The 72,089-nt window shown below is 36.1% G+C and overlaps 1 protein-coding gene and 1 long non-coding RNA gene across 2 annotated transcripts; both read left to right on the forward strand.

The window, feature by feature from the left end:
* Positions 1-19,824: 19,824 nt before the first annotated feature.
* LOC118149955 (uncharacterized) lies at positions 19,825-24,069 on the forward strand. The gene is made up of 4 exons (XR_004737734.3): positions 19,825-19,894; positions 20,225-20,328; positions 21,948-22,132; positions 23,547-24,069. It is a non-coding gene; the product is annotated as an uncharacterized LOC118149955 (long non-coding RNA).
* Positions 24,070-35,230: 11,161 nt separating this feature from the next.
* Positions 35,231-45,715, forward strand: LOC144580671 (uncharacterized). Its single transcript, XM_078358643.1, has 5 exons — positions 35,231-35,319; positions 39,645-39,804; positions 42,258-42,392; positions 42,685-42,943; positions 45,433-45,715. Exons 1-4 carry the CDS (start codon positions 35,260-35,262, stop codon positions 42,687-42,689), a joined length of 360 nt encoding a protein of 119 aa, XP_078214769.1. The 5' UTR covers positions 35,231-35,259; the 3' UTR covers positions 42,690-42,943; positions 45,433-45,715.
* The last annotated feature ends 26,374 nt before the right edge of the window (positions 45,716-72,089 follow it).

The following is a 72,089-nucleotide window of genomic DNA, read 5'->3' on the forward strand; positions in this document are numbered from 1 at the left end:
CTTTTCCTCTCTCACATAATTTCTGTTCTTAGGACTTCTGCAATGACTATGGCCTGACAATTGATTCAGGCTCTGATAGGTGCAGTATTGCAACATTGCATGATACATAACTTACTTCTTTTACTTAACTGCAAAAGAAATCTGTTCTTGTACAGATGTAAGGGTTATGTTTTGAGTTGTTTTAGTACAGTATATTGGCCAAGAACACACACACACACACACAGGAATATATAGACATACTCTTTATACATAGCACTGAATTTCTATTTAATGGATATGTGCATTAATGTAATTCAACTTTTTTTATAGTGAAGATGGAGAAATGGATGCCCAGAGCATTTACAATGTACATAGCATCTCGGATAGCACCTTTGAAATGTCTATTGGATCTTAGTGAAGGGCTTTTTCAGAAGACCAAAAGCTTCTAAAACCATAATACTTAAAATATTGTCCATGTTTACATTTCCCTGATTGAAATATGCGACATTTCTTAAGAGCCATTTAACAATGTTTTAAAATATTTAAATATGGGTGTATCATGACTAACATAACTAATTGTTTGGCAAATGTTTGACCAAACCTCACTGAAAGAGGTATGAAAAATAAGTGCTAACCTAGGTAACAAATCAGTCTCTGTTCTCAAGTATTTTACAAAAAATGCAAAGGAGTTTAAAGGTTAACTAATCCTGTAACACTACTAGTGCAAGAAGAATTCTGAAAGGGAGCTAGGAGTAACCTCAGAAATTTTGGAAGGAATCTACAGGGGAAGCTAGAACGTAAGGCTAGAAAAGATAGTGACTAATTCAATCAATTAGTAGCATATCTAGGATTGTGCAGAATTTCTTGTATGTTCCATACTTTCAATTATGCTAATAGCAAATGTACATAATATACACAGAGTGTGCTATGAAGATGTAAAGAGTGAATGGTATCTGCAGCTAACATTCACTGAGCTCTTACTCTGAGTCAGGCACAATGCTAAGTACGTTAAAAGCATTAACCCGTTATTTCTCATACACACAAACACATATACACACTCAAAAAAACAACAAAAACAAAACCTAAAGGGAATATGTTTCAAAAAGATTAAAAAATTGAAGATAGATTATTCTCATCCGTTCAAAACAGTTTGATATCTTTACAGGAAACTAAAGCCTACTGCTCTGGACTAAATGCAAACATATCTAATTACTCCTGGTTTCTATGGACTTGAGCTAAGTAGGGTTGGAATAATTCTCATTCTCTTTCCTCATTTTATTAATGAGAAAATGATTTCACCAAATTCAAAGCAGAATAAATTGAAGAACTGAGATTTTGATCCAAGTGCATCTCACTACAGAGCTCGTTTTTTACCACTATGAAATAAGTAATTTCCTATTAATCATGATTAGTCTCCTATTAATCATAAATGAGTAGTTACACGTTTTAGCTCTATGATACTTTAATCTTAAAAATCATTACACAAAATACTTTAAAAAGAAAAAAAAGGGCCAGGCACAGTGGCTCACGCCTGTAATCCCAGTACTTTGAGAGGCCGAGGTAGGCAGATCCAGAGGTCAAGTGATAGACACCACCCTGGCCAACATGGTGAAACCCAGTCTCTACTAAAAATACAAAAAAATGATCTGGGCGTGGTGGTGGATGCCTGTATTCCCAGCTACTCAGGAGGCTGAGGCAGGAGAATCACTTGAACCTAGTAGATGGAGGTTGTAGTAAGCCAGGACACTCCAGCCTGGTGATAGAGTGAGACTCCGTCTCAAAAAAAAAAAAAAAAGAAGAAAAAAAGAGTACTTACCTAGGCTCCTAGAATAATTTTACTCACTAAAGCTAATGCTTTATGTATGATTGTACTTGCAATCTAAAATTTCATTGAAAGATGTTGTTTCATTTTTATTATTACTATTTATTTATTGAGAAGGAGTTTTGCTCTTGTCACCCAGGATGGAGTGCAATGGCACAGTCTTAGCTCACTGCAACCTCTGTCTCTCTGGGTCCAAGCGATTCTCCAGCCTCAGCCTCCAGAGTAGCTGAGATTATAATCAACTGACACCATGCCCAGCTAATTTTTGTGATTTTAGTAGAGATGGATTTTCAACATGTTGGCCAGTCTGGTTTGGAACTCCTGATCTCACATGTCCTGCCCACCTTGACCTCCCAAATTGCTGGGATTGTAGGTGTGAGCCACCACACCTGGCCTTATGTTGATTTATTTTAAATCATGTAATTGATAACTCTATTGCTTATAAAATACTGAAAGGACTTATTCATAATTGTAACCAAATCCATATATTCTATCACTAAGAAGAATAATATAGGCATTTTAAAGTCACATATTTTTTTTTTCTTCTTCCTGTAATTTAAGCCTGAATGTTTGCCACTTTACTGGTTTGTGTCCAGAGTTGATTGACAGGTATGGTAATGAAGCACAAATGGTATGCAAATTAATGCATTGAATTAATAGCTATGTAAATATAATGTTTTCACTCAACTCAGTTGCAAGTCAGCATAGTCTTTTTTATTTATGAGAAATAAGCTGCACACATTCCCCCAAATAGAGAAATGTATCTTTTAGCATTATTACTCACACCAATGTTCAGATAAAAGACACTGCCTGCCTTCCTTTCTATTTCTTTAAGTCCTTTTTTTAACTTATGGGTCATATTTAGTCTCACCTAATTCAGAAAGCTTTTTAAGAACCCCTCTAGTCCATTTAATTGGCATTTTTCCATGAATCATCTTATCTCTTAAGTGTTCATGATGATGATGAGACAGTGATGATGATTTTAACTATAAATTAACTTTTGTGAAGTAATTACTGATTACTTATGAGAGTAATGCCTCAAATTTCTTTAAGAGACTTGAGAGCATCTGTCATTACTACCTGCTTTTTCCAACATTGCTATCCATACCAATTTTCCCTAATCCCCATCTTTTCACTAATACTACAAGTGGGTAAACTCAGTAGAGACAATTAAAATAAATTTAGAAATAACTGGCTATTCTTCTCAACCCTCCTAATTTCATCACTGTGATAGTTGCTATTTTCTAACTAAACTTAGGGAGGAGAATTCTAATAATTTTCATCATTTTAATTACACATAGTTTTCATGTTAAGATGGGTAATTTTAGTAGTAATACTCATTTATTTTGCAATATAGTTTTTATATATTATTTATATTTTTGATGAATTGAAAATTCTCCCTCATCCAAAACTTTTAGTCACTCATTTTGTGGTTTGTTTTTAATTTTTGGTAATGTAAAAGGTAATCCAATTTTTTTCTTAGGCTTAAAAGCATATAGTGTATGTTAGAAGGAATTCTGAAATGTAGATAATATTTTTAAATGGTGTTTAAACTGATAACATTCTGAAATTGAAAAAATACTAAGGTATAATTACTGAGTTCCTGATGACATCAGGTCAGTGAGATATTACCATACATATTAGGATATGTGTTTATTATTCTACACAAAGGTATGACTTCAAGGCAACATAATTTCCTATACCTTTAAAATCCTTTCTAGTTTCATTCCTTAAAAAGTACATTTTTTATAATTACAGAATGATATTTAGCACAAAGTAAATTAGATTTATTTTATCCATATGCCACAAAAGGTCAAATGCCATCTGTTCATGTTCTCTACCTTCTAAAATGAATAGTGTTTAGTTTCTGAAAGATATACAGATGTTGACAGCCTCTGGGAAATATAACCTTTTATTTCTCAATAATTCTTAGATGGCTATTCAGTGGATACCAGCATAGAGGTGGGAGAGCATGAGTTCAATTTATGGTCCATATTGGCACCTTAGTTGTGGATGTAATAAATGGAATACAAATGTTTTATTCATTATGATGTGCTCCTTGTTTTAATGAACAGAAATAAGTATGCAAGTAAAAACCATGTTGCACAACAAAATGCTACTTCCAATAATGTAGTTTATTGTGAACTCAGTAGCCATACTAGGTTACAAATTTGCATGAGGAATTCACAATTCATATATATCTATTTTTTATTGGGAGCAATATCATTTTAACAAAGACCATAGGTACAATGGGGGAAAAATTAAGTGACCTATGAAGCTTTTATCTAGGTAAATAGACAACAATTATTTACTTTTTCAGAGTTATAGCCCTGAATCCTATTTCACCTTGCTAGTGAAACCTGGCACATATTGGTACTCTGAGAAAATTATCAGAAGTTAATGTTACGTTCTGTGTCACTTAATAATAAATTTCCTTCATCCGGAAAATATGTACATAAAAGTAGATGTGGAATACCATTATAAATTCAATACAGTAATAAGCATAAACCTATGATTAATTATCTTTTCATTTATATATTGCCATACTTATCACCTCATTACCTGCCCCAATCAAGTTTATACAGTAATATCTAGTGATCTTATATGCTTTGTTGATATGCACAGGAGGCAGGGAAATAATGGGTAGAAGAGGGGAGTCCAATGAGGGCCACACCCTTAAGCCTAGACCCATGGCCCAAAGTAAGAACATGCATTGCTGTTTTCCCACCTGAATGTTGCCTTTTTCAACACCACCCTGGCCCAACCCATCCTCTATCCATAAAGCCCCAGGCCCCAGTGGCAAAGTGGCAAGAGAAGGAGAGAAGAGAAGCAGCCAGACTTCAGAGAGAAGAAGCTTGACTTCAGAGAAAGGGCTTGACCTCAGAGAAGAGTTCAGCCGGGGATGGCCTAACTCCATGGGAGACCATCTTCCCACTCTATCCCCTTTCCAACTCCCCATACTGCTTACAGCCACTTCCACTGCTCAGTAAAGTCCTCACATTCACCATCCTTCAATTCGTTAAGGTGACCTGATTCTTCCCAGATGCCAGGTGACAGTGCAAGAGGCTATAATATTGATTCTCCACCAAGCTGTTTAACAATTATGCCATCTACAGATGGCAAAGCTAAAAGGGCACACTTAACAGAGGCCCTCTGGGGTTCCAGGGGTCATGGCAAACCCTAGACACTGCTGAAGGACCACAAAATGTTCTGCTCCTGCCAGTTTCCCTGAAGCATGCATTCTGGCCTCTGCACCTGCTCACCTATGTGCCCCTCTTCCCATAAGGGGTTGAGAGCTGTGAGCTGAGTAAATGAGCCAACCCCTTTACAAGTCCATGACGGGGAGCAAGGGAACTATATCCTATTTCATTATGAGGCAAGTTATCCAATAACTGTACCGTACTTGCAAAGAAATCTCTCATACAGATTTCATCCGATTATCAATCTTTCAAAATATATTGAGATTTAAGGGATAGTCCTATCAAAAGAATGACAACAGAAGTCATTGTCTCCCCTCAGAACATTTCTTTACTAGAGGAGAAACAGAAAAATGCAATTAAATGCATGTTAACATCTTTATGTAAAAATCACACACAATCAAATGACATTTATTCACATCACAGCTAAAGCTGGGGCGATTCAGATAATGGGATCCAAACGAAGTTAGTGATCAAGTTTTATTAGCGGTGATTCTTCAATAAGTTTGGTTGTAGAAGTTAAACACATGATGTTTACTGCCTCAGAATCCCCAGGCAGCAAATATGACTGCATTTATTAAGCATTATCTATGAAACAGAACTTTTTTATGCACTAGGCTTAAAAAAGTAAGAATTTTTTTTGTATTTTTAAAGGAAACAAAATATTTTTTCTGTGATCTGTAAGGGAAAGAAACTTATTTACATGTTAAGGAAGTAAATTTAAAGTGATGGTATCTGGACATATTTTTATTTGTATAATTATTTACATACAACAATTATCTTTCTTAGAGTTATCCTTCAATCAGTTTTGGGGGTTAAATTATTATTATCTCCATTTTATTGGTAATAAAAGTGAGACTCAGAATAGTCAAAGGTTACTGGAAAGTTAAGAGTCTGAATTCAAGTTTTCTTAATCCTGATTTTGCTCTATTTCTGCATATATGCCCTGGCTGTGAGAAGAGCCTGGAAATACATCTAATTTGATCCAGCAATTAAATGAACTCTTAAAAACCAGAGGGCCCAATGGAAATCTATTAGTGCATATAATTAGTCAAGCAGCCAAATAGCTTTCTTCTCCCTTGGGGGTCCCTCATGCTGTCTGATTGTTTCAAATTCTGCTGATATGTCATTGTATGCCATTTTGTATGGTCCTTTTGTTTCTTAATTTTCTGTTAGATGATTGAAACTCACTGACAAAGTTAGGCATAACCAGTGGGTCATACTGTGAGTTTTTACCTTAAAAAGTGTCCCTTTCCTGTTAATGGAAAAAAACAAAGCCCTGGTTTTCAAAATATTTTCTTGCTGAAATGGAAATGTAAAGTTGATTTTGTATGCCCATGAGTTTCCATGTGACATCCTGATAATTCGATAAGAAATATATATATATATATAACTATTCATCACTACTGCAGTAGGGTGGAGTTCTTTTCCTTCCACCATCCATTGTCAAATGAGTTCACTGACCTAAGCTCACCATGTCTAAGCACATTTTATTTTAGCATCAGTCAAAACACTGGCATACTGTCCTTGGAAAAAACCTTGCATTGTATCTGGGAGGAATCAGGAAATAGTAATAAGTTGCTGGTTATCTTTTTAATTTGGTCCCATGTTAAAAGAGAACTTTAGTTGCTATTTATGATCATCATGCACTAGATTATAAGACTTTGGCAGAAGTGGAATTATAACATGAGAGTCTACCAAACCTATTCTGGTTTATTTTCATGGGTTTATTTGTAATTCATACCTCATTACGAAATAAATATTTCAGGACAAGTGCTGCAGAAGTGAACATAACAGGTGTTCACGGGATTGTGCCAGGCAAACCAGAATATATGTTTCCTTCTGACCATCTACCACACTATCACAGTACCCTTGGTTAAGTGGCAATACCTCAGAAAAATATGGTTGCATAGTATGCATAAGGAGACTGGGTACTAAGATTCCTATCTTTCATTTAATCTTGGGAAGCATACTGGGCCTATTATTTATTTAATAATAGGTTAGCGAGCCTAACTCATATAATAATGAGTCAGGGAGCCTATTTACTTATTTAGTTTATTTATTTGTAGCAGCTTAAAGAAAAATGTGTTTTATTAATTAGTAAAAAATTTATAATTTAAATGATGAGGGCAGGCAGTGGCTCATACTTACAATCCAAGTACTTTGGGAGGCCAAGGAAGGGAGGATCTCTTGAAGCCAGGAGCTTAAGAATAGCCTGGACAACATGATGAGACTCCATCTCTACACAAAATTTGTAAAACTTAGCCAGTGAAGTGGCACAGTGGCACACACATGTGCTCCCAGCAACTCAGGAGGCTGAGGTGGAAGGATCCCTTGAGCCCAGGATTCCAGGCCAAGATGAGCTATGATTATCCCACTGCACTCCAGGCTGGGTGACAAAGCCATATCTTAAAAAAATAAAATAAAATAAACACAAATCAATTTTTTCCAACATAACATAAAATGTCCTGGATGAGTTAAGAAAAATGAATGGACTTCTTTTTTCTGAAACTCTCTATAAACTTTGGTTGGTGTGAGTTTTAGGAAAAAAAATCAGATTCTGTAGCCAATTTGAAGAGTCACATCTTGGTCTAGTTTTCTCTAATAGAAATCTATCATACCTCATGCATTGCTTAAATTAAAAAAGATGACTTTTCAACATGTACAGGCATTTTATTTATTTACTCACTCATACTGTGCCTTGTTCCATAAGATATGTCAGACTACCACATGCATATATGTAATTTTCATAAAATTTGGAACATCATCAGGTTTGTGAAGCAGATTGGATAACACTAAAAACCTACCTATTACTTTAATTTCTTCTTTTTTTCTTTTTTTGGTTAATGGAAAGGCGATCTCTCTATGTTGACCAGGTTGGTCTTGAACTCCTGGGATCAAGCAATCTTCCTATCTCAGCCTCCCAAATTTCTAGGATTACAGCCATGAGCCACCAAGCCATGCTCTATTACTTTAATTTCTTATGCAAGTACACTAAGAGAGATGACAGTTGCTTGTTCAGAATTGGGATTTGAGAACAGAAAATAAAGTGTAGAATCTAGCCCATATTATCAATATCTTTATTCCATTATTGACTAAATAGCATATTTTAATCTTAACACAAACTATAAAATATGTTAAGTTTTATCCCTTCCTTAACAACATATTCAAATAATTTTAATGAAATAATGAAAAAAAAACCGAATTAGTGAGCTAGTATGAACACATAGTAATTTAGACTAATTCTTGTTCTACTAAAAAATGAGATAGAAATGCCCACACCAGTTTTAAGTGGATCATTTCCTTTAGCCTTGTAAGAAAACTAGTACTTTTATATAATGGGATATTTATGGGGTTGATTTGTCTCTCTCTAAAAAGGATATGTTAGTAAATTCCAATATCTCAGAATTGACCTTAATTGGAAATAGGATCATTGCAGATGTAATTCAGTTAAGATGAGGTCACACTGTAGTAGGGTTAACTCTTAATCCAATATGATAAGTATCCCTATAAAAGGAAACAGAGAGAGAGTGACTATGTGAAGACAGGAAGAGACTGGAGTTAAGCTGCCATAAGCCAAGGAAAATCTAGGCTACCAGAAGACGGAAGAGGCAGGTAGAATTCTTCCATAAAAGTTTCAAAGTGAGCATCGCTCTGCCTATGCCTTGATTTCTGACTTTCAGCCCCCATGATTGTGGAAGAATGCATTTCTGTTGTTTTAAGCAACTCAGTTTGTAGTAATTTGTTACATCAGCCCTCAAAAATTAATAGGATGAAGAATTTTTAAAATAAAAAAAAAGTATCTTTTATGTAACAAGAATATATATTACATTTTAATTTAAATGACTATTTTTATTTCTCTTTATGTTTATTTTTATTGGAAGTTTATAATTTGAACGCTTTTCGTTCCAGATATTTCAAGATGGTGATAGCAGAATTATGTCTTCAGAGAGTAAAGTTGATTAGTACATTCAACTGAATTTATCTCATGCTTTTATGGATTGTTTTTCCTTCATGAATTCACTCAATTTTCAACATTTCTCCCATCCATATCAAGGATAATTCCCTTATGGTCACTTGTGTTGATTAACTTCTATTTTTAAAATATTCTTTGCTTTCTTACTAATGATTATATAAGACAATTTCAGAAGTTTTGCCCTTGAGAAACTTTTTTCTAACATTGCATATGCTTTAATTTGTGAAGATTTATTTTTATTTATGCATGACTACTAAACAGGGGTATGTATTTATATGCAAATGATCAGACATACCCATTTGACTTTAAATTTGATGAAAGTTTATTATTAAAAAATAAAATAAAATTGTGTCACATATAAATCTCTTCATATTTGTCTTTGAAGTAAACTTTGGATTAAAATTTACACAGTATGTGGCCAAGATCGAAGGGAACTCCATTCTGAGATTATTTCTTTGATTTAATTAAGTGGGCATGAAGCCTTTAGAAAAACGAAATACATGTGCATCCAGAATCCTGGCTCTAATTAGAGAAACTAACAGCAGAGCTGTTGAAATGCACCTGAGCCACATGTGTGGCCTTGGACAGCAAACCTTTAAAAAAAAAAAAAAAAAAAAAAAAAACAATTACAGAATTAATTCCTAACCAAACAATAGATATCTAGCCACCATAAACGAAAGTTTCAAGGAATTATAGTGATGAAGAGGTTATCCAGTACTGGATCTTGTGTGTGGCTGGTGTCTCATCTTGATATTATATGGGAAAGTGGTAGCTGATAAATGCAGGAAAAAAAAAAAAAAAACACTGATCACTGACTACTGACACTCATATTTTGATTTATTGTTCTAAAAGTTATTCCAAATTTAGTTAATTTTTTGTCTATCTTTTCAGAGCTGTGCTAGAAAATCAAGCTCCACAGCGTTTCTTTTTTCCTTTTTTTTTTTTTTTTTTTTTTTTTTTGAGACGGAGTTTCGCTCTTGTTACCCAGGCTGGAGTGCAATGGCGGGATCTCGGCTCACCGCAACCTCCGCCTCCTGGGTTCAGGCAATTCTCCTGCCTCAGCCTCCCGAGTAGCTGGGATTACAGGCACGCGCCACCATGCCCAGCTAATTTTTTTTTTTTTTTTTTTTTTTGTATTTTTAGTAGAGACGGGGTTTCACCATGTTGATCAGGATGGTCTACGATCTCTTGACCTCGTGATCCACCCCCCTCGGCCTCCCAAAGTGCTGGGATTACAGGCGTGAGCCACCGCACCCGGCGGCTCCACAGCCTTTCTCGGGGACATTATATACTCTTTGCTGAGAACATATTACTTGTGCGGTAGACAGAATGATAGCCCCCTCAAAGACATTCACAGCCTAATCACAGGAACCCGTGACTATGTTATCTTATAGGGCAAAAAAGATTTCACATATGTGATTAATAAGAATCATGGCATGAGATTGTCCTAGGTTACTCAGGTGTGTCCTTAAAATGGGTCTTTAAAATTTAGATTATCTTTTTAACGTGTGGTCAGAAAGAGGGAGATGTAACTATTAAGGAATGGTCAGAGAGATGCACCCTTGCTAGCTTTGAGGCTGGAGGAAGGGAAACATGAGCCAAGAAACGCAAGAAGTTTCTAGAAGCTGGAAACGGCAAGATCATTATTTTTCTCCTAGAGTCTCTGGGAAGTAACACAGCCCTGTTGACACCTTGATTTTAGCCCGTGTCAAATCTTCCAACCTATACAATTATAAAAGAATATATCTATATTTTAAGCCACTAAATTTGTGGTAATTTGTTACAACAGTTACAGAAAACCAATGTACCCTCGTTGATACTTTATTTTTAAATATCTGATTATTCTTCAGAAATTCTGCATAAACTTTAATCACTATCTATTTTGCTGAAGTTAGGGTCATAGTGACTAGTGTGTACTTGATGAAAATATTGTTTTGAGCTCATCCCCCAAAACCTAGCAGGATATAAGAATATTTGGCTATATAATAGAACAATTGTAAATGATGCACGTAACAATTAATTATGGTTGCAAACACTGCTGGCTCTCAGTCACTTAAAAGCTGAGTTTTAGCTCTTTGAAAACTCCATTTTGGTGAAGCTGCAAAATATATATATATATTTAAACTGGGATAATTTTTAAGAAATAAGATACAGTGGCACTGACTGCATTCCACTTCACTTCCTACCTGAATTGCTCGTTGGTAACCTGGGACTTTATTACACTAAGTGTCCAGCAGGGGCAGCAGTGTGGAATACTTTTCCCACCATCCAAACCAGATGAAGTTGGCTGAACCTAAACCTGCTCATATGTCAGTATATTTCATTTTATCATTGGCAAGCACTTAACATACTGTAATTAAAAGAGAAACAAAAATTATGTTGTGTGTGAGAGGGGTCAGAAAAATAGAATTGGGTATTGCAGGGTCATCTTTTTTATTTCCTCATGTGTTAAGAGAAATTCCTGATCACAGCATACATTTTACATACTAGTAGACGAAATCATGGCAGAAGCTGGAAGTAGACAGTGGAGTTCCACCAAATCCGTCCCGACTCATATTAATGCAACCATTAATTGTATTATTTGTATTCCATTCATTATTACAAAAGTGTCTATTTCAGGTTCCAATGCTAAACAGAACGGGACTCTAGCACAAGACTGTCCTAGTCAAACCTGGATATGTGGTTTGCTCTGACCATGAGCCACTCTATTGCAGAGCCATTTTCAAGGGGAGAGAGTCAGAAAGAAATAGCTGCATGCTGTTCCCAGAAAGGCTGTGTGCTTCCTACAGTAGAATGCTGGTGACTGTTTAGCAATCAGCTCTAAGGGTAGAGGAGTGAGGTTGGGAAATATGATTTGCAGCACTTGTTAATTACTGTGTGTAAATATTTCTACCACGAACAATTTCAAGCTACTAAATTGAAGTCACTGAATGTGGAAGTGAAAAGAGAAGCACACAATCAGTCCTAACTAGCTGGTAGGCGCTGACTCCAGTATACCACTAGCTGTCTTAGCTGTGTCTTGGGATTCACACACACAAGGCTTGGAGGCAGAGCCATGTGTAGCCAGATTCTAAGGACACCGGAAGTGACTATCATAGATGAAATGAGAAGTTCTTCCATTTTCTCTTGGCATCATCTATAAGTCACAGATTCTAACATGAAGGAAGGGGGAACCCTTGGGGAACTTTTTGAAGTTTATTCAGTTAAAGATTAAAATACTGCATTGTTTTAATGTTATTATAAATTCCTTTAAACAGTGCAAAATTAAAGATTCACTTATTGGTTTTGTGGTTATTTGAATTCAAATTTAGGGTGAGCATAATTTATTGGGGGCAAAAAATCTTCTGGCTGAACAAACGAACTTATGATGTGGAAATGAACTTAGAAGGGGTTGAAGGTTCCATCTCTCTACTGTCTAGCATCGATCAAATTTTAGAATGTTTGAACACTTGAACAACTATTTTGTAATGCATTCTAGTTTTCTTGCAGTGGCATTAAATTGTTTGATAAAATGAGTGTTTTAGTTCATTCCCACACTGCTATAAAAAATTAACTGAAAGTGGTTAACTTATAAAGATTTGAGGTTTAATTAGCTCACAATTCCACAGAATGTACAGTTAGCATAGCTGGAGGGACCTCAAGAAAGACAATTATGGAGAAGGCAAAGGGGAAGCAGGCATATCTTACATGGCATGAGCAGGAGAAAAAGAGGTGGGGGGAGGTACCACACACTTTTAAACAACCAGATTTCATGAGAACTCACTCACTACCATGAACAGTAAGGGGAAAATCTGCCCTCGTGATCCAGTCACCTCCCAACAGGCCCCTCCTCCAACATTGGGGATTACAATTAGAACTAAGATTTGGACAGGTACATAAATCTAAACCATGTCAGTGAGACTTCTAAATTTTCATTGCATTTTCTTCAGGGCCAATTGTCGAAACTTACTCTAATTATTCAATAAGTGGCTCCCCAATAATCTCTAATTTTGAAGCTTTTAGCAAACTATAATGATCGAACAAAAGCTGACAAGGAGAAAGCCATTAAAACGAATTTCATAAAAGCAAAGGAGGATCTGAACACATTAAGAGAACACAAACGGTGAATACAATTTAATGTTTAAAATTTTGTTTTGTGATTTGCGATATGTCACTTCATGAAAATGAGTTTTTGATGGAGTTGCTATTTTTTAATTTAAAAATTTACATGCTGAACAAAGTGGAATAAAACTGAGACTGCCTAAGGTATTATAGATGTAAATTTGACAAAACATTTAGATGAATTATAAATAGTGAAAACTTAATTTGACACATCCTATCTTTAAAAATATATTTTGAAAAAAAGGCTTTTGAATGGAGGCAGAAAGACAGCCTGTGAAAATATTTGTTCTGAAAAAAATTATAAATTTCAAAATGGAAAGAATTAGAATTGGCAATAGCCTCCATTTAGCAGAATGCTGTCTAAACTCACATGTACTTCCATACCTTTAGAAAGAGTACTTCCTCAACTGAATGTATTACCGTTTATAGAAAGGTCACTTGAATCTGTGACTACAGGAGATTTTATAAGTAATTATCAATAAGTCAATTAAAATGTATTTTTGGAAAAATGCCAATCACTCAGGATTAGAGACAGAAATGGATTAAAGTGTATGAGTATGTAACAGGATCAACATTCTGCGTACTTTAAAATGAAAATTAAAGTATGCAGAACGTTCTTGTTATATACTTAAAATATTTTAAGTTGGTTTTAACATACATGATATATGTTATCTTTAAATTTTTGAAAGATTTTTAGATAGGAAAAAGTACTGAATAATACTATTTTAGGGGCCAAATAATATTATAAACCCAGTTGGTTAATCTATTAATAAATGTTTTGAAACATGAATTAATTTTAATTTAGGCTTTGCATCAAGTTGAACTCATAAAATTGTCCCAGTTTGAAAGACCTGTCATGGTTTTTTGCTCCTCTAAGACACACAGACCTCTATTACCCTACAATCTAGGATAAGCTCCCTTCCCTCCTTCTCAAAGGCATTCCCTCCTCAGTTTGCCAGAAGCTCCCTCTTTTTTACAGAGATACAGATCTAACAGCTATCACCCCTTCAGATCACTAGGATGAGCTCTCCAGTGAGGTCAGAATTTAGAAAAGGGTAGAAAAAACTGTTGGCTTCAGGCGGCTTCTGCTTTTTAGTTATCAGTGAGCCCAACATTGTGCATTGATTTAAAAAGAGGAAGGAGAAAATGCAGGGTGTTTTGTAAACTGACAACTTACATGACACATTACTGATCTCTAACCATAAAATAATCCTTCATTTTCTTTAGTCTTTCTTACTCCATAATTCTCTCCCTTTACTTCAGAAACCTTTCCCTTCCACAACTTTGAGCTGCTAGCAAGGTATCCAGCCTGGAATCATAATCCTAGTCTAAGAAATTATATTTTCAATGAGTGGTCTTTCCCCTGCTTTCCAAAGAATTGTTTATATGAAATTTCAGTTAAAATAGAAGCTGGGGAAGGTCTGCTATAAAACGAAGGGGCTTAAGATGTCCCTGCAGAGCTGCATAAATAACTGCAGAACTGATATGCAGAGAACTGCAGAGATGATATGAATAACTCCAATTGTTGGTTTAAAGGGGGTGTGTGGCTGACTTAGGACAGAGTGATCAGATCACCTTCATTAAAATGCAGGCATACTCAAACTGATTGACAGTAAATCCTTATAGAATAAAAACATCCTGTCCACATAAGATTATTACAAAATCCATCAGCAACATTCTCCTTATCCTCTATTATAGCAGATCTTATGCATTGTAATATTTGTGTATATGCCTGTTTTTCCCACTAGACCGAGCTGTTCAAGAATTGGGATCTTATCTTATTAATCTCTATATCCCCAGGGCCTAGTATAGTCTGGGCACAAAATAGGCACTCAATAAATAATTGCTGAATGAAGGAATCATGAATTCAATCATGTCTACAAATTCTTAAATCACAAATACTGCAGATGCTTGAAGAATGTAAGGAATTATTTGCATCAATGTTACATGATCTGTTGTAAGTCATCTGCCACGGGGAAGCTTCTCTTTGTCTCATTAGCGTCATCTCAGCATTACCAAACAGTGTTCATAAGACTTGTACCTATTTTTAGAACCGCTAGGACCTTATCCTATAAGATGTAAACATTTCTTCATTAGTTTTCCTTCACTTTCAGTAATTCTGTAACCCAAATTGCAATGCGATTTAAAATATAAAACTTGATGAAAAGGAAAATACTGAACTTTCACAGTTGCAAGGTATTTTTCAAGATCAATCTCCTGGTATAATCCCCTCAAATAACAAATGAATCACCTCTTACCCAGAAAACACTTAATTCATCCAAGTTCAGTGGATTGGTTAGTGGTAAGGCCAAGAAAAACCCACGCATCCTAAATTTTATTTTTCACATGATATTAACTGACGTTGGTAAAAGGAAAATAAAGAGAAACAGAAATTAAAAGTAATGAAGGAGCAATTAAAGTAAAAAAAATGCATAAGGAGAAAAATTATGCAACAGATTTACTTTTTTAACATTTTGGTGCAAAACTTCTTCTAAATTATTCACATTGAATGAATTCTGGTGATTTGAAGGAATCCCGTCTAGGTCAGCTTTGCCAGACATTAGACGTGGAGCATGTGAGATTCGAATGCAGGAAACATATTGGGGAGTGCTCCCAGAATAGCATCGGCCGGTGTTTGAGGGGAGTCAGATTGGCAAAGGAAGCAGGGCAGCTGCAGCAAAGACTCAGCCGATGTAATGGGGTGCTATGGCTTCGATGCCCCTTCAGGGTTGTCCCAGTTAAGCAAGGTTACTAGACTTTTTACTGCCACATCAACCGATCAGTGGACTCAAATTGAGGGCAAGTTTTGGGGAAAGATTTATCTGTGGGTCGTCAGCTGCCAAGCTTCCTGGCAGCTGGGGTTATAAAAGTTTCAGTCCTACAGAAGATTTGAGCAATGCAACATAGGATTCACTACTGTCCACTCTTTGTGCCACTTGATCCACTTACTCTAGGTAAAAAATTCACTTCATCTGAAAACAGCTCCTCTGGGATTCAAGCTTCTTTTTCTAACAAAACTTAGTAAGGTTAGTCGAAGGAACTACAGCTTCTGCTGCTAGAGCTAGTCAGGAGGCCATAGCTGATACATTTTTTCTTCTTTACTACCCATTCCAGATTCATTTCTGCTGACAAGAGCGGCTTACTTCACACCTGTAATCCCAGCACTTTGGGAGGCCAACACAGGCAGATCACCGGAGGTCAGGAGTTCAAGACCAGCCTGGCCAACATGGTGAAACCTCGTCTTTACTAAAAATACAAAAAAAAAAAAAAAAAAAATTAGCCAGGCATAGTGATGCGAGCCTGTAATCCCAGCTACCCAGGAGACTGAGGCAAGAGAATCACTTGAATCCAGGAGTCAAAGGATGCAGTGAGCCGAGATCATGCCACTGCACTCCAGACTGGGTGACAGAAAAAAAAAGAAAAAAAAAAAGAAGAGTGGCTTACTTGGTGACCTAGCACCTCATCCCTGAGGTGAAAGAGTCTCTAGTCCCGTGCTTGCTCAGATAGCAGCTGAGGCAGTTGCCCATTTGTTCTCACAATTGTATAAGAGATTATCACGAGATTATCTATTGTATCTCCTGGATCTGAAATACATCCACCCCTACTGCACCCATTGTATAGCTACCAACTTTATCTCTCCTTGGTCAAGTACATCCATTTCCCTACTGGGGGAGTAACTCTTTTCACGCTTGCTAGTCTCTTTGTAAAAGAACTCCAAAACCACCAGGCAGCAGCTACAAATTAAAGCACAATGGGATGCTTGCTGCATATAGCCTAGTGGAAGGATCCCCCATTGAGAATCTGGACCTCTAGACTCACAAAGGTAAAAGCTGTGAGGATGAGAAACACAAATTCCTCAAGTGGGTTATTGGGATGAGATTATGTGATACCATTCCTTGATTCTGAGACGCATGAATCATTTTTAAATAAGCAGTCAGGCTGCAAAAGTTTGGGTGGTGCAGTTTATGATAAGACCAATGGCCACTGGATACATGTCAACACTCTGTGTGCTATGAAGTGTGTCCCTTGATTCAAAACAATGTTAAGAAAAGTCTATGTTGGTGAAACAAATAATCTATAAGCCCTTGGATAGTGGGGCTGGATACGGTCCTGTAGCCAAGGCAAATTCACAGATATGGAGTAGGTGTCAATATATGTTGAGATAAATTGCTCCCCTTTCTGGTAAATTAAGGGTTTGATTGAATCACTTTCCCACAAAATGGCTTGCTGGCCTCCTTGAGGGAACATCTGCATTGTGTACCATTGCTGTCAGGTTGTACATTTGGCATCAGCAGTCACTAGATCAGTTACTAAATAGGACCCCATGCTATTGAGCCCATTCATGAACAACCTATCTGCCACCCATAGTTATTGCATTTATGGTCCAGTTTTACCAAAACTGGGTGACTGATGACAGAACCTTGATGATGCCAACCAGCCTGTATGGTTGATTGCTTACTGCTTCTTACGTGATGGCTGATCTATGGGGAGAATTATGCATTATACACTTTGTTTTGTTTTTTTGTTGTTTTGCATTTCATGCCCACTCCTATATATCCATCTATGTACCTTGTCCTCAAAAATGTTTTTTTTCCAATCCTAAAATCATTATCCTTCCAAACTCCTGACTGTCTGGTTTACTCATTACTATTTGTGAGTCCATATGTATTCTAACCTCAGGCCACTATTCCCACACATGTGCAGACCTCAAAGTTATACCCATTGGGAAGATTTCCCCTCACCTCTGTCTTCAGGCCCACCCCTGTGTTGGTCTGTAGCACAGTACATTCATAACTGTCGAGTATACTAAGCCAATCCATCTATAACTTAAGCTTAGCCTTTTTCTTCCTCCATCAGCTATTCATAACAAATTCCCCATACGCAGCAGGTACCTGGTAAGTGCTAAGTGAGATGTGCCAAGGCGACAGTGGTAGATGACATGAAGTCTGAGCCACCTGCTTGTGTTGCTTACTTGTGCCCTCTGGCCCTGTTCATGCCTGACGCCGGCATGATTAATTGCTACTGGGCCTCAGCAACCTATGACTAGATTAGTTTGGCAGAATCCAGCTCTGCATGGTGACTGGATCTCCATTTAGGTGGCCTGTCTCTATCAAGACCCCTAGCATGCCATGGCTGTTTGTCTAATAGAACATAATTTTTCATTGCAGATGGCACAGTCTTGCTCCACAGCACTAAAGAGTCCACATTACTCTTCTCCATTTGGGTCATGCCATCACTCCCCATGGTGACTTCTGCCTACTACAGACTCCTCTAATATTATATTGTCTGCTTCGTTGTCTTCAAACAAGAAGTCTATGTGGCATGGCTCCTTGTGTCTAAACCAGAACCTTCTGAAGAGTCCCTTCCTATTCTGTGTCTGACTCAGAGATGGTGGTTTTCCATGTTACTTACCAGGAATCATGTTTCCTCCTTAGTGGTGGGAGATGAAAGACACACAAACCATCCTTTACTGTGGAGATGATCTGTCTTATACCAAGCCACACAGTTTATTGATGTAGCACGTCCCTGAAGCTTCGTAGAGTTTATAGACAAAACCATAGTTTCACATCCTCTGGACTACACGTATCTTAACAAGGTCACCAACATACCTACTTCTACCTCATCTAGTCCACTCGTGCAATGCCATTAAAGTAGTAGACCAATGTAATAGTGTATGTTCAAGTACTTTAGTTTTCTCTAGGCTACATGTATGGCACAGGGTAGAAGAACTAACATATCCCTAGGATAGCACTGCAAATGTGCATTTTGTCTATCACATGCGAATGTTCACTTTTTCTGGCTAGCCATATCTTTAGGGATGATAAATGATGCATTCAACAGAACAGTGATTGTGTACCAAGTCCCCGAGACCACAATATACAGAGCCAGGACTAATATGAGGTGAGTAAGACACTTGCAGAAGATATAAAAACTTGAGGGACCATCAAAAACTCAGTAATTAAGACAAATGTTGCAAGGCAAATATTTTTAAAAGTTAAATTAATACAAAAAATCCATGATGAACAAAATATCAAAATTGTTAAGAAGGACAATATTGGGATTGCGTGTTTCTTTTGCCCCATGCTTCAGTTGGGCTTGGTGTGGTGCTATTTCTGATTCTTTCTTTAAAATTTTGTTACATCTGGCATAGCTCCTACAATTGGGGCTTCTACTTGGTTGAGTTTATAGTAGGCCACTGGCATCCTCCAGAATTCATCTGTATGTTTCGTTGATGAAGCAGTTCCATGAAATTCAATGGGGGTACAATGGGAACCATCATTCCTACATCTTTTAAGGCTTTTAGGAAACGTTATGCAAAATTTTCTTGGTTTACTGTCTTGGCCAGATTCAGAAACAGTTCAGAGGCTTCTACTTAACATTTTCCATTCCAATAGCTCTTATTCCATAGACCAGTGGAATTAAATGCAGGCTTTGAGTGATAAGTATGCGTTTGGCGATGAAAGAAGTGTATAGTGGGTTCATGTACTCAGAGTACCCAGGACTCCATTTATTACCTGCCTCTATACGCTCCTGCTTTACTGGGGGACCACAGTGAAACTGCAGGTACCTGTGTAACAATATCATCTTAACCTCCAATCCCCTACTGTTTTGTAAATATCTGACTATTCCCCTTTCCTCAGTTTATGGTTATTCACAATAAATGATGTAAGGCCCTTTGAATAAGAACTGGGAATCGTTACATCACAATGCTTGCTATGGCTTTGCAAAGTCCTTCCTCCTAGGGAACTAGTCTTTTTCATCCATGGGTTCTGGAAGTGAAACCTGCCTTAGATCATGAAACTGGTGGGGGTTGGGGAGGTAAGACAGTAATATTTCATGGGAGATAGCAAACTTCGAACTTCTAATAATCCCTCCTTGACTTCCTTTAGTTTTTACAAATGTGCAATATTCTTGTCAGCTGTCTAGCTATGTTTTCCCTAGGCCTGGCATGTTCTGTTAAATATCAACATATCTCTGAGAGTCAGCTCCCCCTGGCTGCTCCTGTGACCTTGTTGCACTGCCCTCTATTTCGGGTTTCTATATTTCCCATTTTACAAGAGATGCTTCAGGTCCTGGATGTCGATGTCTAATCTGCCCTCTATTCTGTATTATAAAACAACATCTTCTACCATCGGTCCTGGTCCTCAGAGTAGAGTCACAACTGACCTTCACAACAATATGCATCCCTCTCACCTTATTGCTGTGGACAACAAAATGTTTTCCATCCAGACCCTTAAAGAATGTACTCACAGGTAAGTTTTCAAGCTCTAGGTAGTCTATCAACTCTTGTAGGACAAATTCTTTGAGTATTTTGATCGTTTCTTCCACCCTCTACCATCTTAGTTTTGGCATTTGTATCTCACTTAGTGAAAGCCATCACTTACTTACAGCTTTCAGGAGCCCACCTGGCAGTACGTCAGTCCTACCCTCTGTGATCCTTGTAGGGCATATGACTTGTATCATGAGAGAATGCTTGCCATGAACTGTACGTACACGGTTCCTGCCAGTACTTGTTACCTAAGTCCTGTAGTTTCTTCTGCATACTGTCTTTTTTCTCCCTTAGCAGGCCCAGCACATATCTAGCTAGATTAGTTGGTGACTTATCCCTTTTAGTCTTCGACCAGGACTGGAGGCAGAGTGAATCCTAAGTGACTGAGTTGTGTACTGTCTTACAAGACAGAGGCTTTCATTGTCTTCAAGGAAAGAGGAAGGATTGGCCTTCAATATGAAGGTGTGGACCACTTTTGAAGACAAAGTAATATAGAGGAATATATAGATTAAAAATCTTCAAGGGCATTGACCCAGTTTTCCTCATCTCAAGCCTTCAGGCTATACCCTTTCTCACTCAGGACCCTGACTCTGGCACAGCAGATTGGCTAAGGTCGATAATTCTATCTTCTCTGGAGTCTTCTCTGTCTTTTAAATTAAGTCCTGGGTCTGACTGACCCTCAGCTTTTTATATTTGACTATAAGAAATGAGAGTCTCTTCTAATTCAGCCAAGGAGAATATTCTGGCTTTCACATTGTGCTTTAACCTGGTGATTAATTCACACCAGCCTTTCTTTGTCTTTCTCTAGTAAATTGATAGCATTCAGCAGCAGCCATCCAATTTCATTGTCCTGTATTTACTGTTTTTTTTTTTTTCTGAGCCTCTCTAATATCTGAGTTATTGCACTTTTCAGGGCATTCCCTTTTCCTGATGTGATATCCTGGTTACCACTAGTTAACATTTTAACAGCTTCCCTGGAACAACACACCAGGGAACGTCTGCACTTCCTCTACCACTCATAATGGGACAGACATGACCAAGTTCCCACATCTCTTTTAGAATCTGTTTCCTTGGGCCAAACAATTCCTTGTACCAACTATCTTAGGTCAGATTTCATTTCCTGTGAGCAGAATCTTAAACACAGATTTGAAAGAAAGAATTCTCATTTGCTTGAGATTAACACCTGTACAGGGGTAAGGTCATCAGGAAGGAAGAGTGAAAGAAACAGAACTGCAAAGCTGTTGTAACAAGAGGCTTAGCCAATTCTACGGAGACTAGAAAGACCGCAGTGGTTCATAGCTGTCTCCAGAAAACACAAGGGAACCGAGCATTTGATTACAACATGAGTCAGTAAATACACATGAGCTACCCCAGGGAAGAGAGCATAAATATGGCGGAGGCAAATCCCCTTGTCTGAGAGCATTCCTTGGGGATCGAGTTAGTTATAAGCAGTCCCTGACAACTCTTCTGACACTTGGGGAAATGGTATCTGAAGAAGGTTCTGGGTGATATACCACAGCAGATACTAAAAATAACTTGGTGGAAATTTTTTTATTAAACTGATAATCTTCTAATTTAATATATTTGTACATCTGTCTCCAGGTGCTGGGTTTGTAAAGGATGATAACAGCATGTAAAATCTACTCAAAAGAGATCCATTTTAATTTACAATATAACCCCTCTAGCTATAGAAAAAAAGCCTTCTGCCCTACAATAATGTTCTTTAAAATGTCTTTCTGTCTTCTGGGAGCAAAGCAGCAAGAAACAGAGCTCTACTGGAGAAGTCGGTAAGAATTCTGCAGGAAAAGGGTTGTGAATCTTAGATTCATTTATCTTAATCATTGTGTTTTCACCCATATTCCCAGACATATAAGCACTTCTAAGTGGAAAACTTTACTCTTTTTAGATTTTAAAATATATTTGTACTGAGTATAATTAAGTTTTAAATAGCATAATTGATTTTTTTATATAAACACCATTTTCTGTTTAAAAAAAAAAAAAAAACATTTTGTAGGATTAACCACTGTAGTCACTAGGCCTTTTAAGCAGACCCTGAGGGCTGAGAAAAGCTGAGTAGGAAGGTGAGAAAAAGGAAAGTACAGTTTTCTCATTCAGAAACTTAAGTTTTCTGAATTGTAAGTTAAAAATATGAGTATATATGGGTTCAGGATTCATGTCTCCTGACATATGTTACATCCTCTACACCATGCTGAAGCCATTTTCACATGACCTCCTTAATATCATGCAGTCAGATAAATGATCTTTAATAGGTCCTTATGATTTGCTGCCTTCTCAACAATCTAGAGTCTCTCTAAGGCTGTAAGAAAGAGTTTGTCTTTGTCAGCAATTGTCTTTGTAAGATTTAGTCTAAGGCTCTCATGAAATAAAGATCCATCCATTTCCCATTCTCATATGTTAACTAGAGAAGTTCATACCCATTACAAAGGGTCAGACAAGATTAGACAAAATATCATTCTTTCCATTTTTTAATCCGTTCTATCTACTTTCTCTATGCCATCCAAATTTCTTCCTTCTGTTCTAGTTTTAAAACGAAAGCTCCCATATATACAAATAAATGCAAAATGATAATGAAGGAGGGGAATGTTCAAGAAACAATGAGCAAACCTGGGGAAGGCAGAGCTCACTCTCTGTTATGTTCTCTCCAATAACGTTCCTTGTTATTCTCAGACTTCACAGATGTGTACAGGTTTATAAAATCTGAGAACATGATATGTCTATCCTTCTGGTGGAAAAGCAGAGAGATGAAGATTCTCTCTCTTTAATAGGGGTAACGAGACTAATTTAAACTCAGTACCACTGGAGATATTATCAGTGCCCTCCAAATATGTGAGCTCCCTGTCTCAGACCCCCATGCTGGGCAAGAAGGAAGACACAGGTTACCCAATTCCCTGAAAGCAGAAGTATCATGTAAACATCACTTAAATCAGGAGTCCCCGACCCCCAGGCCATGGAGGTGAGCAGTAGGTGAGCAAATGAAGCTTCAGCTGTATTTATAGCTGCTCCCATCACTGGCTTTACCACCTGAGCTCCACCTCCTGTCAGAAGCAGCAGCATTAGATTCTCACAAACGCTTGAACCCTGTTGTGAACTGGGCATGTGAGGGATCTAGGCTGTGTGCTCCTTATGAGAATCTAATGTTGGCCTGATGCTCTGTCACTGTGTTCTGTCACTTCTGGATAGGACCGTCTAGTTGCAGGAAAATGACCTCAAGTCTCCCACTGATTCTACATTATGGTGAGTTATGTAATTATTTTATTATATATTACAATGAATTAATAATAGAAATAAAGTGTAAAATAAACATAGTGCAATTGAATCATACCAACACCATCCCCCAACCCAGTCCACGGAAATGTTGTCTTCCGGGAAGCCAGTCCCTGGTGCCAAAAAGGTTGGGGACCGCTCAATTAAATGGACCATTTCACTCAAGCCCAGTCAGCAGAGTGACCCAGGCTCTCTACCACAGTATGACTAGGGTTGAGGAGGAGGTCAGAGTGGTATTAAAGGTTAGGTCTCCCACCTCTTCCCATAACTAAGAACAAGGTTCTCTCTGACAGTTCCTTCTGAACCCAAAGGCTGAGGTGGTGGGAGGACCCTGCCCATGGTGAAGACCAGGGGACCTAACTATTCCAGACGCCCAGTTCCAATTACCCTATGTGCTCTATCTCACTATCAGTAAGTTTTAGTGAAATGGTGGCTAAACACTGATGGGCGAGATATTGGGAAAGCTGGGAATTGAAGTCTGTGTTGTAGGTTTAGAGAGATAATTCTCAGGTAAGTAACATTCAGCAGACCGCATTGGGAAAGAGCTAAATATTAGAAAGAACATTCAATGACGTTATGAACTGTCTGCAATTGCAAATATAAGAGAATAACACTTCATCTCTCGTTTCAAGCTGTAAGAAGAGAAAAACGTTTGGATGAGGATGAAGGCAAGGTTGGTCAAATAAAGAACATAAATCATTAATTTATAACAAGAGTCCTGATAAGGACCGCTGTCAGAAAACTTGCTCCTTAGGTAATGCTGTTCAAACTAACATTTCCTTGGTGAACGAAGCTGCAGTAACAAAGCATATCAGACCTGCCAGACTTGGTTTAATAGCAGTTGGGTAGCAACTTACAACTTCCTGAGGTCACACGTAAGCCAGTGGGAGCTTCTTGGACACTCAGTATTTCGGGGCAACCTTGTACCCAAGAGGATAATTACACTGAAAAAGGGCAAGATCTTCTAGGTAAGCTAGTGCTTAGACTAGTCTGTAACACAAATAGCATGAAATAAAAATAAGAATACCCATAACTATTATGATCAGTGGAATATTGATAAACCAGTTTCCTGGGTGAAGCAGTAGGCAGGATAACTAATTTATAGTACTTGCCAACATTCATTGTGTGAATACTTACACTAGGACTAACTTCAAGCTACCAATGTTTTAACAACTGACATATAAAATTCCTGAACATTGAACGTTTGCCCCTTGGGAGCTATACAAGCCAGTTCTGACATGCCACAACTTCAGTGACAATAAAAGAACAGAAAACGGAAAACATACACACTTATCTTGGCCACAGCAAGCTTAGAATATTCACCTCTTCTTTAACACAGAGCATCAAAAATAAAATAGAAAAACTATACTATAGAGATTGTGCAGGTTGCATTTTATAAATTAGTGCTTATCAGGTAAACTCTGTGTAGCATATCTTCTGTAGTCTCAGTACATGGTGTACATTCATTTCAATTTATCACCTTGCTATCTTTATAAAGTTATGAATTAAAGAACTTCTGTACTTACAGAAATAGGCCCACAGATATATATGGACTCAGTAGACCTTTACTGGACACTGCCAACCAACTTCTTATACTAAAATGAAGAAGGAAAAAAAAATAGACACCTTTCAAGATTGATTGAAAACTCCTGGTCTGGATATAACATACAGTAAATTTTCAAACAGTATTTTTATTTTTGTAATATCATTCTAAAAACATATCTTGTTAATGAATGTATAGAGGTGTATTAATGTGTCTAAACTTATTTATGAACAATGCAAATGGCTTACAGTTTAAGTACCTTTGGTTTCCTTAGAATGTATACTTGTCAGTCCCTATAATCCTAAAGAGAGAAACCAAAAATATGTATATGCTTTAAAACAAAAAGACCAGAAATAGTAACAAAGTTTCCCATCAAAACTAACAGGCCTATAGTATCTAAAATAGACCCCCAAATTCCTAACTTCACGGGAGCTACAAAAAAGCAGGGCCGCAAGTATCAGTCATATTTGAAGCTTCAAAGCTGTTATTGGTGCTGTTATTGAGGTTAGGGGTGTGTTAATTCGCTCAATTTAATAATTTCACATTGTATTAATAAATCTTAACATCAACTTATACCCTATAAATATAAACAATTATAAATTTTTAGTTTATAATAAAATTTTAAAAATTAAGAAGACACTGCTATTAGTTGTATTTTAGAATTGATTTAAAAACAATTTGTGTAAAGCATTTTTCCAGGTGCTTTGGAGGACACAAAGGTGGTCCTTGTTCTTTAGACATTTCACATTTTAGAGAGACAGAGAGATAGGCACAAAACAACATGGTATAAATTCATTTTGTTTTACCTTCTTACCATCTTTATAAAGTCCTGAATTAAAGACCTTCTATAGTTATAGGAACAGGTCCACAAAGTGTGATAACTGTTATCACAGATGCAGAAAGTCCTCTAGTCGCCTCAAAGATAGATGATGGAGGGACTCATTCTAACTGTAACGTCTAGTCACACCTGTGGGGATTATGAACATGTAGTACATCTAAGATTTCAACTGTGGAAGACAGGTGGAATAAGCTCCTAAATTTTGAAGCAGCAGTAAAAATTTTAAAAAAGAGTTTCAGAGGAGAGCTTTTACAGGGTGCATTGTAGATAAAATGAGAAATTATGATGGAATAAAACATTGTTGAGGTGAGGTAGAGGATTATAAAGGATGCACTTACAATTTACAACAAGCTCCAATAATGGACAGTCTTAAATCCGATGATCAAAAATTTGGGATTTTTAAAATAGGTGTTGAGAAGTTTATTAACATTGTCTGAGCTCATGGCTGTCAAAATAGATTTGTATGGGGGACCACAGCCCAGGAAGATATTTCTTTTTTTTTTTTAAAGTCATTGGAACAAACTGTTCTGTTATAAAGACACATGTACTCGTATATTCATTGTGGCATTGCTTACAATACTAAAGACTTGGAGCCAACCCAAATGCCCATCAATGATAGACTGTATAAAGAAAATGTGGCACATATACACCATGGAATACTATGCAGCCATAAAAAGGATGAGTTCATGTCCTTTACAGAGACATGGATGACATAGCTGGAAACCATCATTCTCAGCAAAGTGACACAAGAACAGAAAACCAAATACCGCATGTTTTCACTCATAAGTGGATGTTGAAAAATGAGAACACATAGACACAGGGAGTGGAACATCACACATAGGGGCCTTTTGGAGGGTATGGGGACTAGGAGAGGGGTAGCAGGGAGTAGGAGGATTCTGGAGGAATAACATTAGGAGAAATACCTAATGTAGATGATGGGGGAATGGATGCAGCAAACCACCACGGTATGTGTATATCTATGTAACAATCCTGCATGATCTGCACATGTACCCCAGAACTTAAAACATAATTTTTAAAAAGTCTGAATTATAATTATTGTGTGAAATTTAAGACTATTATTTGTAAGAGATCAAAACAAATTAAACTGGTTTATTTAAAAAATAGAATTTATTGTATCATATTACTGAAAATCAAAAAGCTGCTAGGCTCAAAAGATGTCACTTCAATCCAATTTATCTTCCTGTTTCTATGCTACTCAATGTCCGCTTTATTCTTAACTTCCATGTAATTACAAGGCATCAGCAATAGGTCCAGGCATACATTATACCAGATTTATGACCCCTATAAAACGTGGAATAAAATGTCTCAATCTTTTTTCAAGAAACTGACAAGCCTATTCTAGAATTCACACAGAAAGAAAAAGAACTTGGCAAGATAAAAAGTAAAAGTAAAGCCGAAAAACTGCTATAATCAAGCTACTTTAATAGATCTAGAGATCAATGAAACAGAATAAAATTAATAAATACACTGTTACTTATATGGTCAAGTTGCCAAAATAATTCAATGGAGGAAAGATTAGTCTTTCAACAAATGAAAATAGAACACCCAAATGTCTGTGTGTGAAATAAACCTCATTTGTTATTTCATACTATATGCATAAATCACTACAAAATATATTCTGTATCCTAATGTAAAAGCTAAAACAATAAAATGTTTGGAAAAAACAAGTAAAAAAATCTGTGCCATTGAATTAGGCAATAATTTTTTAAATAGAACACAAAGAGCATAAGCCATATAAGGGAAAAAATTATAAATTATACTTTATCAAAATTAAAAACCTTTGATCTTTGAAAAACACAGTTAAGTAAACAAACTACAGATTAGGGGAAACTGTTTGCAAAGCATACCTAGAAAGGGACATGTCTCTGGGCTATATAAAAAAACTCCTGTGGGCAAGGCCAAGATGGCCAACCGGAAACAGGGGAGATCAGAAGCTCCCATTGAAAAGAACCATAATTAGCATGTGAATCCTTCACCAGCAACCAAGGCATACAGGTTCTCTGATCAGAACTGACTAGGTGGCTGATGTGATCCACGGAGAGGAAGAAAGAGCAAATGGTGCACCACTCACCTGAGAGCCACATGGAGCAGGGGGGACTCCGCCTCTCCCCCGCCCCCGCGACCTTCAGCCAAGGAGGCAGTGACTGAGCACGCTATCCAGCTGGGGAAACCGTGCTTTTTCCACGGAACCATGCAACCCACAGATTTAAAAATCCCACTGGCCACTGGGGCGTAGGGTCCCAATCCTTGAGCTGTGCAGATTCTCAACAGCCTCTCAGCTGAAATCCGTCTAAGCCTGCAAGCTCCCCATGGGGAGCAGTAACCAGGACCATAGCTGCGGCTGCCTGCTGCCCAAACCCTTTGAGCTCCTTGTGGGAGAGGCATCAGCCAGCACTAGGACTCATAACTGCCTAACAAACTAAGCTCCCTGGGCAGGGGAAGAGCAGCATCCATCTCTAGATCCAGGCCATGCTTTTCCCCTGCTGGAGGCAAGGAGGCTGAATGGCTTGGTCTCCAAGAGATTGCCCACATAGCCCAACAAACCGGCTGTGGCACTGCGGTCTGAGTGCCTCTTCAGGCCTGACCATGACACATCCTTCTTCACTGAGAGGGTCTTCCCTGCAGAACTCCAGCAACTCCAGCCATAGGCTCAGGGACCGAACTCAGATCTCCCTGGGCCTGAGTCCCTGGGGTGGAGATGACCACAGTCTCTGCAGACCAGCAGACTTAGCCTTTCCTCCTGGTAGCTTTGAGGAATCCAGGCAGCCCAGATGAGTGAGTTTCCCCCAGCGAAGTACACCCACTCCACCAAGAGACAGTAAAACTGCTTCATTAAATGGGTCCTGTTGCCTGTGCCATCCAAGTGGGTGAGAACCTCCAACAGGGGTTGTCAGACACCTTATACAGGAGTGATCCTACTGGCATCAGGTTCATGCCCCTCCCTAACTCATTTTATGAAGCCAACATCATCCTGATACCAAAACTGGGAAGAGGCACAACAGAAAAAGAAAAATTCAGGCCAATATTACTGATGAACATCAATGCAAAAATTCTCAATTAAATACCGGCAAACCAAATCCAGTGGCACATAAAAAAATCTTATCCACCACAATAGAGTTGGCTTCATCCCTGAGATGCCAGGCTGCTTCAACAGGCACAAATCAATAAATGGAATCCAAAGGCAAAAGCCACATTATCTCAATAGTTGCAGAAAAGGTTTTTGCAATCTACCCACGTGACAAAGGTCTAATATCCAGAATCTACAAGGAACTTAAACAAATTTTCAAGAGAAAAAGAAACATCAAAAAGTGGACAAAGAATATGAACAGACACTTCTCAAAAGATGACATTTATGCAGCCAACAGACATATGAAAGAAAGCTCAATATCACTGATCATTAGAGACATGCAAATCGAAACCACAACACGATACCGTCTCATGACCGTCAGAATGGCGATTATTTAAAAGTCAAAAAACAACAGATGCTGGTGAGGATTTGGAGAAATAGGAATGCTTTTACACCGTGGTGGGAATGCAAATTAGCTCAACCATTGTGGGGGACAATATGGCAATTCCTCAAGGATCTAGGACCAGAAATACCATTTGATCCACCCTTCTCATCATTAGGTATATATCCAAAGGAATATAAATCATTCTTCTAAAGACATATGCACATGTATGTTTCTTGGAACACTATTTACTATTGAAAAGTCATGGAACCAACTCAAATGCCTTTCAGTGATAGACCAGATAAATAAAATGTGGTACATATATGCTATGGAATAGTACACAGACATCAAAAGGAATGAGACCATGTTCTTTGTGGGGCATGGATGAAGCTGGAAGCCATCATCCTCAGCAAATTAACACAGGAACAGAAAACCAAACATTGCATATTCTCACTCAAGCGGGAGTTGAACAATCCGAACACATGGACACAGGGAGGGGAACAACACACACCGGGGCCTGTTGGGAGTTGGGATGTGTGGGGAAAGAATTTGAAGGATGGGTCAATAGGTGCAGCAGACCACCATGGCACAAGTGTTCCTATGTAACAAACCTACACTTTCTGTACATGTATTCTGGAATTTAAAGTAAAAAAAACATTTTAATGCAAATTAGTAGTTAGTTTAAGGGATTTTCACTGTCTAAAACAGAGATAATGTGAGTATAAAGCCAATAATAGAGGTTGTAACCCACTGAATAAAATAGGAAGTAAATCTTTATCATGTATTCATAGTCATAAATAAATTAGTCAATCAAAAATTTGATGAGGAATGGGATATTCATATAGTCTCAACATTATCTCCATATAGAATGCTCAGTAATACCAAAAGGAAAAGGAGCAGGTGTAAAGTAGGGAAGCTTGTAGACACTACTTGAATTAAGTGAATAAAGTTAATATTATTAGAAATGTGACAAATTCCAATTTGTTGACCTCCTGATAGGATGTAAAGTGAAGTACATTGCATTTTGAGACTATATTAGACAAAGCCTGAATAACATGCATTATTTAAAACATTATTTTTCTATAAATATTGTATTTGGTGGGACTATTGGCAAAACTTTAATGGGTACTAAAGATTAGGTGGTGTGAAAGGCAGAAAGTGGTCCTTGAAGCATTTACATATTCTAATCCCCAGAACCTGTGAATGGTACTTTACATGGCAAAAGAAACTTTGCAGATGTGATTAAATTAAAGATGCTGAGATAGAGAGTTTAGTCTGGAGAAACTGGTGTACCAAACGTAATCGTAATAACCTTTATAATAAAAAGAGAGAATTATACTCAGAGATTTGAAGATGCTAAGCTACCAGCTTTGAAGATGGAAGGAGGAGACTATGAACCAAGAAATGAAAGCAGACTCTAGAAGCTGAAAAAAAAAAAAAGAAATTTTTTTTTGTCCTAGATCATCTAGAAAGAATGCAGCCCTGCCTTCCAATACCTTGATTTTAGCCTAGTGGCAGCTATTTGGATTTCTGATTTACAGAACTGTAACAAAATAAACGTGTATAATTTGTGCAGAAACAATAGGAAATTAATACAAATAGTATTAGTACACTGAGGTCAACCTCTTATTTTTGATAGTTGTATTGTTGCTATGTAGGAGAATGTTGTTTTTAGGAATTGCTATAAATTTAGAGAATGAAGAAGCATTTAGCCAACAATATACTTTCAAGTGGTTCACAGGGAATAAAATATATTCAAAGTTTAATTTCAACTTCTAAGTTTGGGATTAATTCTCTTTGGTCTAAATTTGCACATATCCTTATGAAATTAGTAATTGTGGCCCAAAGTAAGGAATTCCAGACTTACAATTAATATCCATGAATAGAGAAAAAGTACTGTCATAATTCTACACAAAACACTTCGTTTCTCCAATCACATTTGGAATATACTTTCGTAAGAAAGAAAAGTGGAAGGTAGGCAAAGAAACCACAAACAACAAAACTTCGCCGCAGAACGTGAAAACCAAGAGAAATTAGTAGAACGGCAATTCAGAGGAAGTTTCATTAGGACTTGCAGAAAAAGAGAAAGGGGAAATCAAGCATAATTTCACGTTTCAAGCCTGGGTAATTATCTTTTTTTCATTAATGAAATATGGCCTTCAAGAGAAAGAGCAAATAAACAGAAGTATATGATATATTCATGTTTGAGAATATTGAGTTTACGATGCTAAAGAGATAGCTGGAAATGCCCATCTGATAATTAGAAATATTAGTCCATATATAAGGAGAAAAAGGAAAAGCGGAAGTGGAGATTTAGGTTTTAGTTGATATAGAATGAAGGAGAGCCAGGAACAGATGAATGTCACGAAAAATAAAATAAAAAAAGAAAACTGCAGAAAATGCCTATTAAATAGAATAGTATATGAGGAACTAATGAGCAGGATACAGGTAGACACCAGCATGGAACAAACAAAGCGTCAGCAGTGACAGTGTAACATGGAAGTTAAACGGGAAACTTTTTTTTTTTTTTTTTTTTGAGACCGAGTTTCACTCTTGTTACCCAGGCTGGAGTGCAATGGCGCGATCTCGGCTCACTGCAACCTCCGCCTCCTGGGTTCAGGCAATTCTCCTGCCTCAGCCTCCCGAGTAGCTGGGATTACAGGCACGCGCCACCATGCCCAGCTAATTTTTTGTATCTTTAGTAGAGACGGGGTTTCACCATGTTGACCGGGATGGTTTTGATCTCTTGACCTCGTGATCCACCCGCCTCGGCCTCCCAAAGTGCTGGTATTACAGGCTTGAGCCACCGTGCCCGGCCCTGGGAAACAACATTTTTTAAAAAGTAGTTTTTATATTTCAGGAAACACTGCTTTAATAAGAAAGATTTCAGTCGTGTGCTTGAGTTTGAAGGAGTAGGATTATGTGGTTAGTATACATTGAGGAAATAAAGCCATCAATTCAGGAGCAAGCTCAGGCTCGCCTTCTGGAGGATGAAAAACCCTGTCCAGAGAAATTCCAGTCATCTCAGACATTCCAGGTGGGCAACCATCAGCAAAGCAGGTCCAGTCAGCACATGAGCTGGCAGATCTGGGAGTTCAGCCATGATCAACCAAACATAGCTCATACCAGTGTGATTCCCCAAATTTTAAGCCTATAGAATTGTGAGTTAAATACATTGATATCATTTTAAGTCATTAAGTTTTGGTTAGTTTTCTGTACAGCAAGATATAACTAATATGCCTTCAAATAAGTTGTTTTAATATATATTTTGTCCAATTTTCTAATTATTCTGGAAGTGGATTTGGTCCTAGCTACCTAATCCTCTATCACAAGAAGAGGAAATATCTGAAAATGAATCATATATTAAAACTTCAAGCTTGCAACTTTAAAACATCTTTGAATGGAACTTTCATTTTTATTCATGTTTTATTTCTTTTTGAGACAGTCTCACTCTGTCACTCAGGCTGGAGTGCAATGGCACGATCTCTGCTCACTGCAACCTCTGCCTTCCAGGTTCAAGCAATTCTCCTGCCTCAAAAGGCAGCTAGCTAGCGTTTTGTGTAGCTGTGATTACAGGCGTGAACCACCACTCCAGGATAATTTTTGTATTTTTAGTAGAGACAGGGGTTTCATCGTGTTGACCAGGCTGATCTCAAACTCCTGACCTCAAGTGATCTGCCTGTCTCAACCCTCACAAAGTGCTGGGATTATAGGCATGAGCCACCATACCCAGCCAAATGGAGTTTTTTAAATTATTATTTGTACAGATTTATGGGGTACATGAGAAATTTTGCTATGTGCATATAAAATGCATAGTGATCAGATCTGGGTACTTAGGGAGTCTATTACCTGAGTATAATATATTTTTGCAGTCATCCTATTCTGCTATCCAAAATTGAATTCATTTCTTCTATCTAACTGTATATACGTACTATAAGGGATTTTTTTTGAAGGTTAAAAATAAAGTATTACTAAGTGCAGAACATTAAAATTCACAACAAATTGTGCTAATATCCATAAATTCTTAAACATTAGTTACCTGTACTATTACATCTTCCAAATCAGTAAATTAAAAACTTTAAAAATACATATTAAACATAAATATGCATACAAAGTACAAATTGCATAATTTCCTTTTGAATTTTAGTCATTGCCAAACTCTTAGAAAATATTTTTTTTAACTTTAAAAAGTTTAAACAGGAAAAAAAATGTAACCTAATAAGATAGGCACTACCAAAACCCACAAAGGTTATATCACACCACAAATAACCTAATGACCTAATGACACATAGATCAATAAGCATTTAAAAAATGATATGCAAGCACAAAAAGAAAACTTGCAATAAAAAGTATCAAGCAGAATACTTTGATTGTAGGTTGTTGGAGATAGGTCAGATGGGAAATTGGTAATTGTTTTTGACCTTGACGACAGGCATAAAAGTAGCACAGCAGCACAAAATCAATCATAATAAACTGGAAAAAAAAGTTTGTAAATATAACTAGTGAGAAAGTGTGTGTGTGTGTGTGTGTGTGTGTGTTTTCACTTTATCCACAAGGGAATACAATGATAAATGTCCAGAAAAGCAATAAAAAATAGCTTTGTATTTTAAACTAAGGAACATCTTTATGAAAAAGGATGTAGAAGAGAATCTACCAGAAGAGATAAAATAAAAATAAGGAAAGTTATAGAAACATAGAAAAATAATTATGCCAAATGACTGGTGCCTGATATTTTATAATGCCTCTTATAAAATACTTCAGTACTGCATATTCAGTTTGACACACTAACAATCCTAGGTTTTAATAAAAACAAGGAGCAACAAAACCCAAACAGATCTAGTAATATAACTAGTTTGCCCACAGGAAGTAAAATATGATTTTATAATTCTATAATTTCAACTTCAATTAAAAATAGCTAGTATAATTACAGATTAATGTGTAAGTTATAAATCTGGATCTCATCACCATTCACCACTGGAAAACGGAACTGTTACTGCTATGAATCAGATCGTCTAAAACAGGTTTTTGAACCCACCTTATCAGAAGCAGAGTGATTTATTGACTACCCATATCATCTACAAGCTCTAATTTAAGCTGTAAGAACAAATGCTTCTGTTGTAATTAATTCTGGCCATGGAGTTAATCAGGTATTCATCTTTATTGGTTTACTACATGATTAATATGCTCTTGTTAGTTAGTATGGAAAAGAAATAGCATGCCTGATTTGGACAGCTCAGATATTACAGATCTTTCAAGCTTTACAGTAAACTAAAAGGTTTTGTTGTTTTGTTTTACTTCAAAATCATGAAGTAAATATTTTTGAAAACTTTATAAAAGGAGGAGACACAATTCACAAAAAGACACTTCAGATTTCAAGTTTAGTACAGAGGAGAAAGAACCTCCTCCCAAATTAAAGAACAATGATATTGGTGTGTAGATGATGATGAATCTATTACAATTGAAATATCTGAAAACATACTCTTGCTCAGAGATAATTAGGGCTAAAATATGAAGGTGGGGTGGGGGAGGGGTAAAAACACTATAATGAATTCTAATAGTTTTCATGTTTGAAGAATGCCAACAAAGTAATGCTGAAAGGTGAATTAATGCATTTATCCTTCTAGCAAACTCACAAGTGGGCTTCACTAAAGAATACTGCTGAATATGTCTAGAAATTAGCAAATGAAATCAAAGCAAATTAAGTCTCACAGGGTGGTAACTTTTCTTTGCATTTATTTTCCCCAGCATAACATTCTTCTCATCAAACACTTTGGAATAATGCCTATTGAGGGATGTGATGTATTCTCACATCACAAGACATTTAGTACATGGAGACAGGTATGAGTTCACAGAACTCTTATATTTATTTCACTAATGATCTGTCAACCACTCTATTGTAATAAATGGCTAAGTGGTTACCTAAGCAACAGACTAAAGATTTTTCAGGAAGGGTGTGACCACTCTGTCCATTTTAAAGAAATCTGAAAGCAAATATATTATCCTAGGTCTAATATGATCCTATAACAGATCGATTAACAAGTGATTACCTGCTTTACATAGCTTTTATTTCCTCATTAAGTTTTTGAAAAATGCTTGAAGAATGCAGTATCTCTTTTCCTTTCTTACTCTTATAAAAGTAGTCAATTAACTTTTAAATAACTAATTAGAAGTAATTTAATGTTATCATTCAGGGGTTGAATTATGGGTACTAGTACATTCAGTGTATTAAATAAGGGATACATAGAATCCCAGGAGTGTTTCTGTTTTGTTGTGCTTTATGCTACATCCAACTTTACCAACAATAATTTACAGGTGAATTATAATTGCCTCTGAATATTCTTTACCAGATGAGTTATATGGAATAAACTGATTTTTGCATGCTTGGTTAACATGCACAATGAGATCAAAACAATCCAGCCACCATTTAAACTCCAGATGATGTGGTTAGCATCAAATATGAATGTCAATCTAGTGCTTTGAAAAATGAGACTAATCATGTCCAAAAAAGCTTCAAAACGGTCATATGATTGAGGGGAATTTGAAGATAAATTGAACTAACAGAACAAGCATATATTGAGATTTCAGCTGAGAGTTGAAAAGTAATACAGTTCATAAGGAATAGGATCAACAAACAAAACAAAACAAATAAATTACTTCCTGCTATCAGATCATAAAGTGTATCAGATTCTCACTATTTTTATGTCATTATAAATGACTCTTGATCCAGAGGGACCTTTTATCTTTCATCTTAGTTTAGTTATGTCTACTGCCTAAGAAGATAGAATTTAAACTGTACTATGCTATTGCTTGTCCTAATTAATATTTAATTTAATATTCAAATAGTGACATGTTGTATCTATAGAATCAATGCATATTGTCTCAAGCTGTGGATACTGCTTTTAAAAATAACTTCAGCCTGTAAAGGACACTGTATCTCTATCCTTAATATTAGAATATTTATTATTTAAAATAGTCAATAACACATGGTATTAAGTCATTACCAGTTAATCATGTTGCTTCCCATCCAGCTTTTTAAAAAATTAATATTATAAGTCTTCAAGCAACATCAAACAAGTACACATATCTATTATATTTTAAGTCAGTTTTATTTCAGTAGTCATTGTTCAAATGTATTGGGCTACTGGACAAGAAAAACAAAATAGAGTTGTTGTAAAACCTGTTGGAATCCATCTTTGTATAATTACTTTCTAACAAATGACAACATAATATGTAAATCTCAAATGAAAATTACTTTTTTAGTTACACATATCAAGCCTCAGTTGAACTATTCCCTTGTGTAGAAGTACATTTTCCAGGGATTTAAGTGTAAAATCAAACTTAGAAATGGCTGTAAGCTGTTCTTTTTCTTAATATTATGGTGTTGAAAATCAAGAGTATTAAAATAATAAAGTAAAATCCTTTAAAACAAGGAGAAGAAAATTAATATAATTAGCTGTACTATTTCAGGTAATTTATGAAATAAATTTTTTTCATACTTGGATTGGAGAAATGTAGAGAACATTTTTCTCATTATATTTCCAGTCAGATATTACACACTGACTGCAACCATGGTTCAACTGCCACCTGAAATATCTATGAAAAGTTTCTCTGTTGTATTCTGCGCAGTATCTGCTAAATGCTATATTTGAAAAATGGTACAAAAAAAGTATTATCTTATGACTTTACATAGGAAGATTTTCTTCCTTTGCAAAAGCAACCAGATCATAAGCAAATATTTATTTAGTAAACACTTTAATAATGATATTATCATATCATTCTGGAGGTAAACACCATTGAAACAACTGTTCTTTCATTACTTGCTAAAGCATGAAAAACACATTTTAGGACAAATAAATTTCCTATTTAATCAATTTCCTTCTGTTGTATAATAAAAAAGTTTACCATGGTTATCTGATTCTCAGAAGCTATATCTATCTTAAAGGAGACATTAAATGAAAATGAAATGTAATCATCATAAAGAGAATTGATAATGAATTTGTAAATACATGAAGAACAAAAAGTAAGTAACCTAGTTCTATGTTCAAACTCAAAGAAGAGGATGGACCTACAATAGCAAAGTTTCATGGATTCCTAAAATCGTGAAATATCCTGTTCTCGTAAAGCAGGGCACACAGAATTCCATTATGTGATATGGACATCTTTAACTTTTCCATTTTCAAAGTGGGCTTAGAAAGAACAAAGGACTTCGAACTGTTCAATGACATTATGTTAGAGGAAGTACTCTACTTGGGGTTCCACAGTGCCATCTCAAAGGGATTTTTTTTTTTTTTTTTTAGCTGTCAGAGTGCTTTTTAGCCTGTAGATAGTGTATGAGCAGGGAGAATTCTGTTTGTTCTTTTAAAAATAGTCCAAAACATTTCAGTCTTTGTGAAAATTTCTTGGAGCTTAAATAGGAAATAAATTCAAAGTCAAATTCTCTATTAAGCCATCCATGTTACTTGTTTCTTATTCCGCTGAGAACAGTGTATCATAGATCTACTGAGGCTAAAATAAGCTCAATATAAAGATGGGAATAAACTATAGAAAAGTCTTTGATTTCACCTGAAAGTCAAACATATCTTGAAGTTATACAAGGACACTTTCAGTTTATTTTTTTATTTTTAAGATTAAAATTTTGCTATGGTTTCCTGCTTTCATAGTCATGTCTTATTTAAAACAGTCTTACAGGAAATTTGTAGATGTACTATAGTTGTATACGTTCTGCAGCTGTTCATTTATTCCATAAGGTGATTTTAAATAAGACATGACCACTTAAGTAGGCAACGGTAACAAGTTTTTAAACTTAAACATTGAAGAAAGTATATACACTTCTACGTGTCTATGTGTAGGTATAAATTTGGGGACCTGTGAAAAATATAGACAAACAAAAAAATTCGGCTATTCATTTAGGAAACAGTTCATTGTAATGTTACCATATTTCAATTGTTGGAAAAAAATAAGGAAGGAAATAGAGTTGCTGGGTCAGAGAAGTTGACTTCAAGTAAAAAAATATGTTTTTAAAATTCTTAATGTAGCAAAGACTCCATTTTAATTTAGTATGGCGTAATATCTCAGAAACTATGTGTGTTATTGGCTTTTAGAGTTTAGAGAAATGCCATTATTATGTATTATATAAAGAAAACTAAACTGAAAGTTGGAATTAATTTAATACTTTATTTCTGGTCATGCCATATACCATTTTACTAATTACTCAATAGTGATAGTGTTAAAGTTTATATCACTGACTCGTTAATAGCATTAAACATTCTTCTCTAAGAGGAAGGCACATTAATACATTTTCCATAAGCTATGACACAATAAAGGAATTTGGGATATAATATTTTTTCCAGTTTTGAATTAAGGCCATAATATTTATTCCTAAATGAAGAATATTAGCATATGACATTTAGTTGTAAATAGCTTCAGCAGATATTAAGTTTTACATTCACAAGCTATATATCTGACAAAGATTTAATATTCAGAATCTAAGGAACCTGAAAAATTAAACAAAGAAAATCATCCCCATTTTTTTAAAAATGAGCAAAAGACAGAAGCAGACATGTCTCAAAAGAAGATCAACAAGCAGCCAACAAACATATTGGAAAACTGTTCCACGTCAGTAATCACCAGAGAAATGTAAATCAAAACCACAGTGAGATACCATCTCAAACCTGTCAGAATAGCTATTATAAGAAAGCCAAAAACAACATAGCTTTTATTGGAAAGTCAAAAACAGCAGTTGCTGGCGAGGCTGCAGAGCAAAGGGAAGATTTACACACTGTTGGTGGAAACTGAAATTAGTTCAGCCACTGGGGAAATCAGTTTAGAGATTTCTTAAAGTATTTAAAACAGAATTTTCATGTGACCCAGCAATCCCAATAGTGGGTATATATCCAAAAGAAAACAATTGTCCTGCCAAAAATAGGCATAGACTTGCATGTTCATCATAGCACTATTCACAGCAGCAAAGCAATCAGCCTAGGTGACCATCAGTGGTGGACTGGATAAGGACAGCGTGGGACATATATACCACAGAATACAACACAGCCATTAAAAAAATGAAATGATTTTCTTTACAGCAACATGGATGCAGTTGGCAGCCATTATTCTAAGTGAATTAACACAAGAACAGAAAACCAAATACCACGTGTTCTTACTAACAGGTGGGAGCTAAACACTGGAACACATGGACACAAAGATGGCAGCAAGAGACACTGGAAACTACTAGAGAGAGAAGGAAAGGAGCAGGGCAAACATACTACGCCCAGGACCTGGAGGACGGGATTAATCAAACCCCAAACCTCAGCATCCCAAGTAACCCAGGTAACAAACCTGCAAATGTACCCACTGAATCTAAAATAAAAGTCCGGGGGGGGAATTAAATTTTAAATATAGGAGAGCGAATATTATGTGAAAAGAGATGAATATACTCTAAATATTTATTTTTTATTATACAAATCTTCAGTATTTTCTCTTGAAAAAGTGGTATTAGAATACTTTTAATGTTATTTATGATTCATCAAAATTTTGCTGATTTATTTACTTTCTCATTCTCCATTCCCCTCACCCACCACATACACAATGACAGTAGAAGTCAGTGTTTTGTTTTTGTATTTTCACGAACAAGGTTTGTCCATGTATTTATCCCTTTAAATCTTTAAAATAGTTTTAACCTTTCTTTTGTTTTATTTTTTCTTCATTACTTCTTAATCACATAATATATAAAACATTCAAAGGGATATTTATATCATATAAGGTGTTTATAAAGTATAATAACAAAGTGAACACTTGCCAATCACCACCCAACACAAGAATGAGAACAGTTCCATGGATTTTCAGTCACATACACATTTCTTCCCTATTGCAGTCTCTTAATCCCCTCATCCTAGAGCAACTCTGCTTATTTTATTCACTACTACATCAGCTCTTGTTATTTTCAAGCTTTTAGATTTTTTTCCCAGCATCTTGGATAGATAAAAGACATTTCACTGTGGTATTGATTTGCATTTTACTGATGGTGAATACGATTACATTTATTTGTTTTCGCCATATGTCTTTCCAGTTCTGTGAACTACATATTGTATCAGTTACCCATTGCTGTGTAACAACTGATCACAAACTTAGTAGTTGTAAACAAAAGCACAATCATTTCAGAGTTTCCACGGGTCAAGAATCAAGGAATAGATTAACTGGGTCCTCTGCTTTGAGTCTCACTAGACTGCAATCAAATTGATGTTCAGGTTGCATTTTTACCTGGGCATTCAACTGGGGAAGAATATATTTCAAAACTCCCCAAGTTGTTGGCAGATCTCATTTTTTTTTTTTTTTTTTGACTGTAGGAGTAAGGGCAGGAACTTCTTGGTAACTGTCATCTGGAAAACACCCTCAGTTTCTAGAGGTTATCCCTAGCTTCCAGAGACAGCCGACAGTTCTTTGCCATGAAGATTTTCTCAAAATGTTAGTATACTTCATCATACATGTAAGAAGTATCTCTAGCACATGTCTGCTAGGAAAACAGTCTGTGTAATGTAACATAATCTTGGGAATGATATTTGATCACCCTTGCCGTATTCTGTCCATTAGAAGCAAGTTGCTAGTACTCCCCGCACTTAAGGTGAAGGGATCACAAAAATACATGGACAGCCAGGAGGCAGCAACCATGGCAAGGACGACACTAGAATCTGTCTGCCATACCTGTTTCTGACTTTTGCCTATTATTTTATTTGAAATTTTTCTTAACAATTTATATAATCTTGTATGTTATTTCATCAGTTATCTATGTTGTGCATATTTTTTTCCTACTATGCTACTTGTCTTTTCACTTCATTATAATAAAAAAACAGATAATCTTAATGGAATCAAATTGATCAATTTTGTATGTATGGTTTTTGTTTTTTCTAACTTATTTCAAAAGAAAAGATAGACTTCTAATTCTTTCTAAAATGCTTAATGTTTTGCACTTAATTTCTAGTTGAATTGATATGTTTTTGTGCTCTATAATCTGTTCTGTTGGTTTATATATCTGTCCATTGGACCTGATGCCATACTGCATTATCTCTGTAAAAAGCCTTGTTATCAGATAAGGCTACTATTCTCTTCCCATACCCTTTCTTCTTCTTCAAGGCTGACTACGCTATTGTTAGAATTTTTTCTCTATAATATACATCTTAGAATTCACATCTTATTAATACTTATGAAACTCCTTTAAAGATTTTAATTGGGTTGCATCAAAGTAAGAAGCTAGACAAATGTATGATATTGGATCTTTTTTCCTTGCACATGACATATCGTTTCATTTATTTAAGCCTCTCAATATATTTAATATAATTTTTAAATTGCTATTTGGTCTTACCCATGTTTTTTAGTTTTTATTCCAAGATACCTTACATTTTTCTTGCTATTGTAAGTTATATTTTTAATTATTGTTTTCTACTTTTGTTGTTGCTGTCAATGGTGTGTACAAACAATTATGCATTTGTATGCACTGATGTACTGTTATGTCCCACCATTTGGCTAAACTCCCTTATGATACTTAATAATTTGTTCATAAATTCTTTTAGCTTCTCTAGGTAGAGAACTATGTCATTTTCCAATAATAGTTGTTGACTCATGTTTTTCAATCCTTATGCTGCTGACTTGTTTTATTTTACTATTAATATAAAGTTCAGCATACTGTTGGACAGAAATATAAATTTTTAGCACCTCGTCTTGTTCCTAATATTTTAGGAAATGCTGCTAGCATTCCTCCCATTAATAAATGTATCTTCCCTTTCCAGCCTTCCCTTTGCCTTCTTCGTGGGACTGTAAAAAGTTATTGATACAATGGTCCAAAATGGACGGCCAGAGATCTATTACAGCAAAGAGAGTGTTTGGCTGGGAAAGCCTGAATTTGAGCTTCACAGCTCATAAAGGTGAGCACAGCCCTTTACTAAAAGTTAGAACACTGCGGGGTGTTTAAACCCATGTGGAGGTGAAGATGTCTATGTAACATGACAGCCAGGTGTAGGTTATCACAATTCAAGAGGGGTAATGATGGCATCCATGTGGGAGGAATCAGGATGCTGACTTTTGAAATCTTTCTACAGTCCTCTTCCACAATTAATAGGGACAATATGTTACCCAGAGGATATTGTTGTAGAAATGACAGAATGTAATATCTGAAGCTAGGTTATAAAAGATATTGGGGCTTCTCTGTCTTATTAGCTTGAATTACTTGCTTTGGAGCAAGCCAACATTGTAACAGCACAAACAGGCCTATGGAGAAGTCCTCATTGAAGGAAATTAATGCTTCCTACCAATAGCTACTAAGGATACTGGCCAACAGTCATGTGAGTGAGCCATCTTGGAAGTGCATCTAACAGTCCAAGTCAAGCCTTCAGAACACTACCTCCAAGCAACATATTTATGACACCTCTAGAGAACACCTGATCGAGAACACTCAAATAAACTACCCTATGTACAGGTAGTAATTCTCTGAGATAAAGTTTTGTTGCTGTTAAGCTGCTAAGTTTCAGAATAATTTATTATTGCAATATTATAAATGTTTGCTATTCTGGGATTATCATATCTTTCATTAGATTAGCAAATACGAAAAGAAAATAAGTAATATAAATTATTTGAAATAATCATGTTCACAAAATGAAATCCAAATTTACAAAATATTGGCATAGAGCTGTTGTCTATCACATTATACATTGGAATGTGTGAGTGTGTGGACAGATATTTTCATTCATTGCTAATGAAAATATAAACCACAAAATCATCTATAGGAAAAGGCCTTAACACATTCTCAACTGCAATCAGGAGTTTGAGTCCATGTGTTGTTAAACTCTCTCCCCATATCCCAAAATGCCAATTAGAAAAGAAGGAAACTACTTTCATTAACTTCATTCTCCTGCAACAAAAAGGGAAAAGAAAATCTTCAGAACAGTAATGAAGATCCTTCCTAGATAGGCAGGTTAAGCTAAAGCTCCCTCCTTGCTTCCGTGGGACAACCAGACCATTTAATGTGGTAAATCAAAACTATAGCAAATCCTAACTCTCTCTTCTTCCTTATCATGGACACATTTGAACAGGGACTCCACAGTCTTGAAGCCAACCGATTTTAACTTCTTTTCTGAATCCAGTCCTTACCGCCCTTATTTAGTATGAGCAAACAGGCAAACCTAGACATGAACAGGACCCAATCTAAGAAGCAAAACTAATGCCTCCCTGATTAATAGTATTTGTTTTACTTCAAGAAACAGAAGAAAACTTCAGAAAAATCTATAATGTATTCTTAGTGTCTTTAGAGGCTTTGGCATATTCTAGCAATCAAAGAAATGAAATTAAAACTGTCATGTCTTGGCCTTTCAAATTGTTAAGTAATTTTAACTGCCTGTGTTACTCAGAACGAGGGAAACAGAAATTCTTTGGCAATGTTAATTGGAGAATAAATTGATATGTTAATTCAGAAGTGAAAGTTAAACTTTGTAATAATAATCAGATTTCTTGATTCAGTAATTATACTACCAGGAATTTGTCATTGTAAGATAATCAGTGAGACATACCAATCTATATATGTTTATAGCATATTACTTAAATTTTTTTAAAAAACATATCTATCAATATAAAATCATTAAATAAATTATATGATCAGGATGCCAGAAAACTTTTATTTGACTAACATGTAAAGCAATTTGGTTCATAAGTCTCATTTCAGTCGAGAAGCAAAGAAAAAAACATTCAAGTTAAAATCGACAATAACTTTGTCATTAACATGTTCAATTTATTATTTCAACAAAGTTAAATCAAGATTCTCTCTCTTCTCATTCTCTTTCTATTTTTCTTTTGCAAAAGACCTGAGTTCCCAGGAAGCTTTCTTAATGTCTCTGATTCAACAGATAAGCATGTGTCACTATCCCTTTTCCTGCAAACTTCCCTGGCCAGGTTTTCAGCAGATTCTGGTATTTACTGTATCCACTGCATCTCCTGGTTATGTCCACGGCTTTGTTATGCCTTCTGATCTCAAAACTCTTGTTCTCTGAGTCGGCCTAGTCACAATTTCAGTCTTCTACTGGTTAGCTGATCCTCTCTGCATGTTTTAATCCCTTTCTAACATGTGACTAACGAAGCTGTTTTTCTGTACTATTCTGGCATGCCTGAGATGTTCGACACAGACACTTATCTTGCCATGGCTCACACAGCACATAGATACAGGGTTGTATGTGAAAACTCTCATAGCCATGCAGTCTCCACCATTCGACCATGAGAAGTCTTTTGCTTGGGCTCCACTACCCTCACATCTTCAGTTTTAGTGCTAGACTCTCGTTTTCTCTATTACAAAGCTCTCTAACATCCCATCCCTAGCCAATTAGCCATGCTTCTATCATTTTAGAAAGAAAAGCACTCTTAAGAGAATTAGTCTTTAGTTCATATTACAAATACTTTAAGTCTTTGAGGCTCTGACTTTTTGAAACGTAGGAATCTTGTTCGATCTCATCAAAGCTGGTTCTTGTAAAAGAAAGCTTTGTTCTTAGGTTTATAATACATTTCAAAATCCATTTTGCACTTTAGTTAATATAGTATTTTTTAGGTTGTATATAACCTCATATTCAGGGCAAGGGGCATTTAAAGCTAATTCTGCTCACTGAATAGTGGTAGGGAATAATGTAATTTAAAAAAGGATTGGGATAAGCAATCTTTTAAGAGTAATATTAATATTCCATTCATGCAAACACAGAAATGAGAATGAAAGAAAATATGCTAAAAATGCTTACAGTGGCTGTGTTCATATTTCTATTTTTTAGGTTTTCTATAAGAACATTTCTATAATTGATATGTTTCTTCTGTGTCTGATAAAATGATTACGAAAGATACTCAATTACTTTTTTGTGTGAGTATTCTGAAGATCTTTTTCCTCACTCTTTCTAATATTGTTATTGGTTTTTGTTGTTTTTGTTGTTGTTTTAGAGACAGAATATCTCTCTGTTGCCTAGCCTGGAGTGCAGTGGTGCAATTACAGCTCACTGCAGCCTCTCTCCTGGACTCAAGTGATCCTCCCACCTGCACCTCCTGAGTAGCCAAGACTACAGTTGCCACCACCACACCTCGTTAATTTTTTATTTCTTTTATTTTGTTGTAGTTATGGGGTCCCACTATGTTGCATAGGTTGGTCTCAAACTTCTGGGCTCAAGCAACCCTGCCACCTTGACCTCTCAAAATGTTGGGGTTATAAGCATAAGCAACTGCACCTGGCCTGATATTATTATTGTCAATAAATTAAGATTTTTTTAAGGAAATTTTTCATCCCACTCCCATCACTTGAATCTGTGTTCTTCTGGATCAAGAATAAAGCCTTCTAATTTTCCTCAGTGATACCACAACATCTTGTGCATATTTTCAAAGTTTTTTTTCAATACAACAAATTAAATTACAGAACCTAAAGTATCTGGTTGTCTTTGGACCTTGATTTTATCTGATGTATTTCTCACTGGAAACTTAGTTTCTAGACAAGATTTTGCCCATCATCCATCTACTTTTACTTTTTTTATAGTCATATTTTTTTAGAATCAAATAGAACATCCAATGTTCCTATAATTCTTACCATTTGATGGCTATGTAACCAAGATCCATCATGAAAAGAAGATACAGGCTGTTTAAATCCCTATTCCCTAGTTCAACAGAGCCTAAACACAAAAACATTCATGAAGAAATTCAATACCGCTTTCTTTGAAGTATGTTTTTGTTTCTTTTAAAATACTCTATTTCCCCAGGTCCCTAGAGTCTCTTGGACAATACCCAAGAGAGAATTTTTAAGTAACCAATGTGTTTCTTATTTATTGACTGCTGTTGGAGTTTTCCTCTTTAAATTCAAGGTGGCTAAGAACAACGTTCTTCAAGACAACAGGGAATTTTCTTTATTTGAAAAGAGAATATCGAATTCTAGTGTGTGATTTTGATGGAAAAACAAAAGTAAGAAAACTCTAATACATACTGAAAATAGCATGTTCGGATCTGCTACATTGCAACAAAATGATGTCTGCTTCTCCTGAAGCTGCCTTCTCTCTTTCTCTCTCGAATAATGGAGTTTGAGAAAATCATTTAAGTCAACTAAAACATTTTCAAATTATTGGATTAAGCATCTGCTGCAAATTTTAAGTGGAGTATAATAGGTAGGCCATTGTGTAAACATTCACCCTCTGTCAGAGTACAAATATATTTTGACAAAGAATATTTTGAAAGATATTTATTTTGTTTTATTTCTATTTCTTTAAAAGTATTAAGGAAGCTTTGATAACTAAAAGGAAAAGGATTTCTAGAGATTCCAGTGATATTTTTCCTATGAAGTTATTTCAACACTCTCATTAAAATTTAGTAAAACCCAGAACAGAGAAGCATCACGATATTTGGATTTGTTGTGCAGAAGCTTATTTCTGGTAACTGCCAAGACTGTTTGTTACACAGATTCCTATTCTTCTTCCTTTTTAAAAATGAACAATGAAGCTCTTTATTCCCCCCATTCCATGTTTTGCAGCTGAGTCACATTTTTTATTTACAAGACACCTGCCTCCCCCTTCTCATATCTCTGAAGCAGAAATCGGGGAATAAGAAAGTCCAATTTTAAATTCAATCAGCACACGAGCCATTTGATGCAATGGATTCCATTTCAGCCACTGTTTCTGCCTACATCCCCCATGTGAGGGAATTTTTTTCTTTCCTCTCAAGGGCTGAGCATGTGCACAGGATGGCTAAAATTCAATTTGAGTCTGTCCAGGTGTAGGACGATTGGCAGTAGTCGTGGTCCTAGTGATTGGCTTTAACCCCTCAGAGCCTCCCCTGTGTTCTGGAGAATCCTGATGGGTGGCATTTTAACTTCCCCGAGCTTCAAATTTTAGACACCAAAGTGTTTTAGAGACGATAATTTTACACAATTGCAAATATATCAAATCTCTGCATGGCTCTTGGAAATGAAAGTATACTGTGAGCTTTACAGGAAAATGTAATTTTATAGAGATCTTTGAAGAGAACAGGACAGGAAGGTGTTCTTGGCAACTCCAGCAGTCATTTCCTAAAGGGGAGAAAGGTGGTGGTGGTTTAGTTATATGACTGATTCTAAAATCAGTTAGAGTTGATTTCTTCAGTTTTCCATTATTCTAACTCTCAGCCTACTCAAAGGAATTACATAGTAGCCACAAACTTAATTGGCTTTCTAAAGAAGATACAGATTTGGAGACCTATTGTTGGCACATAAACTGACATTTTATCAAAATCTAACTTTATTCAAAATTAGAAGGCAAGATTTCCTAAGAATGTATCTGATTAGTGAAATTCCACAATGTGAGTAGAAATGACAACCCATCATGTCCCCTTTTAGCATATGGAATTCTTTAATTGCTATGGAAACACTATTTCCCCTTGCTCATGGAGGAGACTTAGACAAACTTAATCTCTGTGTCTACCTCAGTCTCTAAACCATTCCTGCACCTGCTTCTGTGTTCCTAGATACTTCTGAAGTCAGTTCACAGAGCAGCTCAATAGAATGCAACTTGGGATAAAAATCATGCCTCTTTTTAGGGATCCAGCTGGGTCATGATTTAAATTTAAAGGAATATCAAATCAAGTACTGACTGTGAAACTTCACCATCTTCTTTTTGATTTTCTAATGCGTGGTGTGTCAATCTAGAAAGTTATTTAGTTGAGTTGAATAACTACAAAGGGAAAAAGTTTCACCAGGTTATGTTCAGACAGGGAAAGCACTGGGGAAAATTTCTTAAAGAACAAACTTGGGTGCATTAAAAGATACTTTTCATGATCTAAATCATGGCCCAGCTGGATCCCTAAAAAGAGATATGATTTTTTATCTCAAGTTGCATATATATACATACATATATCCTCAAAATAATCTTATAAAACATCTTAATGAATAATTGTGAGGATCTGAAATTTTCCTTTGTCATATAACTTTATAAACTTTAATAAAAATAGTTTTTCAATTTTTTTAACCAAATAATGACTAGCTTATATTAGATACATAATTTGAACTCCATAGAAAAAAACCTAGAATAAAACTGCAGCTTGTAATCATGAAGCTAAGGGAGAGAATTGAGATGCTCCAGTACATAAAATGTCAGCATTTAGCCATTTACCACAATAGAATTACTTCTCAAATGTGTGTGTGTGTGTCTACACATTTTCTTCTCATATTTTACAAGCCTGTACCTGATGCTAAATTTAGGAAGAAAACAGGGAATTATTGGTTCAAAACATCAAACTTTTGAAGAATATGAATAAGAGGAATAAGCAGGACTAAACAAAAATTATTATTTAGCTCTAGGTAGGACTAATTTAATCAGCAAGCAGTTAACCAAATTCAAATGATTATAAAGCAATAGTTTTTACCCCAAATTTTTATGTCACATAGGATAAGTAAACAACTAAACTATCATGTTTGCTGCTTCTCATGAATTTTTAGTTTAAATAACTAAAAAGAAAGATGGGAGCAGGGTGGGAGTTGGAATTGATGTAAAGTTAACTTTCAACAGCTATGGTTTAAATAACATAGTCTTAAGTTTCTAGGCTGAAAATTTTAAACATGTGATTTTTTTTATATAATCTGGGTTCAATAAAATTGTCTTAAATATGAAAACCTGACAGCAATTAATGATCTATAATTTAAGAATGGGAAAGAATGGATGACACAGGAAACAAAAAAAATGATCAATTTATTCTTCATCTGATAGTTGATTGATTGATAAATATATAGATAGATGAATTACTGGGCTCTTAGAGAACCAAAGGCCTCGATGTTTTATTTTAAATAGGCATGATGCGGGCAGTTTACTTCCTGTGAAAACTAAACAAAGAGAATAAACGTCTTAAAGATGTTAAATTTCAAGCTATAAATGAATGATTCAAAAAAAATTTTAAAGGGGGAGAGAGAGAAAAATCTTGAAACATGATCCTTAAAACACTATTTTGAGTTCTTAACATTTTAAACTTGTTTTTGCTAGCCATAGAACTTCTCAGGGATGAAAACAACCCCCAGGCTGAGCAAGGGTATTTTATATGTGGGTGCTTACAGCTATTGGCTGTTACACCAGTTTCTTTCCGATCTGTCATTTGTGTACATATCCAGCTTCTGGTTATCATACTTTCAACATTAAGTACTTTAACCTCTAACCCTCCCCTCTACTTAGCTAAATGATCCCGTTGTTTTATCTTGCTCTTATAAATCTTTTTCTGAAAATTTTCATTATTTGTGTCAATTGTGTTTGAAACCCACAATACATAAAGAATCTGATCAGAAGTCACATGAACAGTAAAAATGTATTAATATATACCAGAAACTTGGAATAAGCAGTGTTGCTTATCTTGATCACTTTGTTTGACACAGAGTAGTATTTTAAAAGATTTGACATCTTTTTAGGATAATTATATCACAGCAGAGACCGGTCCAATCAGATGCTGGTACCAGGGTGTGACAACTAATATGAGTCTGGAATTTGATATTAATTTTATACGTAGTTATAATACATATATACACATACATATTTGTGTATACATGCACAGATATCTTCAAAATTGTAGAATGCTTTTAGTAGCATCATGTAACTCTGACCCTCATGTTTTTGTACTGTGCACATTACAAATTAGAATCCAATCAAGAAGGACATTAAATTATTAGTACATCCATTGACATCCTTCTAAAAAAAGTGACTGATAACCCTTATATGTAAAACATTGCATTGTGCCCACATGGAGGATCTTGTATCATTCTGAAGACTTTCAATATTTGGAAAATGACTGATTGAATAGATACAGTTAATAATATGAAAATGGGTATCTTTAAACACTTGGCAGGTATTGTCAGATTTTATTGTAAATATAAGAAATATTTTAGATTTTTGTGACTGTATCAATATTACTATCTATATATGTTTTCCTTTGTAAATTAATTCAAAACCATAATTCATTCCTTGATGCTCTACCAGTCATAAATCATTAATCTTACTAATCAGCAACATATAAAATAGTGTTTCTGTACAATAATTCATCATAGTCTAGATTTTGAATTTTGAAGATGAAATTTTTAACTTACGAGGTAAGTCCCCTCTAAATGTACCAATGGTAACATGTCACAGCCTGCCCAAGCTTTTTTCTTCACAATTGTGTGCTTCACAGGCAAATTTGCTAATAAATATTTCTGGAGAAGCGCATTTAGTGCTTTAGAATTACAACCTCATCTCATGAATACAATATATTCAAGTCCCATAATTGTTTGAAAGAAGATTTTGCTTCTTTGAAAAGTGACATTGCCTAGGCCAGGTTGCAATTGATTAAAACTATGCTCTAATTGAGTGCATGTGTTAAAGTTTTCTATTTAAAATAATTGAGATATTGCCCTGCAAGCAGTGGTCCATATCAACTGTGTCATATTATAAATGGAATGGAGTTTACATCATGGCCAACTTTGGATAATTTGTGCAATTGTCTGTGAAGTGCTGCTAGACAATTTCTATGAGTGAGTGTTTTTGCCTTTTTATTTAAATAAGCTTTATAATAGTCTATTAAGCTTGTTTTTTAAAGCCATGTCAATAATTTATACAGCATTGCAGTCAAAACTGACCCATCACTTGTTTTTAGCAACGCATCTTCCTAGAAGTTTAATTATTGAGTAAATTCACAGGATGAGATCAGCTAAATATAGAAAATTCCATATTCTCTGTCCCAGAAGTGCTGAAGCACATTTAGTAATGAGAGGAAAAGTTAAATATTGATAGCTAACAAAAGATAGAGCAAAAGTTATAGCGCATATAGTAATAACAAAAAAACCACACCACTTAAAAAAAATGTTTTTTAAAGGTCCTTCAACTTTGATGTAATTGGGCTTTTACCATGTTCTGATCTTTACGATTGATACTCTAAAATCTCACATTTCTCCTCTCCCTCACTGAGCTCTGCCCTGTCGTGTACATAGTCAGAGGTTATTTTACGTTGGGACTATGAAATCTCTTAAAATAGCTTTTTATTATTTATGATCCACAGATCTGTATCAGAGGCATTGTTGAGTTCAGCACATTGACACCTCATATAAGGATGGCTTAGATTACCCTGAGATTATCAATGCTCTCCAAAGAGCTGGCTTCAAATCATTCTGGAAGCATCCACAGCAAATATTTCACTATCGACCTAACAGTGATTAAAGAGATTGCTATTATTGAACAGAAGAGTCAGCTGCCTCAAAGTTTGAATTCTCTTTGAAATAATGAGTTATCTTTGATTGCCTTTGACCAACTTCATTTTTTAGAAACGGTCCTTGGGTCACCAGTGAACAAATATACTTTTTGAGACAGAGAGATGGGAACAAGTTTTCTTCCTTTTCACTATGACAACTTCTGTTTTAACAAAATGAAGATTTAGAAAGCTAATTGATAGTCTGGGCTAGCTCTGTGTTTTCTGATCAGTTAGCCTGGACTTGTGCCTTCCAAGATGTTACATCAGACAGATTTTCTGAGTTACCCACAGAGACACAGAAGTCACCACACAGGATTGTTCAAGGGTAGAGAGCTGGAGACACAACAGTACCACAGAGACTGTCACAGAACATAGCTTTCATCTTACCACAGCCTTCTTGTGTAAAATTTTAAAGCTATATGAGACATGGCAATTTCAGTTCACAGAGGTTTAAGGGAATCTTTGTTTTTCCCACACATGAGACCTTTAATGGGAGTCTGAGGTTCTAATAAATTTAAAATCTCAAAATAAAATCCGGCAACCACATATATGTTTGGTGTAATGTCCACTGGCATTAACTATAACTTAACCTTGAACACATCCATTAGATAATTTACTAGCTATTTAAGTATTTTTAAAACTGTCAATGCATTTTTATTATAGCAGTGTAACCCCTCCATATGGCTTTTGTGTAGTCTTATGCAGACAAGACAATAATTTCAACCTATTGAGCCCAATAGATTGTTTTTTAAAAAATAGATGTTTTTTTTTTTTTCAAATAAGAAAAATTACTTCTCTCTACATTTAATGAAAAAAAAAGGTCACTTTGAGGGCTAGGGGCAAAAATAACATTTTTGCTAGTTTGCTGTTAAAATGTTGTTTTGCTTCATGTAATTCAGCAAACAGGCATTTGGTCTCTCAACATAACTGTCTAGATGATCATTTGAAGAAATTATACAAGTTAAATGTCATGTTAAAAAGTGTGGAAGAAATTCAGATGAAAATTAGCCTGTAAATAATCTTGTATACTCTCAAAGGAAGCAGTTACCACCCTGAACACACTTTAGGTGACTACTGGGGTGAACACAATCTTGATCAGTATGTTGACAGATTCTGATTCATTATAAACTAACCTTCCTGAGAAAGTCGTCACAAGGTTCTCTGGTGAATCGCTTGTGCTGGAAACTATTAGGGTTTCTTATGCAGATAGTTACCCAGCATGTGACCCTAAAACAAATTGCCCCTTCTTCCAGAAGGGAAACTGCCCTGAAATAGATTGCCCATTTATTCACCCACTCTCTAAACCAATGCATGCTGATTGAAAATTCCAGGGCATGACTTTTCCTGGAGCTGTCCTCTATCTTAATTTTAGCTGTCCAGAAAAAGACAGGACATCCAAGGTTTCTCATCCCCTCCTCTTCAGTCCCACAGAAACTGCTGTCATTGTGTTACTTTTTGCTGGCCAGGCAGGTATGAGGCTTCCACTGAGGTGGATGTTAAAGCAGCCACATGGGTCAGCAGGCAGATGGAGAAAAGAACCAGGGAAAGCGAAAGAGTGCATGCTTTCTAAAAAGACAGCATACCGCGGGGTCACACATGTGCTGCTGGGTGATCTGACACTGCAATACTGACAGTTGTTAGATAGAATTTAAAAGATGGGGAGTTTTGTAAAATTATTTTGGATAGTTTAGTGCTTCTAGATAATTGTATAGGGAGCTCTGATATTTAAACATCTGAAGTAAAACCTCCTTTGAAGACCTGACAAAGGTATAGTCATATCACAAGCCAAACAATTTCATTTTTATAAGAATAATTTATCAGAACTGTGAGTTCCCTGCTGAATCATTTAAGTGAAATGAAGAGAAATCAGGAAGTGAGGATGAAAGACAGGAAGAAAGAAAGTTGGAAACGCAAGAAAATACTGGAAAAAATAGATAACATATTCTACTCGGTAAATGTTTTCTGTCATCTCTGACAGGGTAGCAACCCTCTCCAGAGAGGCTCCAGAAAGTACAACTCTGGTTGGTAATGATTAGATTGGTGGTTAGACCACCAGCCCCACAGAACAGTATGACTTACATGCTATTTTCCAATACCAGAATTGGAAATCTAATTTACAGTACCTAGCCCTCTTCCAAACAGCAAGGCCTCCATCTAAAGGATGTCATGCTTATAGGGGCACAACTATTTAACCTCAATGGCAGCAATTCCTTATGAGCTAGGCTTATCCTTCATTCTCTGCACTTTGGCTAATAGATGGATTCAATAATACTCTCTCAGAACCCGGGTACTCTGGGGCTGCTTTTATGCACAAGTAGAGAAACAATCCATAGCATCTGGTGTCTGAAGCCCAACACAGCTGACGTCTACAGTGACTCAAATTGCCACATTTTCACTCCTTCAAGGAACAGCATTAAAACCAAAACTATCATACTGAAAATCCTCAGGAGGTGGCATTTAAAACATAAGATATACAAATGGTGCCGCTGAGAACTGTACAGGGCAGAACCTATAAGGCCAACATGTAAAGCCTCCTTGAGAGCATTTGAAAAGCATATTTTTTTCCCATGTATGAGAAAAAATATGCTCTTGGTCCCTGTATGAGACATGTCTAAGCAGAGATACAGAACTAGCAGGAGATAGATATTAAGAGATTTATTGCAGAGAATTTGCTTACAGATTATGGGAGCTGGCTAGGCATGTTCACAAGCCTTCAGGAAGGGCAGCCCAAAAACTCAGGCACAAGCTGAAGCTGCTGGCCACGGCTGACATTTCTTCTTCAGAGAAGCCTCAGTTGTATTTTTAAGACCTATCACCTGATTGAATCAGGGCCACTCAGGTGATCTTATTTAAAGTCAACTGATCATGCACTTTAATCACATCTGCAAAATACAGCAATACCTTAATTAATGCTTGATTAAATAACTACAGGTTGGGCTTAAGCCTAGCCAAGCTGACACATAAATCTAACCGCCATAATTTCCTATCAAAATTTTCAAAACGTTGACTCCTTTAGTTTTCTGTACTAATAATAAAGAACAAAACTAATAGCCAGGAGAGAAGATGCAGTCACACTCTGGATAGTATGAGTATCCTAGGTCCCTATCCAGAAATCTGAAATGACATTTTTAAAAAAGCATGAGCCGGCTGGGTCCATGGTGGCTCACGCCTGTAATCCCAGAACTTTGGGAGGCTGAGGCAGGCAGATCATTTGAGATCAGGAGTTCCAGAGCAGCCTTCCAAACATGGTGAAACACTAACTCCACTAAAAATACAAAAATTAGCAGGGGTTGTCATGGGTGCCTATAATTTCAGCTGTTCGGGAGGCTGAGGCAGGAGAATTGTTTGAGCCTGGGAGATGGAGGTTGCGGTGAGCCAAGATAGTGCCAATCCACTCCAACCTGGGCAACAGGGTGAGATTCCATCTCAAAAAATAAAAATAATAAAAAAAGGGGAAAAAAAGTATGTGAGGATGTAGATGAAAGAAGAAGGGTTCTACCTAAAGTGGATTCACAGTATTTGATGAAGGAGGAAAATAATATTTTAACATATTACTGTGGTTTTGTTCCTTATGACTTTCATTTCCTTTGATTCCTGTTTATTTCCTGATTGTTTCTTCATTTTGACCAAATTCAGAGCCATCCATTGTTTCATGGAAACATTGCACAATCCCAAACCTGTGAATATCAGAAGCCATTGCATAATGCGTAATTCAGAAGAAAAACTGTCTGCCATGGATGATCCTCCCTCAACTGTCTCCTAAACTCCAAGATTAGTTTAAATCTGCTTTTATGATTCTGAGGAAAATATCAGAAGGCAGAGAGAGAAATGAGTGAAAAAAAGGTTAGGGCCTTGGTAGGGCTGTGGTTAACACCCAACCTATTCTACTAAGTTTTAAGTCAAGAAGGGGAGAAATGATAAATATTTCATACAATTTAAAAGTAGAATAACCTGTTTCTTATTTCAATAGATTTATCCACACATCTGGATAAATGTGTGAAAAAGGAAACTTTTTTTTTAGTCTAACATAGGAAAGATCAAAAGAAATATCTTAAAGGGCTGTGACATCCCATGGCCTGTGGACCAAAACTATCCCCATAACATGCTACAAAGGAGCACAGCATTCTCAAAGAAGGAGAGACTTCATTTGGTTAGAAAAATAAGATATTTATGTGAAATGGGCTTGCCCTGGGGACTATTACAGTATTTGTTGCCCTGGAACTAATTTAACCAAAAACTTGTTAGATCAGTGTTCATCCTACCAACAATTCACATAGAATATTTATGGCTGATGTCTTTACCAACTCCTTCTACAACTTAACAAATATGTTCATCACAAACTACCCTAAATCATGTCAAAGTTTGAATCTGAGACTTCTAATTAGATGCCCTAATCACTTGATTAGGTATCTCCATACTTTTAACATTGCAAAATGGCTATATCTGAAAATGACAATAAGGTAAATTCATGGGACAGTTTTATTCCCTAGGAAGCAACATGCACAGGAACTCTCAGATTGCATGTGCTGTCAGTAAGATGCAGGTCTCAGAGTCATAAAGGTCTGAAAATGCACAGACCTTGGAGTTTGAACTACAATTTGATGACATGGTGCTGCCATTCCTTACCTGTTCATCTTCTAGCTGATGCACTGACTTATCTTAACAAGAACTGTTACATCCTGGTCCAAGTTTGCTTCCCTGGGAACTCACAACCAAGGAAACTCAACCTTGTTGAAACTCTTACTTCCTTACCATTAATGGCAGATTTGGATTGCCTGTGGGGTTGCAGCTGATGTGTAACCTCTGCCTCACTCAAGCATATTGTTAGTCCATAGCCCTGAGTGCAGAAATAATTGACAACCTGCTCTATCTCCTTCTGTATAAGCCTGCAGGGCATAGTCATCCACGTTAAACAACTGCTAGGTGACTGCTTCAAATACTGCAGGTTTCTACTCAATCCTGCTCAAGGGCAAGAACTTTCTGGAGGAGGGAAAGGAAATCTTTATATCAGTGTTCAATTTTTTGGTTGCATCACTGATCAGGATGACAGAAAGAAGACTGGTATTCTAAAACAAGAGGCACATCCATCTAAATTGACTGGACATAGACAAATGATAAAACGGGGATATGCACATAACATTGCCACTCATGTTGAGCAGCGTTTTAATCTGTGTATCAGTGGACATAGGTCGTGTTTTAAGACAGGCAGAAAATAGACTTTTCCAATTTGGATAACTTAATTTAAATGTATTCCCTTTTTGATTTTTTTTCAGAAGTGTAGAAATATTTTGCCACAGATATAATGTTCTTTTATTACTCATTGTCACCACACTGGTCATCTATTGGTACATAACAAACTACCCCAATACTTAGTGACTTAAAATAATTTATTATTTCCTCATGTCTCTAAGAGCTGACAGGCGCCCCTGGGTGAATCCTGCTCTGGGTCTTTCACATGATTGCAGTCACATGACAGATGAAATTGAAGTCATTTGAAGACTTCTTCCCTCATATGTCTAGTATCTAAGCTGGGAGGAATAGAAAAATTGGGAATTGATGAAGGTCTCTTTCTCTCCCTTTATATCCCTGGAGCCTGTCCATGTGGCTAGCTTGGGGATCTTCATAACATAAAATGTCAAGGTGTTGGATTTCTTATCTAGTTCCTAAGAGGGTCTTCTCAAAGGAAGGAAAATGAATCTTCTAATTCTATTTTTTTTTTTTTTTTTTTTTGAGATGGAGTTTTGCTCTTGTTACCCAGGCTGGAGTGCAATGGCGCGATCTCGGCTCACCGCAACCTCCGCCTCCTGGGTTCAGGCAATTCTCCTGCCTCAGCCTCCTGAGTAGCTGGGATTACAGGCACGCACCACCATGCCAAGCTAATTTTTGTATTTTTATTTTATTTTATTTATTTATTTTTTATGGATTGGAGGTTTCAGTGGGACGGGAGAATCACAAGGAATCAGGTGTTCAGAGGAATGTATTGAGTAGAGGTGAGGAACTAGGATGTTGAAAAGTAAAAAAAGGAGAGAAGGAGAGGAAGAAAGAGGAAGAAAAAGAGGGAGAGATAACAGGAATATTGCTTCATTCTAAAAATGGGTATTAATATAATGGCCGATCAATATTTTGTGTATTTAAAATGGAGAACTCTATAAATATTTATTGAGTTTACTTGTTCCGAAAATTCAGAAAATTAATAAGGATATCCAGGACTTCAACTCAGATTTTTGTATTTTTAGAAGAGACGGGGTTTCACCATGTTGACCAGGATGGTCTCGATCTATTGACCTCGTGATCCACCCACGTCGGCCTCCCAAAGTGCTGGGATTACAGGCGAATCTTCTAAGTCTTGAGGCCTGGGTCTACAAACAGAAACAGCATTACTAATACAATGTCTGTCCATATTCAAGGGGAAACATCTCTGTATCTAGATAGAAGGAATGTCAAAAATGTGGCATTTAAATCCAATATAGCTACCAATAACAGCAATCACTTTTGTCCATTAGTGTATTCTGTATTTGAAGTATCAGTTCATGTTCCCTAATGATTAATAGTGACCTTTAAGGAATTACATATGCAAATACTTTATTTGTGACCTGTATGTGATTACAGCATTGTAGATTATGAGAAGTTGAATTTATTTTGACATAATTCATCATCAGGCCACCTATGGATTCAGAGTGCAAGTTCAAGTAAACACTCTGATAGTTCACTAGAGTCATGCACATTACATATTTTATATAATATAAATTTGATTTTTATTTTCTGTAAGCAAATATTATGTAACATCAACTTCAACGGATTCTACAATATGAAATTTCCCAAACTTGTAATCCCCTTCTCTAAAAATGGAGAGAAGATATGCATATATTTATATTACATAGTTATCTAAAATATGCATGTATTGTGCACACAAGACCATGTTCAAATGTAACCTACATGGATCAATTAAAATGCATTTGGCTGCAAATAATTTAATGGCCAAATGTCAATGGTTTACATATAGATATGTAATTATTTCTCACAATAAGAAGTTTGAAGACGGGTGGTTCCAGAGTGGCAGCAATGATATTATAGCTAACACTGGGTTCTTGCAATTTATTTCTCTGTCCTTTTCCACACGTTGATTTTTCTTCCTTAGTTTTCTCACTTATAGTGAGAAAGTCAAAAAATGGCTTTCACTACATCATCCATTATTGTCTAATTCCACATCCCAGATCTGTGGGAAATAAATGGCAAAACAATTTTTTTTTAATCAGCAAAATAAACCTTCACAGAAACCTCTAGTAGATATTATCCTTTATTTTCCAGGCCAAAACTAGGATATATGCTTATTTCAAATCACCTCAAACAAGGCCAGACTTTGTTTTTACTCAATCAAAAGGCCTCTGTGTAATCGATACAAATCTTAAATAAAATTGTGTGAGCAATAAGAAATGAGAAAATGGCTTCTTTTTTTGACAGAGTCTCACTCTGTCTCCAGGCTGGAGTGCAGTGTTGCAATCTCAGCTCACTGCAACCTCCACCTTCTGGGTTCAAGCAACTCTCCTGCTTCAGCCTCCCAAGTAGCTGGGATTACAGGTGCCCACCACCATGCCCAGCTAATTTTTTTTTTCTTTAATAGAGATGGGGTTTCACCATGTTGACCAGGATGGTCTTGATCTCCTGACCTCGTGATCCACCTGCCTTGGCCTCCCAAAATGCTGGGACTACAGGTGTGAGCTACTGCGCCCAGCTGAAAAAATGGGTTTTATGGCCATGAACAGAATCTATTAATGAGTTTTTGGTGGATTTATACTATAAAATGACATTGTTTTGTCATAGTTTCCAATGAGGACAGTGGTCTTCCATATGAGTCTCTGAATGATCTAGCCTTATCTAAGTGCTGTCTCTGACTGTTGCCTTCTGCTTTTACTAAGTGAAAAATTGCCAACCTTCCTGATAGGAAGGCATTTGTCTGACAGACTTGAATATCTATGTATAATTTCTGAAAGGGCTTTAATTATCCCCCCATGACAGGTGTAAGCTAGAAAATAGGGGTAATCTACAAAAATAGCACCCATGGTACCCCAAACTGACAATATTTTGATCCTTCTGTCCTTAGGAATTGCATAGCTCCTGTCTTCTCACCCTAAAGTATAAAATGGAGATCCAAGTTCCCTACTTTGAATAGAACCCAATAATTCATAATTATCAATGACCAGCACAATCACATACCTAAATTATAGCCGTATATGTCACTCTAATGCAAACTTTGACATTTGTGAATTAGTTTCAATGAGAAAACCAAGGCAAATTTTGAAGCTAAAATAAAAATCTGGGCTACTTTTAAAGATTTATTTATTCAGTAAAGTCAAAGTATAGCTTTGCTAAATGTTTCTAAACCTCTTCTCTTGAGGCATACTTTCACTAGGAATTTAAATGACTGTTAGGAATCTGTTTTTCTATTTGGCTTAAATATTTAACTAGTGTTTTCTAGCCCTGTACTATTTTAGTTTTCCTAGAAAATAATTGTTATTTTTTTCTTCTCAGTGAGGTACATATTAAGAAGTCTGATGTCTCTACCCTCCTCTTTTTGCTTAAATTACAATAGTGGAAAGGTGTTTCTTTTTTTTCCACCAAGCAAGCATGTGTTAAGCATCAACTCTGTGCCAGAAACCTTATCAGCATCCAGACAGATAGGATCTCTCCCCTCACAGAGCAAGTGATTCAATCCAGTGTAAAGAACATTAAAAAAAAAAAACACTTTGAGGGAGTGAAGAGTCACTTAAAAAAAGATAGAAATATTATCAAGGTATATAGTCAACACGAGAATGTTTAGTAAATGTTTATATGAGAATTGAGTGGCTATGAAATATCAAGGTCCTTATGTAGAAAATCATTTAGTAGAGAGAAAAGAAAATATTTTAATTTTAATGGACACAGATTCCTTTATGTGTTGAAAAAACTTGAGTCCAGATTTATCTTTTAATGTGCTAATAATACTATTGAAGGTCAAAATATTAGTGAGATTATTTGATAAAAACTGAAAAATTAAACACAAACATCTATGTGATAGGAGTTATTGGAATAGGTAGATTCACTTCTAAATAACTGATGGATAAAAGAGAGAAAAAATATATAAGTATGAGTATTTTAACAAGCTTACCAAAAATGTATTCAAATAAAGTAAAATGCACTTTGCAAATTAGGAAACATTTTTCAATTGGTAAAACTAGCTTGCAGAAAATACTGAAAACTCCATAAAGTATTCTCAGAAAAACTGATTGAGTTTTGGGGTAGGAGACCTTCGCATCAGAAGAATAAACTTTAAATTGACCTTAGTTTCTTTCCTTTCTCCCTCTCCTTATTTCTGATCCTAAGAGTCATGGCCTTATTTATGTAAAACTCCAAGCAGAATAAAAGCTTTAAGAAGGTTTGACAGTAGTTAATGAAGCCTAACTCCCACTCTAGAGATATTGCAAGATTTTGATTGCCAAGCCCTGAGCATCTGCATCTTTGCTTTACTTGGGGATTTTTGTAGGATCTGTTGACCAGGAGGCTGACAGAATGCTAAATGTGCAGAGAGTACAAGGCATTTTTTTTCCTTCAAGTTCTACCTAGTATGCTTAGTCCCCAATTCTCCTCCCTGCCACCATATGAAGCAGAAAATGTTGATAATTAATGTCTGCAATTCTCTAGATACATGCTACCCTAGCTACCTCAAGGCAACTGCACATGCACTTTACAAAGCTTACCAGCTATCCAGAGTCACCTAATAAGGAAATGCAGAATGAAGAACTGCATTCAAACACTGCAGGGACTAGACAGACCAAAACCTCAACCAATGACATTTGAACAGTAGTGACAGATTATGGACCAGGAGAAGTGGCTCCACCCTGAATGGACCACAGGTTTCTACTTAAAAGAAGGAAACTAAATGCTGAAACACACATTGCACACAGACAATGCATTAGCATTGCTAGGTTGGTATTGTAAGTGGTAAGTACTAACCTTCAATGTCAAAAAACCTAGAAATAAATAGAACTGCTAATGCCTCTTAAGCAAGTTTTACCACTGTCTTGGTTTAGGCTAAATCATGTCATAGGATAAATTATTTTGGCCCCCAAATAGAAGGAAAAATTTTATAAAAATGTAAATAAGTAGTCAAATATTTTTAAAACTCTATTCAGAAATAATCTTACCAATCTTTCAAAAAAATTGAAATCAGTTTATATATATAAAATATGTCTTAAACTTCCCTTAAAGCAGTATATGTGATTTACTCAACAAACTAACACATGTTATATATAAGTATTAGCAGCTGTTCTGGAAGACAGCTGCTGGAAGGCAAAAGTTTTCAATGATCAAAAAAATTAATAAAATCATTCATTTACAATAAGTGTTGCACCTGGATTTACTGAGTTATGCATTTGGTCAAATTGCAAAAAAAATCTGTTTTATTTGGTTACTAAAATTGTTTAGGTATTAAAAAATACAAATTAATTGTTTATGGTGATCATTTGACAGTTTTAAATACAACATAATTTAAATTACATAAAGGACAAAATTTATAAAAATTTGCAAATGTTAACTATGAGAGAGATTATAAATTATATTAAAATATTTTTGATAAAAATTAAAGAAAATAATTTAAATGTGCAGCCACTGAACACGCTCTGAGACTAATTTACTAATGTGGTTATTCCTTTAGACAAAATGCAATTATTTGTTGCCAATTATAAATGAAAATTAAGAGACAAATGTTCTTCTCCAGCAAGTAGACATCAAGAATATCTAATTAAATAAGAACGGTGACCTGGAATCCATGATATGTCATTTCTGTTTCTGGCATTTCTAGCTATTTAGTGATCTAGGGAATAAAAATAATGAAGGAATTTAGTTTCTTCATCCGTTTTTTTTAAGGAAGTGAGATGGATTAGATAAAGTCTCTTATCACATGCCAGGCACTGTAGCCAAGACTTGTCCTCAGTAACTCATTTAATAGTCACACTTTATCTACTGGGGTGGTACTGTTCCTATCCTCACTGTACATGTGAGGAATCTAAGGCTTAGGTAATTTCAACAAATTGCCCACAAAGACAAAATTCAAAGTCACACAGTTGAAATGACCTTTAAGTTCTCTTTTACTGCTGCCATTATAATTTTAAAATACCATTTAAATACGACTTCAATTAAAATATTGAATTTAAATACTTGAATTAACATGAGTTTTAAAAGTTGAATTTAAATACAACTTTAATTAAAGTGGGGTAGTTTAATCCCTATGCCTACAAGCACTGTTTCCACAGCAAAGCATGGTTTTTAGGATCTATGCTGTGAAACTCGTGGTTTCCATAATTTTAAGACAGACACATATTGTACCAAAACACTGTGCCAAGTTGGTACATGAGTTATGCCCAGTTCTAACCCTGAACTGATCTTTAGTCTGCTAGTTCTATTATTTATTTATTATTGTTATTTTTATTTTATTTATTTTTTTTTTTTTGAGACAAAATTTCTCTCTGTCGCCCAGGCTGGAGTCCAGTGGCACTATCTTGGCTCACTGGGGCATCCACCTACTGAGTTCAAGCAGGTCTCATGCCTCAGCCTCCTTGTGGCTGGGACTACAGGCGTGAGCCACCATACCTAGCTATTGTCTGTATTTTTAATAGAGTCAGGGTTTTGCCTTATTGGCCAGGCTGGTCTCAAACTCCTGGCCTCAAGTGATCCGCTAGTCTTGGGCTCCCAAAGTGCTGACATTAAAGACGTGAGCAATCATGCCCGGCCTCAGTCTATGTTATTTCAATGTCATTATCTAGTTAAAACCTAGGCTTAAATGTAAAGTGCTCAAAGATAACCAAGACAGTTCCCAAACTGCATTTCACTTTGATGACCCAAGAACATGAGGAAGATAAAGCAATACTATTCATGTGAAGAGTCAAAGAAATAGATTTAGGGCAGCACAATGATTATAGAATGAGGCAGGGGCAAGGGAGACAGAGGAAAAAATACTTTCAAACACTGAATCTTCTTTCTGTCAAAACTTCTCGAGAAATTTTAAAACCCTAAATTACCGAGCAACCCTATCAAACTGCAGAAAAATGGACAGATTAAGAACTGTCCAGGGTCTCAACAAAAAATGATGACACACCCGGCTTTCAAGTTCCTATTCAATATTTGATGCAATTATTTTGCAAAGCACTTTAGACAATATTCTCACCAAAGAACAATTCTGTTTATTTAGTTTTGCCTTTAACTCCATTTCTAGGCGGCAGGAATGCTAGAAAATGCTACCAATACAGATGATATTTCTAATGTAACAAAATCAGGAACTCAAGTTTTCTGAACATTTGGTATGCAATATTCTATATATTATTATTTAACTGTCTTTTTTTAACTCATAAAAGATTAAAATATGTTATGGGAATGGTAATGATACATAATACATATTTAAGTGCTTAATAATTTACATTTTGTTAATTATTTTGACTGATTTTGGGTAAAGATTGTTACAACACATAAGCAGGCCATCTGCTGCTGTTAGAATTATTAATAAATACTCCCTGAACTAAGTATTTTAATTAAAAATAAAATGCTGCATGCATTAAAGCCCATCTTAAGTGGGATGCTCCAAAAGGAATTAATAGTGTATCCAGCTGCCAATCTCGAAATAGTTTGAAAATATTACAAACTTTTATTCATGAGAAAATGCCTGGATTTGGATGATTAGGGAGCAATCTGTTGAGTCCTCTGTAGCCTTCTGCTGTGGAGAATCCAAGAGTACATGAATCAACGAAAATAATATTCCCTTTTTTATATACTGTTTCATAAAATTAAAAGTGAGTCAGACCAGTGCAAAGTTTTCTTCTTCTACTTTTTTTTTTGAGAGAGAGTTTCACTCTTGTTACCCAGGCTTGAGTGCAATGGCACAATCTCAGCTCACTGCAGCCTCCGCCTCTGGGTTCAGGCAATTCTGCCTCAGCCTCCTGAGTAGCTGGAATTACAGGCACGCGCCACCATGCCCAGCTAATTTTTTGTGTATTTTAGTAGACACGGAGTTTCACCATGTTGACCAGGGTTTTCTTCTTCTTAACTCTATCTTTTTGTCTTTTAACTTTGGAAGGAGAGCAATTGGTATTAATCATTTGACAATCAGTCACCTTGGAAACTAGGAACTTATTTTGTGACAGTGTATTGTTACAAGCCAGTCTCTGCAGTTAGCCAAGGTTTGAACACTACCTCCTCATTTTCTAGCCGTGTGACGCTGAGAAACTAACTCAACCACTCTGTGCTTCATGTTCCCATCAGTAAACTGAGGATAACAGTGTTATCTCCTTCATATGAATATAATAAGGAATAAGAGTTAATAATGTAATGGAACTGAGTAAGCACTTTATACTAAACAAGTGAGTAATTAATAATGGGTCTTGGAATTATTACTTTAGCATTACTGTCATTACTCAAAGTACCTTTGCAACTTTTGTTTGAAGATCGCTTTTGAAAGATAAGTCACATGCTTTTGCATTTTCCTGAGGATATGGCATAGCCTCAGGATTCAGTTTTTGAAGTTGGAACTGATTTTTCTTTTGTAATTCAATGTCAATTGGAACAAAGGGCAAGGGGAAAGTGAGGAAACTTGATAATACCATTTTTAATCAAAAGGGACACATGACAAGGAAAGATGTATGTACAGTTTCTAAATTTTCAGAAACTTTTGTACCTATGCATGACTTTTAATCACTATTAAAACACAAAATTAATATATGGAGTGAGGGAGCAATTGATGAGGAAAAGCAGGAAGAAAGAGGTAAGGTTGAGAAAAGAAAGAAATTAGGTAGAAAGTTCAAGAAAATAACAAACATAAGAGAGACTCAAGAAGAGTGTCAAGAAGTCTGGAGCTCTGACTCAAACTTCTAAGGAAAAAAAATGCCTTTCTTTTTATGTCAGGCCTTCGAGACTGAAGGTTTAGGTTGTACCCTTAATAGTGCTGTTAACATGCATGGACTCTGACCCCGGCACAAGGTAGCAAGTCCCTGCCCACGATGACAAGACTCCACTACAAAATGGGGCTCATTCACATGCCTAGAAGCAACCGGGTTTGAGGTAGCTATGAAACATGAGATATTCAAGCACTAACTTGCGGCTGCACAGTTTCTACTGCCAGAGTTCTCTGTGGCGTGTGGGCCTGTGGGGAAACTGCAGCCCTCTCTGAATGAAAGATTAACCTCTTCTGTCAAGTCCTTAAAACTGCACCAGGCACATTCACTTACACCATTGGATTAGATCAGCAGACCGACTCTGTAAAACCGCTATTGTTATCCCAGCTTTAGAGATTAGAAAACCGAGCCTCAAGGAGCGTTAAGTGGCTTTCTTCAGGTCACAGAGCCAGAAAGTGCAAGAGTCAAGTGTCAACACAGAATTCAAAGCTAATTGCTTTTTATTGTCTGCCCCAGTGGTTTTCAAACCCAGTGTAGAAACCCCTGGCTCCTTTTGGTGCCTTAAGGAGTAGCACCACTCTCTGCCCCTGCCACCCTCAGCCCTTCTACTCCACAGACAGCTCTGGTGATGGGGTTTAGACATCAAAGTCCAAGTAGAAATTTTTAGCAAAATCATTTTAACTACGCTTTTTTTTTTTTCAAAATTAATCTGGAAATCCCTTCATTACAAAGTCCCTGAGAATACCATTTCCCATATGATATTTTCAATTGGAAGATGCTCATTACAACAGACTGCACTAATTCCAGGATTGATAGATGAGATCAATATTCTTGCTTCATAACATCACTTGCAGACTTATTAGTCGGTATACGCCTAGTTCATTCCACGCAACAATGTAATAACTTCACAATCTATCTTATCTAACGTAAAATATTGAAATGATTTGCAATCTGTCTTCCTGCCAATGAGTGGCATGAACTGAACTGATTGATAATATTACAGGATAATCACCAACAGAGAAAAGTTTGATCTACATCAATGCTGCTGAAGGTGTGATCAGCAAACTGTTACTGGGTCTGAGATAAGAGCACAAATCTACTCATTGCTTCCTTCACATGGAGAAAGTCTTATTACAAAACAAAAATAAAAGCAAAAGTTAGCCGTACTAAGCAGAGTGCTGAGTTGGGTTACGGTCTAGGACTGCTCCTTGTGTGGCTCACATACGGAAACAGTTTGTCTAGGACGCTTTGATTGCACTTTTCTAAATTTCAAAGGTGTTTTGGCCTTAGAAACTTGCTTCCCACCCAAACGGTTATGATCAGTTTTCTCAGCTGCTGGCCTCTTACTCTTCCTTCTGCTTTTATCGCCTGCTCAGTGCCCTAGCCTCTAAATGCCAGCCTTTTCTGTGACCCTGTCTTTGGACTGAGATCGTATCCTTGAGTCTTGCTCTTTTTGCTCATGCTGAATGAATTTGCTGAATCCCTGACTTCAAAAACCTTTTATATACATTTTACTTTTATCTCTGACCCTGACTTTTCTTCTGAGCTTTAGACTCTATTTTTAATTGCCCACTAGCCATCTTTATCAGATTTTAGTACAGGTACCTAGAATTTAATGTTTCTAATGAAAAAGAATCTGCCCCATACTTCCTTCTCAACTATATAGTCAAAACTTTTATATTGTTAAAATCGCACAAACAATGACAAATTTAAGAGGAGAGGAGAAAAGGAGAGAACAGAGAATAAAAGTTTTGGCTGTATATCAGAAAATTCCAAGGAACTCATTTATTTTAGTAATGATTGCATTAAGAGGCTCCCAAAAAATGTCATCATAATCTAGTTTTCATCTCAGACCTGAGTTGTCTTTTGTTCTGGCTCCTCCATTCTGTAGTATAGTGAGCAGCTTCAGAATTACATCATTTCTTCTCAGCAGGTCCAAACCCAGAGAAAATCCTCTCCTCCCAATGTATCAATATATGCCAAGAATATCCCATACTGTGATTTGCAATCTATGGTACTGGCAACACAGTCAGCTACGTTTAAAACATGGACTGTAGAAAGGAGACAGGATCCATCTCCAAAAGATACATAGAATTATTTTCATATAAAAGATAATGGAGCACGGTGTGGTGGCTCATGCCTGTAATCCCAGCACTATGAGGGGCCAAGGCAGGTGGATCATATAGTCAGGAGTTCCAGACCAGCCTGCCCAATATGGTGAAACCCAGTCTCTACTGAAAATACAAAAATTAGCTAGGCATGGTGGCGGATGCCTGTAGTCCCAGCTACTCAGGAGGCTGAGGCAGGAGAATTACTTGAACCCAGGAGGCGGAGGTTGCCATGAGCTGAGATTGTGCCACTGCACTCTAGCTTGGGTGACGGAGCAAGGCTCTGTCTCCAAAAAAAAAAAAAAAAAAAGAGATAATGGATTTTTGGAGGCATAAAAAATAGCCATAATATTCAGCCTAAAACATTAACTCCTCTATTATCTTTGGTTAACCAACTTGCCAGGCTTCCACTCAGACTTCTAATCTGTGACGTAGGTAACCTCAGCTACAACTTCTCTATAACCACCCATATCCAATCCTATATCCATATCCAAGAACAAATGTTGTTTCTACTTCTGAAGGGCGTATAGAATCTGGCCTCCACTTTCAATCCTAATTGCTATCATCTTCTTTTTTCTCTCACTTGATTATTGCTACTAATTATTTCAACCGATTTTCCTACCATCAGTTTCTTTTCTTCCATTCCATCTATTTTTCTAATTAAATCCTGGGTTTTTTCATACAGAATAAAATAACAATTTCTAAGATTAGTTCATGCCTTTTTTCATCAAAAATTCTGTTCACTACACTTGAAATATCTATAGAAGAGACAACCAGTCCCAAGAATATCCATCAGAACACATCTTCCAAGGGATTTCTGGGTCCATCAATTTTGAATTTCTTTTAAGTCTGTAATTCCATAATGTCTCACAAATACCTTCCTCCTCATCTAAATGCTCTTTCCTCAAACTCTCTTCTGCTGTACTGTATGTCCTTCCCCGCTGTGACTCTAGCTCCTACTGCTCTCTTTTCTTCTAAAGATTTTAACTATACCTGCAGGAATCCCAGTCACCCTCAATATCTTTCCATTGCATTCCTGCCTAACAGAAACTTGGCTTTCCCTGAGGATGCCACCTCCTCTGTAGCCCTCTTAACTGGAAGATGCTCATTACCACAGAATACACTCATTCCAAGGTTTTTAGATGAGGAAATCACCATTCTTGCTTCTCAGATGCACTTCCAGGCCAATTCTCAGTCACTGAGACACTGAAAATAATTATGTCTGGTAATAACACCATCTTCATCTCCTCAGCTATTGAAGAACAATCCCTGTTCCTTTCATTCACTGAAGACCTGAATGCTAGAGTCACTAAGTTTCCTTTTACTTCATGTTCTGCCACGGTCCCGATTACTTCAACATGCATCAGTAAGACCCAACTGGCAACATCATTCTTCAATTAATTTTCCTCATTTTAGTGACTTTGACCTCATTTCTTCTGAAATATTTCACTCTTATATCGGTATCTTAGGTAAGTCATTCACACACAATTTGTATGTAAAGAACCCTGCTCTCCAACCACATCCTCCTCTCTTTCCCGCTCTCTCATACTTTATCTCCCACTGCACCTTTCCTTTCTGTCATAGGGATTTCCAATTCCTCGGCTGCTTTATTCTATTCCCATCAGCAGTTTCTTCTGTTCACTTCCTGGACCAACTAGCTTAAAGTCCATTACAGTACACTTTCCTCAGTATCTTTAATTTTTTCCCCTGTTGTTTCAAAATTGTATTGTTCTAGGAAGCAGTATACTGGATGAATCCATCTCAATTTTTAAGACCTCCATCTAGTCTTCTGAGAGCTGCCGTTGAGCTTTTTCCTTCAAATTTTATTTCAGCTCACATGTCTTTATCCCCATCAAACCCAAGAATATTAGATGATTATTTTACAGAAATAGTAGATCATCTCATAATGTGCTTGATCTCTTTATATGCCTATCTCCCTCTATTGACATGCTGAAAACAAAAGGTATGTCTTAAAAACACCATTTTTAATACTGGCGTTTAGCACACTCTAGTTATTGAGTGGACATTATTAAATAGATGCCATATGTTACATTATTCATCTTTCATGCAGTGGAGCATATGTTTCATATACAAATAAAAAGTTCTGGACATTTTTATTATTCAATATGTTAAATTTGAATTTATACTTACTATCCTAGAATGTATTATTTTTACAAAGAAAAAATTATAATTGTTTTGTTCCTTTTTAAAGAATCTTAGTTACTCAAGTTATTGTAATGGAAATGGTGTTTTGGTTATTTAAGACAAATTGGATTTGGTACAAAAATAGTTAAACAGAATAGAGGATACAGAGATAGACTTAAAAATAACAATCACCAATTTCATGATAAAGTTGGCACTGTGTGATGGTGGAGAATGGATTACCTCTTTAGTAAGTAATGTATGGCCCACTGGGCCTACATCACACAAAGTACAAAAAGGCAAATAACTTGAACATGTGAACACAAAAGCAATTGAAGCAAATGACCAATAAACATGTGTAATGGTGCTTAACCATGTTAGTCTTTAGGGCTACCTTCTGACTAAGACGAAAGACAAAAATGCCAAAATTACAAAAATGTGGAGCCACTAGAATTCTAATACATCATTGGTGTGGGTGCTCATGGGCACAACCACTTAAAAAGCTGTTAGTATCTGTTAAAGCTAAACATACATATGTATATGTGTAAACATACATTTGAATATGTCTATAAACATATATGTTTATATATGTGTGTGTTCATGTGTGTGTATATATATTACATATATACACATATATTGCATATATACATATATATATGACTTAGTGGTTCTTCTGCTAGAATTATGTTGTGATATTTCCTAAAAGATATGTATGAGAATGTTTATATCGCACTATTTACAAAAGCTCCAAGTTGGAAACAACAAGATGCTTAACAATGATAGAATAGATAAAGAACTTGAAGCATAATCACAGAATGGAATATTATGGAGCAGTGAGAGTAGATTATAGTACAATGTGCAACAATGTGGATAAATCTTACAAACATGAATTTGAGCAAAAGAAGACACGCACAAAAGATCCCATGCTATTTTATTTAATTTATATAAAATATTCAAACAAGAAAATCTAATACATGTAGTCAGAAGTTAGGAGAGTGATTATCTTTGGTGGGAAAAAGTTGGGTTAGTCACATGAAAGAGTCAGATGAATAACTTCTGGGTGCTTAATGCAAAGATGTGTTCTAAAATTCACGCCTATGTGAATTTACAGTATATGTAATTTATACTGTAAATTCTGTATATATGGAAGCATTATATATTATATATACTGTATAAATTACATATACAGTACACGTCACATATATATATATAAAATGCTTCCATAAAAAAACTTAATTACCTCAAAATAATGAAAGTCACTTACAACAAACCCACAGCCAACATCATACTAAACAGGCAAATGCTGAAAGCATTCCCCTAAAGAACTAATAAAGGACAAGGATATCCTCTCTGACCGCCCCCGTTTTACATAGCACTGGAAATCCCAGCCAGAGAAATCAAGCAAGTAAAGAAAATAAAAGGCATCCAAATAAGAAAATAAGAAGTCAAATGATCACCCTTCACTGATAATACGATTCTATACCTAGACTCATATAGAATCACGTAGATTCTATACCTAGAATCCAGAAGCCAAAGGCTCCTGGGGCTGATAAAAAACTCAGTGAAGTTTTAGGATACAAAATCAATGTATAAAAATCAGTACCATTTATATAAACCAATAATGTCCAAGCTGAGAGCCAAATCAAGAACAGAATCCTATTTATAATAGCCAAAAAATGAAATACCTAGGAATACATTCAATCAAAGTTGTAAATGATCCTATAAGAAAAACTAAAAAACATTGCTAGAAGAAACCACAGATGACACAGATGAAAAAACATCCTATGCTCATAAATTGGAATAATCAATGTTGTTAAAGTGGCCATAGTACCCAAAGCAATCTACAGATTTAATACTATTTCTATCAAGCTAACAATGTCATTTTGCACAGAATTAGAAAAATCTATATTCTAAAATTCTTATGGCATAAAAAAAGAGTCCAACACCCAAAACACTGCTAAGTAAAAGGAACAAAGCCAGGGAAGCATCACACTACCCAACATCAAACTGTACTACAAAGATACCATAACCAGAACGCAGAGTACTAGTACAAAAGCAGACACACAGATCAATGGGACAGAATAGAAACCCCAGAAATAAAGCTTCACCTACAGCCTTCTGATCTTAGACAAAGTCAACAAAAATAAGCAGGGGAGAAAGAACTTTGTATTCAATACATGGTGCTGGGATAGCTGGCTAGCCATATGCAGAAGAATGAAACCGGACC

This window comes from Callithrix jacchus, chromosome 21, assembly GCF_049354715.1.
Source record: "Callithrix jacchus isolate 240 chromosome 21, calJac240_pri, whole genome shotgun sequence".
Lineage (NCBI taxonomy): Eukaryota > Metazoa > Chordata > Mammalia > Primates > Cebidae > Callithrix > Callithrix jacchus.

Bases quoted from the DNA above. Each gene is read 5' to 3' on its own strand.
- LOC144580671 (XM_078358643.1), top strand. From the start codon at position 35,260: ATGCCTATTGAGGGATGTGATGTATTCTCACATCACAAGACATTTAGT. The intron at 35,320-39,644 runs GTATGAGTTCAC...TCTTACTAACAG, and splicing joins CATTTAGTACATGGAGACAG to GTGGGAGCTAAACACTGGAA. The intron at 39,805-42,257 runs GTAACAAACCTG...TTCCCTTTCCAG, and splicing joins CAGCATCCCAAGTAACCCAG to CCTTCCCTTTGCCTTCTTCG.